This window comes from Neophocaena asiaeorientalis, unplaced genomic scaffold (genome assembly GCF_003031525.2).
Source record: "Neophocaena asiaeorientalis asiaeorientalis breed wild unplaced genomic scaffold, Neophocaena_asiaeorientalis_V1.1 scaffold253, whole genome shotgun sequence".
Lineage (NCBI taxonomy): Eukaryota > Metazoa > Chordata > Mammalia > Artiodactyla > Phocoenidae > Neophocaena > Neophocaena asiaeorientalis.
The window spans coordinates 1,530,324-1,602,412 of record NW_020174553.1 but is presented as its reverse complement, the minus strand read 5'-3'; the positions used below and the strand labels follow the sequence as shown (position 1 = coordinate 1,602,412).

Below are 72,089 nucleotides of genomic sequence, written 5' to 3'. Positions count from 1 at the left end.
TAGAAAATATGGAGAGTCAAATCAGAAGTACTGCTATTGAAACTGTGATTTAAAAAACTGCCAGCAAACAAAAGTCCAGGACCAGATGGCGTCACAGAATTCTACCAAACATTTAGAGAAGAGTTAACACCTATCCTTTTCAAAAAATTCCAAAAAATTACAGAGGAAGGAACACTCTCAAGCTCATTCTATGAGGCTACCATAACCCTGATACCAAAACCAGACAAATATATCTCAAAAAAAGAAAAGTACAGGACAATATCACTGATGAACATAGATGCAAAAATCCTCAACAAAATACTAGCAAACTGAATCCAACAACACATTAAAAGGATCATACACCATGATCAAGTGGGATTTATCCCAGGGATGCAAGAATTCTTCAACATACATAAATCAATCAATATGATACACCATATTAACAAACTGAAGAATAAAAACTACATGATCATCTCAATTAGATAAAGAAAAAGCTTTTGACAAAATTCAACATCCATTTATGATAAAAGTTCTCCAGAAAGTGGGCATAGAGGGAACACACCTCAACATAATAAAGGCCTTATATGACAAACCCACAGCAAACATCATTCTCAATGGTGAAAAACGGAAAGCATTTCCTCTAAGATCAGGAACAACAAGGATATCCACCCTCTCGTCTTTTATTCAACATAGTAGAGAAGAAAAACAAATAAAAGGAATCCAAATTGGAAAAGAAGAAGTAAAACCGTCACTGTTTGCAGATGACATGATACTATACATAGAAAACCCTAAAGATGCTACCAGAAAACGACTAGAGCTCATCAATGAATTCAGTAAAGTTGCAGGATACAAAATTAGTATACAAAAATATCTTGCATTCCTATACACTAACAATGAAAGATCAGAAATAGAAATTAAGGAAACAATCCTATTTACCACCACAATAAAAAGAATAAAATATCTAGGAATAAATCTAGCTAAGGATGCAAAAGACCTATACTCAGAAAGCTATAAGATGGTGGTGAAAGAAATAAAAGATGACACAACAGTTGGAGAGATATACCGTGTTCTTGGATTTGAAGAATATTGTGAAAATGACTATACTACCTAAAGTAATCTACAGATACAATGCAATCCCTATCAAATTACCAATAGCATTTTTCACAGAACTAGAACAAAAAAAATTAACAATTTGTATGGAAATACAAAAGACCCTGAATACCCAAGGCAATCTTAAGAAAAATGGAGCTGGAGGAATCAGGCTCCCTGATTTCAGACTATATTACAAAGCTACAGTAGTCAAAACAGTATGGTACTGGCACAAAAACAGAAGTATAAATCAATGGAACAGGATAGAAAGCCCAGAGATAAACCCATGCACCTATGATTACCTAGTCTATGACAAAGGAGGCAAGAATATACAATGGGTAAAAGACAGTCTCTTCAATAAGTGGTGCTGGGAAAACTGAACAGCTACATGTAAAAGAATGAATTAGAACATTCTCTAACACCATACACAAAAATAAGCTCAAAATGGGTTAAAGACCTAAATGTAAGACTGGATACTATAAAACTCTTAGAGGAAAACATAAGCAGAACACTCTCTGACAAAAATCACAGTGAGATCTTTTTTGATCCACCTCCTAGAGTAATGAAAATAAAACAAAAATAAACAAACGGGATCTAATTAAACTTAGTAGCTTTTGCATAGCAAAGGAAACCATCAACAAAATGAAAAGAAAACCCACAGAATGGGAGAAAATATTTGCGAATGAAGCGACCAACAAGGGATTAATCTCCAAAATATTCAAACAGCTCATGCAGCTCAATATCAAAAGAAAAAATAACCCAATCAAAAAATGGGCAGAAGTTCTAAATAAACATTTCTCCAAAGAAGACATACAGATGGCCAAGAGGCACATGAAAACATGCTCAACATCACTAATAATTAGAGAAATACAAATCAAAACTACAATGCAGTATCACCTCAACCAGTTAGAATGGCCATCATCAAAAAGTCTACAAACAATAAATGCCAGAGAGGGTGTAGAGAAAAGGCAACTCTCCTGGACAGTGGTGGGAATGTAAACTGGTACAGCCATTATGGAGAACAGTATGGAGATTCCTTTTAAAACTAAAAACAGAGCTGCCATATGATCCAGCAATCCCATTCTTGGGCATGTATCTGGAGAAAACCATAATTTCAAAAAGATACATGCACCCCAATGTTCATTGCAGCACTATTTACAATAGCCAGGACTTGAAAGCAACCTAAATGTCCATCAACAGAGGAATGGATAAAGAAAATGTGATACATATACACAATGGAATATTACTCAGCCATAAAAAAGAATGAAATCATGTCATTTGCAGTGACATGATTGTCATACCGAGTGAAGTCTGACAGAAAAAGACAAATATCATATTATATTGCTTATATGTGGAATTTGTACAAATGAACCTATTTACAAAATAGAAATTGTGTCACAGACCTAGAAAACAAACTTATGGGTACAGGGCGAGGGGAAGGGGGAGGGAGGGATAAATTGGGAGATTGGGATTGACATATACACAGTACTATATATAGAATAGATAATTAAAAGAACCTACTGAATAGCACAGGGAACTCTATTCAATACTCTGTAATGACCTATATAGGAATAGAATCTAAAAAAAAGTGGATATGTGTGTATGTATAACTGACTCACTTTACTGTACAGCAGAAACTAACAACATTGTAAATCAACTATACTCCAATAAAAAAAATTCTCTGGTTCCTGTCTTACTAGTATATTGTTATCCAGGAAATATTTTCCCTGTTGCTTCTTCCCATACCTAGAATCACACTGTTACAATTATTTTATGAGTCATAAATATGATCTATTTCCTCAAGATGTTTAGCCATCATTAATTTTGTTGGAGGCCTATTTACCCATTGTGTAATATAAGAGATAACCTTATAAAATAAGATATAAGTAATACCACCAGTAACATTAAATAAAATCATAGTGAGGCTGGGAGACACAAAGCATAAACAATTTGAAAACAAAGAAAAAATTAAAACAATGATTAATATAACTAGTTGTAATCCAGTTGCAATAAGCCATGAAGCCCACAGGAGAACCAGCTGGAGAATCCAAATTCTGGAAGGATCAGGTAGAGAGAAAAAGATAAACGTTCCATCTTTGTTTACAAAGGTATACTTTATCAACTTGTTGTAGGTCATAGCATAAGAAGAAAGGTTTTTCTGAAAATCAGAGATTAAAAACTAGTGTATTTCTCAAGAGTCACAAAGTCACAAATCATATTTATCAGTTCATTTAGTCCCATGTAATTAATTCCTATTTATCTGAATGAAGTCATCAGGTTTTCCCTTAGAGTTTTGTCATTTGTTATTTAGTTCAGTGGTATTATCTAAAGGCTATCAGAAACTTATATTTGTTTAAAAGCGCTTTTATGAGTCTTCTTGAAGATCTTCATTTTTTAAAGCATCAGTGTAAAATAATGATTGTCTATAAAGGTCAAAACTTAAAATGGCATAGTTAAGGATTTGACTACAATAAAATTGGCAAGAAACTTGGATATTTCTGTGACATACAACATTTTAAGATTACATTATTTCAAGGTATATGAGATTTTAGGAGTTCCATATAAATTTTGGAATATCTATATTAATGACATTTATCCATACACTATAAACTAAGATTCACCTCCAATCACTTGGCAATGTTTTTCAAGTAATTTAACATATCAAATAAGCCTATTTAATTTAACATTCCTCTCTGAGATATCTCAGGGTTCCTTCAAAGCATCCTAGAGTTAAGTTGGAGGCTAAAAGAACTTTAGTTAGAATTTGATATTTGGGAAGTTTTGTTTAAAAAGTTTTAAAACACAATAGGATCATAGGACACTGTGAAACAATACTTATTCATTTAACCAAAATAATACAAAGATTTCAAAAATCAAATACAGATCACTTAAGGGCATGAAAGCTCAATCTGTTATCAAATAGGAACACTCAAGAAACTTTGTTCTCCTAAACAAGAGAGAAATCAAATACCAGTCTTTTACTAGCTTACTTTTAACAAGATCCATTTACTAATTTAAATTCAATCTAAATTTAGCTAATCCTGACCATGCTTAAAACTTTCTCAGGGTCCCTTTCCACAACCTTCCATCATTTTCTGTAACCATTAGTTTGTCCCTTATTTTTCCATCCAAAAACAAACAGCTCTAAACTTACTTTCTTTTCCCTTAATAAAATGCAATTCCGTTCCTCATACCTTCTGTACTGAAGACACACATCCTACTTTCCTACTGTATACTGAAATGTTTCCTTATTATTTCTATTAGCTTTAATTACATGTTTAAATTAGAATCTTCAACTCTTACAAACCTTAATTTCTAGTGAAAACTAAGAAGCGAGCAATTATTAACTCTTTTACATTAGCATTCTGTAGATTGTGAACATAATACCAGGGACAATTTCTAAAAACATTTGCTTTCTTATAGAGAACACCTCAGTATAGCACCAAACATATTCATTAATAGTCTGAAATACCTTTAGTTTCTCTGTTTAGTAATTGATGTCCCAGTATTTTATATTTTGGGGAAATGATCTAGCTATTCAATAAACTTCCATCATTTAACTTAAATTAGTGTAACTCTAGAATTTTAAGTTACCAAGTATCTGGAGAGATCATTTTAAGTAGACATTTTAAAAACATAATTATTTTTAAAGAGTTCACCCAAAAGCTCTTCTTATTTGCATTTAATTTACTTATAAGAATTTTATATATTAAACTGGGGTAAATAGAGCAGACTTGTTTGGCCTTTAATGTTGGGGGCCAGTAGGGGATCCCTTTTGGCTCATTTAACCTTAGGTATTATAGTATCAAAACCTTAGTTTTTTAATCCCATAAATGTTCATTTTATTTATCTCATTTCAAATAACCATCTAAAGATTTCTTTATCCGTTTGGGATAAATCTTTTTAAAATTTCTACATTGTTGGGAAAAAAATATCTAGGCTTTCCTTACTTTTTTTTTTTTTTTTTTTTTGCTATACGCGGGCCTCTCACTGTTGTGGCCTCTCCCGTTGCGGAGCACAGGCTCCGGATGCGCAGGCTCAGCGGCCATGGCTCACGGGCCCAGCCGCTCTGTGGCATGTGGGATCTTCCCAGACCGGGGCACGAACCCGTGTCCCCTGCATCGGCAGGCAGGCTCTCAACCCCTGCGCCACCAGGGAAGCCCTTACTTTTTTTTTTTCCTGTTAACATTAGTTATTTTAATGTTTTTATTAGCATCTGTAATACCCATTGAGGGAAAGCAAAGACTGCAAGCAAAGCTTCCCAAACCAGTTTTTTTTAATTTGTGTTAAACTAAGGAAGTTCTTAGGTTAACCATTAGATTTCTTTTTTCCACCTTTAATTTGATTTTTTTTAGGTACCAATAAAGCTGCTGTTTATAATGAGAGCTCTTTAAAAATTTACAAATTTAGAAGTTTCTCCAATTTAAAGGATCCATCATTTGGCTATTAATGAGATATATATTCATAGTGATTCAAACCAATAGGATGCAAGAGGCTTCCCCATAAGAGAGTGGGGAGGAAACCACCTAAATAAGACCCAGAAAGTTTACTCCCAAAAATAATATGGCAGAGGTCAAGGTTTCAATACACACACACACACACACACACACACAAGATCAGGTAGAACATTTACATCTCAAAGACACAGGAGGAGAAAGGCAAGTTCCCCCTCCAAGGCTTTTGTTTAAGGTCAGAAATCTGAAAAGATATTTTTATCAAGCTGGCTTTCTAAATTTAACTGTATATGCAATAAAAGAGCCCCCTTATTTTCAGAGTGAGATTTCCTTTAATTTCCAATTAAATAAGTACTCGAAAGTTTGGGGGTTTTTTGTTTTTTGTTTTTGTTTTTTGCGGTACACGGGCCTCTCACTGCTGTGGCCTCTCCCGTTGCAGAGCTCAGGCTCTGGACGCGCAGGCTCAGCGGCCATGGCTCACGGGCACAGCCGCTCCGCGGCATGTGGGATCTTCCCGGACAGGGGCACGAACCCGTGTCCCCTGCATCGGCAGGCGGACTCTCAACCACTGCGCCACCAGGGAAGCCCAATACTCGAAGGTTTTGTACATACATAAATTTGGCTGGGGTATTAATTGGAGGCTGGCGATATGTCACTCCTTTTTCTTTTGTTTTGAAAGTTTTATTCCCCATTCGGAGGTTGGTTTGTTAAAATAAAATCGCTAGTGTAGTCAATTCAAGGAAAAAGAGAGGCCCGTCTTCTCTCTAATAACTCAGTCCAACCCTACTCAGTGTTTAACTGAGCAAAGTGTTCCCAGTCCTTCAACTGAGGATAAACCACTCAGTGTCTACACTGAGTGAAATCTTCCCAGTGCCTTTCACTGAGGATAACCCAGGTACCTCTTCTTGAAACTAAGTTTCAAGGATAACCTACTCCTCCAGAGAGGAGTTTAACACCACCAAATAAAACTTAGGATTACCAACCAATAATGGGAGATGCTAGAACCAGGACAAACTCACACAAATTTGTCTGGACTCTCCAAGGAGGTGGATGGGCACAAGAGGCCTCTGCTGGTACCAAGGCTCCAGATCCCCATAGAATTCAGGCAAAGGGGAGAAGTCCTCTCTGAGTCCCTTCATAATTAGTCACCAAAACCTTTGACCAAAAAAAAATGCACAACCTAAAAGTTGAGTTATGTTTTATTCAGTGGACAAAATTGAGGACTTAAGCCCTGGACACTGCATCTCAGATAACTCTGAGAGACTGCTCGGAAGAGACAAGAGGGGAGCCTGGATATATAGGAGTTTTTTGCAACAAAAGACCAGGTAGTCGGAACATCAAAAGATTACTGTTAGTAAAACAAAACCAGATATCTTATGCATCAGAAGATGCAAGAGTCTGGCCTCACTGAAATCATTCCTTTTACATGCATCTCAGCTATCTGGGGCCAGTATCATGTGTTTTCTCATCCTGAGTCACCTCAGGATACGCCATCTGGGGTAGCTGCAGCAGTTGACTGCTAGATGGCAGGCATTCTTTGTTTCCATCGTGAGTTCCCTCAGGGCTCACTGAGAGGGCCCCTGTAATGTGGTGTCTAAAAAAATTGCAGTTGTGTGTTTTGACTGCTCTAGTGGCTCCTGGAAGGATCAGGTCAGGGGCTTGCCTTTGTTTCAGCTACCTTTGAACTTTCGCAGGGCCGAAGTGGCCCCCTGGGTGGCGTTTGTCAAAAGGATTTAAAGAAAAATGTACTGACCACAGCTGCCTGAAGCAAGGCAGAACAGATGGGGTAAGCAGCAGGCAGACTGAACAAGCTTGGAAGGAAGATAATACATGGGAGAATAAAGGCTTTGAAAAACTTCTATGTATACTAGATGGTCTAGGAGGCAATATGCATGCCAGGGCCGCATGCATGCTCAGAGAGGACCTGAGAAGATGCTAAACTTTCACCTGTGTCTGACCTTTAGGCTCCTCACAACAGAAAGTAAAGGCTATGGCAGAATTGTAAACAGGCTGCCTAAATCATGAGTCCATGTCCCAACACAAAGCTAATCTGGGAGGTGCATCTTGCGGGGGAGAGTGAGGGCCCTAATTGTTTAAGAAAATCTGTCAGATCAATAGCTGACCCCTAAATTAATGGAACGGAGATTTCGGTGGCCACACATGACAAAGAATACAGTCTTTACAAAAATAGTTTAAAAAACTAACTAAACAAACAACTATGACATTCAACAAACAGAAACAAAAAACCCCGGGGGCTGGGGGGAAGAATCTGATTTCCAGTTACTAGAATAGAATATTCAAAATGTCCAATTTTCAACAAAAATTGAGGCATGAAAAGTAAGAAAATATGGCCCACTCACAGGAAAATAAAATTGCTGGGTTAGATACAAAACTGGTTAATGTTTAACAGAGCAATACCACAACTTTGTAGTTCTGTTTTCCATTGAACAGAAATGATATTTAACTCTACTGGACAAAATCTAAAAGTTAACCTGTAACTTCACTTAATGTGAAATCTTTAAGCAAAATCTTAAAAGTCATATGAAAAGGACTTCATATACTCAGCTGAAACTCCCACACCCAAAGGCTTGTGAAACAAATAATTTCATCAAGATTTCTGGTGTTCTCATAATATAAGGGCACCCCTATTAAACCATGGAGGCCATATTTATCCCAGAGAAATAATGAACATATATGCCCACTTTGCTCCTGGTTACAGCTGTATCCTAAAGACTCTGAGGCCCCAGTTTTGTTTTTTCAGATGAGTCACTAATTTTGCTAATCCCCACGGCAACCTATTTCCTCTTTAACCTTAACCAGTCCCCTCACTTATTAAGACCACTTGAAAAGATCATCTGGAATATATTTCTCTTATTATTAAGGAACCAATTGAATGCTAATAAGTTCTCATAGTGGTCAGAGTAGCCATATTGTTTTACAAAATAAGCGATATTAGTTATTTCACTGGACACCAAGCTACAATAAAGTTTGCTATATAAAAATAGTGTAAAACTTGGAGCAAATGGAACAAGTTTCTCCTCCCCCTTTTCAGATATGCCATTGAATAAACAATTTTAGCTTTTCTAAACACTCTGACCATTTCTTTTCTGACTCTTTGTTCACTTAAGTGTAAATTTTCTATCCTAGCTGTCTTTGCAAACTACATGTTCTCAAGTGCCAAGTTCATGCTGCTATTAATAATGATGGTTAACATGTGGTGATTAAACCCTTGGGTCAATATACATTATTTTTATATATATATATATTCATTCAGAATGCACAACTGTGAGGTAGGTACAATTATTATTCCTATGTTAAATTAGGAGAAACTAAACATCCAGAGATTAAGTAATTTGCACCCTCCTACCAAATGAATTGACTGGATTAATGAGTGGTTTCCATATATGATTTATAATATTGGTTCTAAAGGCAATTCTGCCTAAGGTTGGGTCTTATTATAAAAGGCCAGTATACAGACCACCACAAAGACCTTTTTGGACTACCCATAAACAGTTTCTGATACCTAGGATTTAACAAACTTCACCAGTCTGGCATAGATCACTTTACTCTTTTTTTTTTTTTTTGTAGTACGCGGGCCTCTCACTGTTGTGGCCTCTCCCGTTGTGGAGCACAGGTTCCGGACGCGAAGGCTCAGCGGCCATGGCTCACGGGCCCAGCCGCTCCACAGCATGTGGGATCTTCCCAGACCGGGGCACGAACCCGTGTCCCCTGCATCGGCAGGCGGACTCTCAACCACTGCGTCACCAGGGAAGCCTGATCACTTTACTCTTGTTACCAAATCCAAGCTTGTACTGCTCGCCAGTACAGCTTGACATCAGAGTCCACTAGAACATGAGGTAAGCCTACAGATGGTGCCCATGAAATCCCTAGAAAAGGAGACAGATATATACATATCTCCCCCCTCTCCAACCCCAAGGTCTAGGAAATGTTAAGTCCAGAAGTGTGTGGTGACAGCACTCCAAGGAAGGCCAACCCGGATCGCATTTAAAAAGGGACACTGGGGGCTTCCCTGGTGGCGCAGTGGTTGGGAGTCCGCTTGTCGATGCAGGGGACGCGGGATCGTGCCCCGGTCCGGGAAGATCCTACATGCCGCGGAGCGGTCGGGCCCATGAGCCATGGCTGCTGAGCCTGCGCGTCTGGAGCCTGTGCTCTGCAATGGGAGAGGCCATAACGATGAGAGGCCCGCCTACCACAAAAATAAATAAATAAATAAATAGACAGACAGACAGACACTGGGACACCTGATCTAAAACAATAGGCTCGGGCTTCCCTGGTGGCGCAGTGGTTGAGAGTCCGCCTGCCGATGCAGGGGACGCGGGTTTGCGCCCCGGTCCGGGAGGATCCCACATGCCGCGGAGCGGCTGGGCCCGTGAGCCGTGGCCGCTGAGCCTGCGCGTCTGGAGCCTGTGCTCCACAACGGGAGAGGCCACAACGGTGAGAGGCCCGTGTACTGCAAAAAATAAAAAAATAAAAAAAAAATAAAACAATAGGCTCTGAGGCAAGAGGCCCAAAAGGGAATTCAGCCAATTCTTAAAGTTTTTGAAAACAGGACTGATTAAACAATGCAGGTCCCTGTGCAACACAAAAAGCCAAACTCAGTGGAGTGTCACTTCGTCCAAGACTTGAGGGTTATTAATGAAGTCGTCCAAGACTTGCACCTGTCGTACCTAATCTGTATACTGTGCTCACATCTATTACAGGAGCGTACAGCAGGTTCTCAGTTCTGGACTTGAAAGATGCTTTTTTCTGCATTCCTACTGCAGAAGAATCGCAGCAGCTGTTTGCTTTTGAATGGCAGGACCCAGAAACACTGGTAGCCCAACAGTATTGTTGGACAGTCCTGCCTCAAGGATTTAAGAATTCCCCTACCGTGTTTGGGGAAGTGTTGGCTAGAGACCTTCGAAATTTCATATTGAATGAAGGATTCTGAACCCTACATATGATAAATGTCTACAAAATACCATCAGAACCCTGAACTATTGTGAATATAAGGTCTCCCAGAAAAGGATCCAGATACATAAGCAACAAGTCATATATCTGGGCTTTGTCCTTTGCCAGGGACAGTGGGATATTTTGCCTGACAAAAAAGGAGATTGCAGGCTTGGGAACACCCAAGACCCACAGACAACTGAGCGGGTTTCTGGGAATGGCAGGATTCTGTCAGATTTGGATCCTGAACTATGGGCTCATGGTAAAGCCCCTCTATAAGGCTTTAAAAGGGACATGATCTTGAGTCCCTTACTTGAGCTAAAGAACACCAAACACCTTTTGAAACAATAAAAACAAAATTAGCCTGGGCCCTGGTTTGGGGACTACCAGATTTAAAGAAACATTTCAAATTGTATGTTCATGAAAGAACAACTGGTGATTAATTCAAACTCTAGGACTAAAAATAACCCAAAGACTGCCATCAGACCTCCCCAGAGGGGGACTCAACACAAAGCAACCTGCCCCACCAACGACTGGCAAATAGACTTTACTCAAATGCCTGATACATGGACACTTTTTCAGGATGGGTAGAAGCATGTGCTACCAGACAGAAAGTCTCTGAAGAGGCTAAAGCTCTCCTTAAGGAAATTATCCCCTGATTTGCATTAAGGCATTGAAGCTACATTCATCCCGGAGACTGCATTCCACAGGAAAGACTGAGAAAATGAATCATACATTAAACAGGAGCATTGCTGGACTTCCCTGGTGGTGCAGTGGTTGAGAGCCCACCTGCCAATGCAGGGTACATGGGTTTGATCCCTGGTCTGGGAAGATCCGGCATGCCGTGGAGCAACTAAGCCTGTGCGCCACAACTACTGAGTCTGCGTGCCACAACTACTGAAGCCTGCGTGCCTAGAGTCCATGCTCCGCAATAAGAGATGTCACCGCAATGAGAAACCCACACACCCAAACGAAGAGTAGCCCCCTCTCGCCGCAACTAGAGAAAGCCCACACGCAGCAACAAAGACCCAACACAGCCAAAAATAAAGAAATTTATATAAAAATAAAAAGGAGCATTGCTAAAATATGTCAAGAGACTAATTTAACTTGGGATAAGGCCTTGCCAGTTGCCCTGCTATGGATCAGAGTGGCTCCCACTTTGAAATATTGTATGGTAGGCCATTCCAGGTGTCTGCCTGGGCAGGAGAATCTATGAAGTCTTTAAAAGACCTAGCAGTTGCCAATTATGTTAAAACTCTGGACACTATACCAATCTCTGTTCATGAGTTTGCCTCCAGCAGATCTGCCTATCCAACTGAAGTAGCCTTACATCCTTTCCGACCTGGAGACTGAGTCCTCCTGAAAACCGGGAGAGAAAAAGGGCCTGAACATCAGCTGACTGCAAGGTGGACAGGACCACATGTGGTATTACTTACCATGCTCTCATCTGTCAAGTTAGCTGGGTTGAAGCCATGGACTAAAGCAGCACCATCATCATCAGAAAATGACTCAACTCCCGAGAGGCCTGGGGAAAAATGGGCCTGTGAACCTATTAAGACTTAGGGTTGCTCTTTTTTAAACATATTGAGATGATAATTTCACTGTAGCTGGAGAAGGGTCGACCTATTTAATTTTGTCCAAATAAATAGCACAGGAATTTAGTATATGTATTGGGAACTGGAACCCAAACCCCGAGATTAGAAACCAGACAACAAAATGCTCAGGGATTTCATCAGGTTAAAGTAGTTGTAGATAAAAAAAGAAAAAGGATTGTACTATTGACTAAAGATTCTAAGGAATATTTGTTGCCCACTTTCAACAGGAAGTAGCCAGAGTAGGGTCTTCATCCCCCTTCCCACAAACGGATCACTGATAGTGGGGAATTGTAATAGGGAAGAACCTGTGTATTCTATTACTTGAGCATTCAGTTAGTTGAGCATTTAATTTACAAAGGAGATCTTGGCCCAAAAGAGGGATTGGACATTCTGGCATATATAAGAAACTATGGGGCTTCCCTGGTGGCGCAGTGGTTGAGAGTCTGCCTGCCGATGCAGGGGACGCGGGTTCGTGCCCCGGTCCGGGAAGATCCCACATGCCGCGGAGCGGCTGGGCCCGTGAGCCATGGCCGCTGAGCCTGCGCGTCCGGAGCCTGTGCTCCGCAACGGGAGAGGCCACAACAGTGAGAGGCCCACGTACCGCAAAAAAAAACAAAAACAAAAAACAAAAAAAAAACTGGACGGGGCTTACCTGGTGGCGCAGTGGTTGAGAGTCCACTTGCCGATGCAGGGGACAGGGGTTCGTGCCCCAGTCCGGGAAGATCCCACATGCCGCGGAGCAGCTGGGCCCGTGAGCCATGGCCGCTGAGCCTGCGCGTCCGGAGCCTGTGCTCCGCAACGGGAGAGGCCACAACAGTGAGAGGCCCCCGTACCGCAAAAAAAAACAAAAACAAAAAAAAAAAAAAAAAAAAAAAAAAAAGAAGAAACTGTTTCAGGGTGATGTCTATCAGAAAGTTAATCAGCTCATTCCCCACTGTTAATTTTACTGGGGGCTCCTGTGGGGAAATTGAAATTGGGCACCTCAAGCCCAAGGAAGCCCCTGGGTCTGTTCATTCATCAGAATGAGGCTCTTGTCTTTCTCTTTTTGTTTCTTCTTATGTTTTAGCCTAGGGAGATCTTTTTTCCAATTCCCTTCTTCCTTACAGTGTTCCCTCCCCAATGGGTTACTTGCCTTCCAGGAATCCAATGATGCTGCCAGAAAAGTGTCCTTTCATTTGACATCTTCTTTATTCTGTTGTTGTTCTCTGTTGAACACTTTAAAAGCAGCATCTACCAACTGATAAGGGCTCATTCCAAAAGCAGCATCTAATTGTTGCAACTTTTTCCTGATATCTGAGGCGCTTTGCCCTCCAAAAAGGTCAAATTTACCATTTTAGTATGTTCAGGGGCCTCTAGGATCTGCACTAGTATAATGTCGAGACATGATAGATCCTTTCCAAAAATTCAGAGGGGTATTCATTTTTTTTTTGCTGAATTCCTTGAATTTTTTTCAAACTCTTTTGCTTTGGTTCCCCCTTTCAAAGCCCTGCCAACTAACAAGTAGGGTTCTAATAAGGGCATTGTTCCCTCTCTGAGGTCCCAATTTGGTTCAGCTGTGCGTACTGCCAAGTGAGCTTCAGGTGTAGAGGATCCTGTCTATAAGGAGTGTTGCAACTCTTCCAATTAAAGAAGCCTGAGAAAACCAGCCAGCCGGTCATTTACATTAAGCCCCCTAGGAGATAACAGTGTAAGGGAAATTGGCCTGCTTTGGGAGTGGCTCCTGGCCCAAATTGGGTGCCCTGTTGGATCTTAGATGGTGGCAATACCAGATCAGGTCCCTGTGCCCCAGAAATTAACACAGGCTTTTCTAATCGTTCCCTAGAAGGAGAGTGGAGTCCTGAGCCCCAGTATCAGGAATTGGGGCTGGATAGGAAGGGGAGGTGGTGCAAGAGGTAGATATATTGGCACAGTGGCCAGAGCAGCTGAGACAGTCAGCTCGGCTGGAGGAGTTAAGGTCTGAAGCAATATATCCTCACTCTCATTCCCTTTTTTTTCTTATTTTCCCTGATGTAACGGCACAAAAGCTCGCACATAAAGGATTTCATCATTTTTCTCCACCTCTTCACAGAATAGCTATAGAGCCATTCAAAAGCCACTGGAAAACCATAAATAGCGACTGGTCATCTCTAACTATTCGAAGTGTGCCTTTTTGGCTTGCCATCAACAAACCGGGCTGAATTCTGGGATGGGGCTTTTATCGATCTTAGGAGCCTAGCGGAATCTTTCTTTTCTCCCTGGGAAAAGAAACAAACAAGGACAGGTTTTTTGGTTGGTTTGTTTGTTTTTTGTTTTTGTCCTGTTCCTTTCCTCCATTTGACATCAGTAGAAGTTTTAAACATCATAAAACTGACTTGGCTGTAACTGGAGAAATGGTCCAAAACAAAATGAAACAAAATACCCAAAGGACAAACAGGAAACCCTAAATAAATCCTCAAGTTTGGTCTTGGGGTTTTACATATACAAATGACACAGGAGACCACAGATGACGTAATTAACACAGCAAGGCTGATGGTACACGGTGCACAGGGTCCCAAGATAACCCTGCCTAAACCCCTTGTGGAGATCCTAACAAGTACTGTGGCCACACAATCTTACAATAAAATACCATCTTCCTCTCACTCATTAGTTCATAGCTGTAATCAGATCACTTATCCAAAATGGGCCTCAAAGGACTTTCTTCAGGGATAATTGAAACGTTCCCCATTTTTTAAAGACACAAATACAGGACAAACAAACAAACAAAAAGGCACACACAAATGCTAGCATCCAAAGAAACAAACAAACTGGTACACAAACTGGGTAAAAGTCCAGCAACTATTTCCTCTGTGTAACAGGATAACCTGCTGAAATTAGGGAAAAATTGGCTTATTCTGGAGAAAAAAACCCAAATGGAGAGGACACAAAGTTTCTGGTTGTACACACTGGAGTAACTTACCCTACTGTATGGAACTCGTCAGCTCCCAGATGAAAACTCTTTGCTCCCACTGCCAAGTGCTGGGGCAGCCGGTGGCACTTTGGGGAATTTTGAAGGGAAGATCCACAGGACAAGTGGTCCTGGCAGCTGCTTGGGCCTTACCCCAAAATTCCCTAACTGGGGCTGTCTGGCCCTGAGTAGCAAGGCTTCTAGCTGGCTTTGCCAACATTTGTTACCAAGTCCAAGCTGGTACTGCTTGCCACAGGACAGGCCAATAAATTGAGAGACGAGTTGACATTATTCCTTTTTGAGGCAAAGGAATATAGCAACTTTAATCAGACAGCTAGCAGACCCAGTCACGTCTCAAAGAACCATCTTGCCTGCGTTAGGATTCGGGCATCTTTTATACCAAAAGGGGAGGGAGTAAAGTCAAACATTTCCTGGTTCCCATCAGCCTCCAGATTTGATGTGTTTAGTTCTTCCTCCCTGCAGTCATTCACAGGTGGGCCTGGTCAGGATGTTTCCTGTGAGCTAAACAAAGGTATTTTAGCTTAATGCTCATTACCTGGGAGGCAGGGTTCCCAGAGATGGGCCATTACGTATAATTTAAGCTTATAGGCAACATCCCTTTAGTGATTAACTTGTAATAGAATACCAATGTTCTTCACTATTACACTTTTAATTGAATACCCAACAGATATTTCTAGACATATGTCCAGGTCTTCCAAGAAATAGATGACAAGTTGGGATTAAACATACAAGGATGTGAATAAGGAAGTGCTATGAAAGAAAATTGGGAAGGAGCCAGGAGAGGCAGGGAGATCCATCAGACTGCAGTGTAAGTCTGACCCCAGTGAAGCAGAAAGGGAAGTAAGGTGGGGTGAAAGCATCCCAACTGCCGTGCTGTCTAAGAAAGATTCAGCTGGACAAATGGGAAGTCCTTGTGTCAAAGTTGCCCAGGGAAGTGTGAATCCACGGCACAAATGCAGCGATGGAATTCAGAGTGCAGCTGCTGGGGCTCCGGTCTAGGTTCCCTGTAGATGGAGTTCTTCAAGCCCCATTCTCATGGCTACCATGACATGCTTAAGAGTTTGGGGCTTTATTTTAATCATGAGGTCAATGTAACACCTCTACTTACATGATTGCCATTGATTCTAATCGCTTGATGTATACATTGTTAGGAATGCTGACTGGCCGTCCCTGAATAATTTTCTCTGCCTATCTCAGTTGTTTTTAATGCATGATATGCGACCCAGTATACAAGGATCCATATGATCCTACGGAAGGAAATGTGGAGCATGATGACAATTCTGCCAATAATAGCTAAGCTATGAAAACGATAACCTAATTGTTAGAATTAATTGGTACCAATAAAATGTACTCAGCTTCTGAAGCCAAATGTCATAATCACCTGGTAAGAGAGTTTTCCGTTATCACAGATAGGTAATGGGTGATTCATTGAAAATCTTGAAAGTAGTTCTATATATGCCATATTTCACAGCAAGCTTTGAAATTGTTAGCGGTGTTGCCTTGAATTAATTTTTTACATGAAAGAGGTCATCAACCAGAAGACTGCAGACAGGCAATGTAGGCAAAGTGGCTCCACTGAACATGAGACAGAAATATCAGATTCCAACTTCATAAACAGAGCTTTTCAGCCTGAGAAACATTACTATTATTATTTTTTTTCACTCAGTGTGGATGCTTGCTGTGGTGTGCAAAAGCCAGACATTTTATTTTGGAAACATGAAGGCTTATAATAAATAACTTTAATGTGCTGGATATTGGCAATACCAAAACTCAGATAATGGCTTATCTATAAATTTAACGTTCATTTCAATCAAAACTTTAAAAGAAGCTACCCTCTGGGTCACCCTTTTCATAATTCTTGTTATTTGAGAGGAAAGTTAAGAGAGACACAATTTTCCTTGAATTTTGAGAAAAATAATTCTCTCTTATTTGTAAGAGAAATTACCTAGGAGTTAGATAACAAATATATTAATTAGTTGATCTCTAATTAAATCAAGTTTCTTTTCATTTAGGAGAATGGTTAAAATGTCTTATATTACAAATGAAATTTTATTTGGGGACATTTCATATGACTCAGGCTTTTTGGCATAGTATATATTGTTACAGTGACAAATATAGATTTTAACTTTTGTCACTAAGGAGCAGCTGGAAAATGTCAAAAGACATAAGGTTATATCATCTGCTCACTTCCTATTTACTTCTCCCTATCTTACTTACTATTTTACCTAATGTCAGTTATTTTTCCCCCAAAATCTAAGAAATGCTATTTTTTTACTCGTTTGACAGAAATCATTGAAATATTGCTAGAAAAAAGAAGGGGCCATTTCATTTAACTAAGTCTTAGTCATTCTCATCACTTTTTGATCTATGTTATCTTTAAACTCTATTTTATTTTTTATTTTAAATTCTTTTATTTTCCCCAGACTTATTAAAGTATAATTAACAAATAAAAATTGTATATATTTAAGGTGTACAACATGATAGCTTGATATACACACTGTGAAATGATTACCACAAATTTGCTCATACATCCATCACCTCACATAGTTATCTTTTTCTTTCTTTGTTTTTGGTGTGGTGAGAACAGTAAAGATCTACTCTCTTAGCAAATTTCAAGTATACAACACAATATTATTAAGTAGAATCACCATGCTGTACGTGAGATCCCCAGAACTTATTCATCTCATAAATGAAAGTGTGTACCCTTTGACCAACCTCTCCCCATTCCCACCTCCTCCCCAGCTCCTGGAAACCACCACTCGACTGTCTGAATTTGACTTTTTTAGATTCCACATATAATAAGTGAGATCATACAGTATTTATCTTTCTTCCTCTGTCTTATTTCACTTAGCATAATGTCCGCCAGTTTCATCCATGTTGTCACAAATGGCAGGATTTCCTTCTTTTTGGTGGCTGAATAATATCCCCTTGTATATAAGGTACCATATTTGCTTGATCCATTCGTTGATGGGCACTTACGCTGTTTCCGTATCTTGGCTATTGTGAATAATACTGCAATTAACATGGGGGGGGGTGCAGATATCTCTTTGAGATAATAATTTCATTTCCTTTGGATATATACCCAGAAGTGGGATTTCTGGATCACGTGGTAGTTCTGTTTTTAATTTTTTGAGGAAGCTCCATACTGCTAAACTCTATTTTAAAGATGCAATCCCCTCCATAGTAATAACATTTGTGCCATCAATCATGTTTCACAGTCCATTGTATACCAGTTGTATAATGTGCTTATATAGCATGCATATACATGTGCTTGTAGAGGCATTGTGGGTTATAAACATCCAAATATCTGTGAAATAGATTGCATATATTGTATGCAAGTGTATACATGGATATCACATTGTTGTTTAACAAATAAGGAGCCTGAGTGCTCTCTAATATCTTTTATTCCTACATTTTTGGTGGCTGCTTTCTTCCTACGTTCTTTGGCTGTTTCTTCATACGACTGTAATTTTGTAATACTTCCAAGATTTACTCATGTTTTACACAAGGTATAATTCATTCATTTCCACTTATGTATAATATTTATTGTGTGAACATCACAATTGAACCATTCTGTTTGCCATTAGACATGGTGGTTGTTTCCAGCCTTTTGTTGTTATTAACAACCCTGCTATGGACATCATTTCCTGTGTTTGCTTTTGTCCCTTGACAACCCATCCCCTTGCAAGGTTGCTGGTGATGTGCGTGCGTGTGTGTGTGTGTGTGTGTGTGTGTGTGTGTTCAGTAAATCCAATTCTGATGTTACTCTTTCACTTAAAAATCCTTCAACCTAGAGGCTTAGCAGAACCACCTGGAATAATATTCCAGATGACCTGGAATGATCTCGACATAACTCCAGTAACTGAAGCAATTCCTTTTAAGGATAAACATCAAAGAACGACGTTACTCAGGTTGCTACTCCTCTTTCTTTCTGGCAGCGGAACCTACCCTGTCCCTTTGTACTCTGGCACTACAGATGCTCTAAATCTGATCAGAGGTGAAAATGAATCTCTTATCACCAAAGTTTTCCAGGAAGAATCAAAAGGAAATCTTTCTTTGGGAGGCTGTCCCAGAAAAAGCTACGATGGTGAAAAGAGCCCAGGGGAGTCAGATGTTCCTCGTCTGGAACATGCACTGCCATTTATGAACTGTAAAGTCACTCGACTTTCTGGATCTCTTTGCACATCTAAAAACAAGGCAGTTACCATTTCTGAATGGCCCTGCCTTCTAGACTGGTGTAGAGGATCAAATAAAACCTCCATTCATTCCACAAACACCTACTGTGTCTCAGTCACTGTGCTAGGTCCAGAAGCATGGATGGCCCCCTTGTCCTAAAAGACCTCACAAGCCACACGGTGATTCTCAATCATGGCTGCATACGGGAATCACCGGGAGTGTAAGTTTAAAAAATATGGATGCCTGAGTCCCCTACATCCTGGCCATGCGAGATGAGACACATTTTTAAAGCTCTTAGCCTATGCTGCATGTGTATGATGGGAATAACAGAAGCTACTTTATAGGGTGGTTGTAAGTATTAAATAATTCGTAACACCTGCTTAGCCCCGTGCCTGGTACAAAGTAGCAGGCGATGAACTGCTGGGAGTGGGGTGGGGAAAACCGGTAACTACGTAGCTGGAGTAGTGATGTTTGCTACAATGGAGAGAAACATGCAGGTGCTCTGAGGGTCATCTCACTCTGCTGGCTGGGATGGCAGTCCTGGAGGATGTGATGTCAGAGGCGACTTTTTAACACAAAGGTGAGTAAATTAGCCAGGTAAGCCTGGTAGGCATTGGGGGTGGGGAACATCGCAGAGAAGGAGTCTGGAATTCTTCTGGAGCGCGCGAGGAGAAGGAGGGGTGAGATTGCGGAGAGCACAGGGGTCAGCTCTTGAGGGGCCTTGAAACCACGCAAGGGGGGTGGCCTTTAATGCTGCTGGCCACCAGGAGCCACCAAAAGGTTTTAAGCTGGGAAGAAGGCGATCAGAGTCGCGTTTACGTTGGGTCACTGCATCCTGGCGTGGCTTTGCGGTGATTTGAGACCGGAGGAGGGTGATCAGTAGGGACGGTGGCCTGGGATCAGGCAGCTGCAACAGAAACGGAGTAAAAGGCCTGAGAAGAAAGGGCGAAAAAGAGGTAAAAACCACGGCCCTTGCCGGCGTTAGGAGGGTGAAGGATGCGGAGGACACGAAGGCCATCCTGACCTTTTGCGCGAACAGTGGGCAAAGCAGGGAAATGGCACGGCCTAGGGCTGGGGGTCTCAGCACGAGACGGGGGCTCTGGGTGGACTACGTCAGATCCCGCCGAGGGCCGGTGAGTCTGAAACGCCGGAGGCCTGCAGGCCGAGGTCGCGCTGGCGCGGCGCCTGGGAGCGCGAACGACCGGGCGGAGCGCGGGGTCCCAGCGCAGCGCGCCCCCAGCAGCCCTGCCCACAGAGCGCCCGCTCGGGGAGCCGACCGCGGGGACGGAGCGCGTCGCCCCGGGGGCTGATCCCAGCCCGGGAGGGGGCTCTCCCGGCGCGCCGGCCGGGATCCCGGCTTCCCCGGGGAACAGGCCCGCGCCGCTCCGTGTGGATGGAGAGCCCGCGTCGCAGCGCGGGGACGCCGGGGACGAAGCGCGGGCGGGGCCTGGGCCTCCGCTCCGGGACTGCTGGACGGTAACTGGATTGAGGCGGAACCAGGGCGAGGGCGGCTCCTTCTCCTTCTCCTTGCGTCATTTTAGGTGTTTTGGGGTCGAGGAAGAAGGACCTGGGGGAGGGCAAGTGTTTGTCGAGGTTAGTTTTGGTTTGGTTTGTCCTTTGTCGTCTGCATCTTTCTCTCTCTTTTGTTTGATGTCATGTTTCCTCCTTTGCTATCACCCATTCTTCACTTTCTTTAGGTATCTTGGAGCTGTTACACAACCTGTCTACCCCTGTATATTTATGACTCTTCAAACAGTAACTATTGACTTTACCAGAAGTGGATTTTTTTTTTTTTCCTGTCCAATGTTGTCACCAAACTAACTACTTTACGTGAATCGTTTACTCAGGCGATTATGTTCTGACGCTGATTCATGAGCTAGATTCTGGGATTTGTATTTCTCTAGAATGTTCCATAATGCCCAGGAGTGTGGTAGGCACACAGTTGCCTTTCAATATATTCTTGATAATCTGTCACTTTTTAAAATTCATAATGTAATTCTTTTATTTTTATTTATCTCAAAAGATTCTGTGTTCTGACTCAACACACCATTTTACCTTAGAAGTTTTCAACACTTTTTAATGAAAATCTTTTATATCCCTTCGCATGCACCCATATGCAGCAGCTAGCGATTAAGATGATGAAGTTAAGTTGGTTTAACAAACCTATCTCAACGAATAAGTGAAGACCATTTTAATTGATCTGTCACTTTTGTATGCAGAGAGAAAGCAGTATCCTCTTCTCATTCCTCTTGTGACCTGATTAGAAAGCCCCCCACCCCCAAGCATGCCCTCATTCCCTCTCACAGATCCTGCCCTGCCTCCTAACTAGCAACTCCAGTTTCTTGCATTATGGTCTAGCAACCCCTCTCCCGAGAAACTCCTCAGGCCCATCCTTAGTAGCACTTGGATATATGTCAAGGTTTGGGCACCTGGCTTTTCAGCCTGCCTTTCAGACTCTGCATGTCCATCCTTTGTGACCCACCCAAGCCTTCACATTCTTTTCGTTCTCTTCTCTTGTGTTGTTACTGGAAACAGCATGCAGTAATGGAAAGATGCCATTTCAAACAACCATATTATGAAAAAGAGCAAACACATAGAAATAACATCAAACATCTGGTCAGTATTTAAATTTCCAAATGTCTCCCGCTCTAGTTTTGTTTAGTTTGTTTGAATCAGGATCCAAATAAGCTCCAAATAATTGGTTAATATATCTTAAGTAATTCCTAAGTTCCCCTCCATCTGGACTTCATCTCAGCCTCTGGACCACTTTCTGCCATTACTGAAGTAAATTATTAGCTTTTTAAGGACCTTTTCCTAGAGGGTGAAATGGACTCACCAGTGATGTCTGGACTTAGGGTTGTGGAATTCCTCGGCATTTTGTATGCCTTTAAGAGCCCAGCATTTTGGCTTGGAATCAGAAAGTGGAAGAGAGCATACAGAGACAAAACTCATTCAGCGGCATCCTTGATGTACTTGAAAAACATACACACGTGGGACTTCCCTGGTGGTCCAGTGGTTAAGAACCCGCCTTCCAATGGAGGGGACGCGGGTTCAACCTCTGGTCGGGGACCTACGATCCCGTATGCCAAGGGGCAACTAAGCCCGCGCGATTTATAGCCTGAGTGTCACAACTAAGACCCGATGCAGCCAAGTAAATAAAAACAAAAACAAAACACACACACACACACACAGTGGATTTGCTGCGAGAAGCTAGGTTAGAATCTTTACATTGCAGGGATGTGCAACCCCTCAGCCAGTGTGTTACTTGACTGCTTTCCCTTCTTAAGTCAGTAGTTTTCCTCTTCTTCAATATACACTTTTCCCTCTTCCCATTTCATAACTTTCTCTCTTGTCCCCAAACTGGCCTTCATGCTATCATTCTTTCTAATTTTCTACCAATGCTCTAATACCAAAGACTGGCTGACCACTCATCAGAGATGCTGTAGAAGAAGTATGGGTTTAGGTAGAAAGCGGACCCAGAGTTGACCTCTATGGTCCAGCTCTAGAGTGCAGGTAAATCAGGAAACAAACCTGATGCTGGGAAAGAAATTGAAAGGAAGAAAAACCAGTCAGACCTCTGCCGGTGAAGAGTCAGCAGATGGGGCTTAAAAAGTTAGTGCACATTGTTTCTGCCCCACAACGTGTCTAAATCCAGAAGTTCTTCTGGTAGATGTACACACTGCAGTGGTAATGTAGGCACCTGCATTACACTGATCAACAACAAGTGCTAGCTAACTCACACTGAGAATAGCCCAATTCAGCAAAATATCCAAATTAGGCTATCTCAATATTTTTTTTCCTGTATGTGTGTGTTCTACACATATACAAAATAAACATTCTCAGTGCCAACTTCTAACCTTTCATTGTTTTAACTGTGGATTAAATTGGTCTTAGGAATTTCAAGTTACCCTTAAGAAAGGATATTCTTTTCCTACTGAAGGAAGCTTTTCTTGCAGTCTAAGATTTCTCTTTAAGCTACTTTTACCAAGTTTATCAAGTGACCTTTTATCTGGGCTCACAAATGTAAGAAACCTGTTAAATGAACCCAAGTTTTGTGGAAAGTCGGGTGCTTGAATTAGGGGAAATAAATTATGCTATTTATCATTCATTTTAAGAAGAGTAGTTGTAGCTGGGAAGAAACCTAATGACCTGGTAATGCTTCTAGTTAGCTTTCGATCCAATACCCCAAAATAAATAGTAGTAAGTTATTGAGTTCAGAGGTGGTAATTAAAAAACATCTAGTGTTTCATATGTAAATCTTGCTAAAGGAGTTTGCACAGTGAAGGTGAATGAACGTATTTTTCTTTTTGCCTGATATACTACATAGAGAAGCATCCTGGCAGACTTCTCACGGTGGAGATTCCCGAAGGTGGTATACTGATGGTTCTGTAGGCTGAACGCCACTAGAAACTCTACTGACTCAGGTATGCCAAGGGTCCTGCTTAGAGTCTTCAAGGAATCAAAGGGTTGTACTGTACTGTAATTCTTGTATTTTCTTTCATCCTTAAAAAAAATAGCTACCGTCCTTCGGGGGAGAACTTTACACATCATTTAAGATAATATTTTGGGATTGTGGGAGCAGAAAATGGGTTACTCAATGTAGTGTCTTTTGGCAAATAAAAGATATTAAACAACGTGTGCACAAAAGTGTTGAAAAGTAAAGTCCAAGAATAGAAATCCCTTAACACAATGATATAGTCATCCTTCTGTAAATATTAAAAAAAAACAAAAATGAATAAAGATCAGTACGCATTCTCCTTTTGTAGTGGAAGCTCCGTAATTAAATCTTCCCTCCTTATCTTTTTCTTGGAGGGGGGGATTGGGAGGGTGGCTCAATCAATTATAACACTACCTCTACTTATTGAGATTAGCACGGTACTTTTCAATAACATTTGGTTGATAAGAATACTTGAAAATTGCAATTAGCTTTAAGAACAAACAGGAACTCTTCTTAAAATCGTTTTAGAAAACTAGCTTGAGCACGGATGGGCAAATGGGGGCTCAAAACAATTTTGGAGAAAAATAAAGTCAGGTGGTTACCTTGGATGACAAAGTGTAACTTCTGAAAAGTATTGACTTTTTAGCTTTATCTCAAGGAAAATGAAGCAAGACTATGAGGGTAATGGGAACACGATCTTAGTCTGTTCTTTGCCCACTTTCACATATCATTTCCCTATATAGTTGGGAAAGAAACCAGATTATTTAGTAAAAAAAGAATATTTAGCATTCCATATACTCGAGGGTAGTTTATTGCAGCAAACATGTCTTACTCTCAGCTTTTTATTGGTGTATACTCTCCTTACCTTTTGGGGGAAAGAAATTACTGAGTTACTCTCCCTATTTCAGACGGATCCTGTATGTCACATCAGTGAGGGCTGAGGTGGGGGATTGCAGTCAGTCTTTTGGCCTCGCCAAATCTGGATTTTACCCTGAGTTTTCTTTTGCTTTCTTTTTTTTTTTTTTTGTAGTTTTGTGAACTCTTGGGACATCAGAGAACTGTAGTAAAATATTATTATAAAATCACATATCAACGCTGAATATTGGTATCTAAGACTTTAGAATTCCTTTTTACTATTAGCTCAATTTTGACCCTACAGGGTGAAAAGCTCCACAGTATTCCAGAGGTGACTGATTGCCCCATAAGGTATATTACACTTTTTAAAAATAGTGTGCTCATAAAAGCTTTTTTCTAAACAATAAATTTTGTCTGATGTATATTCCTTTTAAACATGTACAAAATGAGAAAAAGACCCTTTGTGGAAAAGAGAAATTGGCTCTAATGGATAATAAAACTGTAATAAAAATGCAGAAAAAGACTATGTAGCTAGATTATACTTTTGTGATTAAAAAATTACATTCTTAAGATAAAATAACCTATAGTTCTGACACCTGACTTCTCACACAACAGAAAACTTACTGGGCATGATATGGACTGTGTGTGTGTGTGTGTGTGTGTTTTATGTATTTTAATACTCTTGTTTCATGGAAGAGGTCTTTTCTCTAACTTTTACACAGATAAACTCAACATGGTTGGATAAAAGACAAGTTCCTCTCTCAGACATGATAGCTAGACCTAGGTAACAAGAAACGTCATTTGCTATATATTAATATGCGTTATGCCATTTGTTGTTTTAAAAGCATTTTATTTCTTTCTTTTTAAGGCTTTCTGACTGTTGGAATGGTTTTAGATGGTCATCCCAGAGAATGAAGGCATGGATGACTCACATGAAGCGCTGGTTGTTAAAGACAAGGTGGGAGCATTTATAAATCTGCTTTCAAATTTTGCCTAATCTGACTCCTGATTTGCACATACTCTTTCCAAAATATATTTTGAACTACGATGCCGTGTATAAAATAAAGGAAGTTTGGAATGGTCTTTTCTGACCATCTAGAAGATTCGCCAGGCTTCTAGTAATCTATGTAAAACTTATTAATTCCATGTTATTCCTGAATAAATATTTTAAAGACCGGGGAGCTAAGAGTAGGGATAATTACTTCCTATTTAAAAAAAGGAGACAGATTCATTTTTTAAATAAATTTATTTTATTTTTGGCTGTGTTGGGTCTTTGTTGCCGTGCGCGGGCTTTCTCTAGTTGCAGCGAGCGGGGGCTACTCTTCGTTGCGGTGTGTGGGCTTCTCATTGGGTGGCTTCTGTTGTTGCAGAGCACGGGCTCTAGGCGCACAGGCTTCAGTAGTTGTGGGACTTGGGCTCAGTAGTTGTGGCTCATGGGCGCTAGAGTGCAGGCTCAGTAGTTATGGGCGCACGGGCTCAGTTGCTTTGAGGCATGTGGGATCTTTCCGGGCCAGGGCTCGAACCTGTGTCCCCTGCATTGGCAGGCGGATTCTTAACCACTGCACCACCAGGGAAGCCCCTCATTTTTTAAAAAACTATAGTAGTAGTAGGGAAGTGGCAAAGGAGTAGTCCCTTTTATTTTGATAATTTATATATCTATGTATCTACATCTATATATACAAATGTTTATAAGATTTTTCAGATAACAGTGTAAAACCATGAATTTATAAGCATCAAGGCCACTTGAGAATAAGAAGTGTTCTAAAAATAGTAATTGGCATAGGGATATAACTGACCACAGACATCTAGCAAACAGAATGGTTTAAGGGATTCTACAGGTGTAAGAAGATTATCCAAAGTTCATTTCAAACCTTGAAAATGAAAGTCATTTATTTTTGACATTTTCATGCTGTTTCAATACTGATTTTTTTTAATGAAAAAGAATGAGAAAAACTGTAAGAAATAATTGTAACTTGACATTTATTCGAACATTTGTCCTGGATTATTTTAGGCTTGGCTGGAAAGGGGATATATTTTGGACAGGGTATGAAAAAAGAATTATGATGCAGGTAGCAAAATATACCCTAATATAACTGTTATTAAGACTTGATAAAAGTTTTTTTAACACATAATCCACTTTTCCCCAAATAAGTCATGAAAACCTCACCATCCATGATAATTCATCTTCTCAGTGGCAAAAATGAAAAGATGTCAGGCTTTATTTGTGATATGCAGACTCAGTTAAGGGCACTTATGTGCAAGATTTTGGGCTGTTTATCTTGACTATGTATGACTGGAGAGAGAGCATTCATGAGAAATAGCGGTTTGTATGTGAGACAGGGAAGGAAGGGGAGAAGAGTATTCAGAATTCTTTTTTTTTTTTTATAGATAAAAACCTAAACAAAACTTTGATTTCTTATATGTTTTATTAATTTCAAGCATTTTAATTTTAGCTTTTGTCCCTTCTTCTTAAATGATGTTGCTTGCAAGTGTAGCATTACAACTACACATTCCTGATGATGATTTTAAAAAATTCTTTGTATTCAGACTTTACATGTTTCTTTCTAGTCGTAATAAGCTCTGGCAGGTAGCAGGCTGCAAACTGCAAACTGCAAACTAAGCATTGAAGGAACTGCCTCCACATATACTTCTGGGAGTGATGTGACAGCCTCTATCATGCCTGCTATCTTCCAAGAAGTTCATTATTCTCTCAACCCCCATATTCCTTTCTGAACACATAGAGAAGCAGTAGTTGGGTGGCTCTATAGACACTGCTGGGGTTTCTGCTCTTCTTGCCGTCAGGGCTGCGGTGGTGGAGTGAGGGTTAGAATCTCTCCAAGTCTCAGAGCTGTAGGTGTTCTCATACTTATTCAGTCGTGTGCTTATTGCAGGGTTATGTTTCCAGAGTTGTCACCAAATAATATGAAAAACCATTAGTTAATATCGGACAATGAAATGTCTAATCATTTAGATAAACATGTCTAAAGTGTTGGATTTAATGTTAGTGAGATCATCAATTCTCTATTTATTCAAACGAACAGTTGAATATTTTATTTATTTACTAAAATAAGTTTTATTTATTTATTTGGGTGCACTGGGTCTTAGTTGCAGCATGAGGGATCTTCGTTGCCGCGTGTGGGATCCTCACTGCAGCATGCGAGATCTTTTAGTTGCAGCATGCATGATCTCTTTAGTTGCACATGCAGGATCTTTAGTTGCAGCATGTGTGATCTTTTAGTTGTGGCATGCGGGATCTTTTAGTTGCGGCATGCAGGATCTTTAGTTGCAGCATGCGGAATCTTTAGTTGCAGCATGAGAACTCTTAGTTGTGGCATATGGGATCTAGTTCCCTGGCCAGGGATAGAACCCGGGTCCCCTGCATTGGGAGTGTGGAGTGTTAGCCACTGGACCACCAAGGAAGTCCCTGAATACTTTAAAAATGAATGTAACGTTTAAGAGCAGTAACATTTGGGGATGCTATGAATTCTCAACATTCCTACAGAATGAAACAAATATAGTCATTCCTCAAATATATGCCGATCTCTGTGGTTTGCAAAATTTTCAAAGGTTTCAGCTGCATATTCATAATGGATTCTTTGCAGAACACATCAGTCTATATCACTGCATCTTTATCATTTTAGGAATAAGTACAATGAAGAAGAAATCTGTGCTTTCCTTGCAGGTATTGAGCTAGTGGAACATTTGCTATATTAAAATAATTTTGTATTGTATTTGATTGACATTCAACTTTAAGTTAATTATACCTCACCTCCTACTCCAATATAGAATGTAATACTTTAGACCTTTCATCACTAGTTTAGCATAAACTAAGAAAAATTTTCTTTTGATGCTATTTACTTACTTGGGCTAGACTTGATTTATCTGAATCATTACACTCACTCTTTTTTTTAACATCTTTATTGGGGTATAATTGCTCTACAGTCGTGTGTTCGTTTCTGCTGTATACCAAAGTGAATCAGCTATACATATACACATGTTCCCATATCTCTTCCCTCCTGCGTCTCCCTCCCTCCCACCCTTCCTGTCCCACTACAATGAACATGGCTGACTTGGTAAAAAGAAAAAGCATAAAAACTGTTTTTGTATGAGATAAAAATTCATTATTGCTATCAAGTACAAATATAACCTTCTAAAATAGGTTTTGAAAGTAAAACTAATGGAAACATTCAATTTAAGCATCTGTTTATTAGAAGTTGTAAGTTAACTGAATTTATTAGATGCAGTTTTATAGCGGTTGCAGTCAGAATTTCAAAGGAAGCAACTTTCCCTGAGAGTGTGTCATGGCCTGTTGGTGAGCAATGTGTGGCACAAGTATATCACTCTCAGTGGTGACAGGAGGGTGGGGCAAAGGTCCTCACTCAGAGCTGATCCAGTAGAAAATATGCAAACGCAGCATGAACTCCATGTGGTAACTGGCCACTGAGAAGACCCTCCGCGGAAGAAACTCGAATGGGATGGTCACCAACAAGGCATCTTTGCCTTAAGTTTTGCTAATGTTGCTTGTCTGGGAGAGAGGTGGTTATGTAAATAAAAACAGTGAACTAGAGCCAAACAACAACAGAAAACAAAAAAAACAGCCCACAGCACACTCTCAGGGAAAGCTGCTTTTGAAATTCTGACTGCAACCACTATAAAACCGCATCTAGTAAATTCAGTTAAAACTTTTAATAAATAGATGTTTAAATTGAATTTGTTTCCATTACCATTAATTTTCAAAGCCTGTTATAGAAAATCATATTTGTACTTGACTCTGGAATCAGTGCCCTGCATTTCCCTTCCCCATGTCCATGTGTACCAACATTGAGGTACTCTGCTATAAATGCTATCCTTCTGATTTGGGAATAAAGCAGAATCACTGACAACCAGCTTTTCCTCCTCTTAGCCTTTTATTAGCCAGGTACTAGGAAAAGAAATGTTTAAGACATAGCCCTACCATTGAGGAGTTCATAGTCTTGTATAGAAACTGATGAAGAATTAGGATGTAATGAATGTGATTAGTGTAGATTTTTCTGTTTGAAGTATTGGAACTATTTACCTGTTTTTGGGTCTTTTGTGCAAAATCATTTGTAGAAGGGAAGGAGCAGAGAGGATGACAGAATCTCTATATTTAAAAAAATGGACACACACGCCCCCCCCACCCCCTACTGCCACCAGATGGCAATGTGATATTTGGAGGATTTTTTTTTTAAATTCAGGGATCACTGCCTTGTTTCAGGATCATTTAGATTAGTACTTTCTCCTGCCACCTAGGCTTTTAATCTCTTAGTGTGGAAACTGATTTTAGTTTTTGGTTCACTTATTTGCCTTACTAATTGTATCAAGCATATGAAACCCTGATAAATCAAACTCTGTATAGCAAATAATACGATTTTGATGAGCTGTTTTGTTTTTTCACTGTTACGACAGTACCAACTTACATTTGAAGTCCAAAGCCAGCATTTGCTCATTCTGAGGTGGGACTGGTGAGCATCCATAAGTGGCATGGCTATTTGGGAGTACTTTTGGTTGGGACACTAAGGCCAGGGCTCCAGAGAATATCCCCCTGCTATAAAAGGATGTTATTCTTTTTAATAAAATAGTACAAATAATTCCTCTTGAAAAGTATCTATTACCTCACCCTGAGAAGTGTTTGACTTGGATAAGCCACTGTTAATTCTAGTCTTTTAACATAACTGAACATGTTAAAGTGATTTAGGCCACAGGAGATTTTATGGCTATTAGAAACTATTTGGCTGCAAATATAATATGAATAAAATAATAAATGTTTTTTATTTTGATTAAACCGATTTATATAGTTTTTTTCTGGAATGAATCATAATACATTTGTCTTCCACATAATTTTGTAATGTAGATAGTATGTTAACTCCCACTTTTGACCTCAAAATTCATGTTTTTATTGTTTGTAGGCCAGTGAGAAGAATTCCTCATTATCAAATTCTCATCAACAAGTCTGACAGAATTTGCGTCTCCTAAACCTACATTTCCAAGGAGGTCATAACAATATTTATGGAATATGAGGCACAGAATCTTAAGTTAAAAAATATTTTTCCAGGTCTCATTTGCATTGAACTCAAATTAACTGTCAAATAAGAATACTGATATAAGGAAGGTAAATACTACAAAAAATGTAATCTTTAGCATGTAGCTGAATGGAATCCTAAATTTTATCAGTAATATTCAGAAACCTTATTTTAATAGTATTTCCTTCTAAAAAGGAGCTTGGAACATAGTGGGTTTGTTTCAAATATCCTAATTAGAAAGAAATTTTCTTTCAGAAAACAGCAATTGCGATTTTTTGCTTTCTTGAAAGATTTTCTTTAAAAAGGGGTTCAGAAGAAAGAAATTGTCAGGATTAAGGATTAAATTCGGGATAGGTTTATTCTAGCAGGCTTTGTGGCACAGGTCCCCTAAGTAATTCATTGTGATACTCCAGTATCTGCCATGTGTCAGAAATTAACTTGCCATTAACTGACAGCTAAATTTGATACCCTTAGTCTTAAAGTACACAGGATGTCATACATAAACCAGTCCAATCTTTGAAGGATTACTTCTCTTAGATGCTCTACAGAATTGTAGGACTGTCCATTTTATAGGATTTTTTTTTTTGAGGCAACATCTTTAAAAATGCCTGTAAATTCTAAAAAGTGCTAACTTAAAATTTGTTTTTAGGTATTTATTGCTAAGTTGAAAACCTTCTTTACCAAATATGATGGAACCAAAGATACAACGAAGCCATGGCTAAGAAAAATCAGCCCCCGTGATTAAATTTTATTGAGTATGAACAATTTTTTTCTTGATGTACAGACTCAATAGTACTTTTCTACCCAACTGGATAAATAAAAGCTAAAATATAATTTATTTAACTCTTTTTGGAAATAAAACTTCAACATACCTTAAACTGGTTTCCTGATAAGTTTATTTTTAATATGACTATTTAAAAATTCATCTTAATGATAGATTTGGAAAAGCCAACTTTTACTTGGGTTGACAATAATCAGAGAATGCAGCTGGTATAGTGGCTACCATTTACCAAGTAACTGCTATGTGCTAGGCATTATTCTTGTGGTCTTACAGTTCACTGCAGGGTAGGTATTATTAGCCTCATTTCATTGGTGAGGAAAGAGAAGCTTAAAGAAATTAAAGTGCCTTGCCAAGTTTCTATAACCAGTACATTGCTCAGCAGATATTTGAGAGCCTACTCTGTGTTGGCCCTGTCACTATGCTAAGACTGAGAATGCAGCTGTGAATGAGAAAGACAAAATCTCCATTCCAAAGGAGCTTACATTCTAGTAGTAAAATCAGGATTTTAAAATAGTGGTGTTGGATTCTAAAATTTTTCTTCTTAGCTTCCACACTCCTTCCCACCAAGGATACTACAGAAGAGATAGATTAAGCGGTTGTAGTGCCACTTAAGAAAGTGGGTGGGGATGAAAACTACATACTGGAATACGTTATAGGAAAGAAACATTGGTATATGAGTGTCAAGCTCTATCAAAGGAAAAACCCTAGGGCTTAGCTGTATGGCAGGGAATGGAAAGCCTGTGCTGCATAACAGACTTGGCTTAGGTAGACACACCTGCAGATGGTGTATAATGCAATAGCAATGATATGTACTTGCTCAGATAGCCTTAAGGATCAGTATTTTCTCAGTGTATGGGCCTGCACTGTCCAACACGGTAGCCATTACCTACTTATGGCTTTCGAGTCCTTGAAATGTGGCTAGTGCAACTAAGGAACTGAATTTTAAATTAAAAAAACATTTTTAACTTAAAAACTGACACGTGGGGCTTCCCTGGTGGCGCAGTGGTTGGGAGTCCGCCTGCTGATGCAGGGGACGTGGGTTCGTGCCCTGGTCCGGGAAGATCCAGCGTGCCGCGGAGCGGCTGGGCCCGTGAGCCATGGCGGCTGGGCCTGCGCGTCCGGAGCCTCTGCTCCGCAGCGGGAGAGGCCACAGTAGTGAGAGGCCCACGTACCGCAAAAAAAAAAAAAAAAAAAACTGACACGTGATCCAGTTACTAGATCTTTCAAGAATGTCTGGAACAACTGGGTGTGTGAATCTATTTTTTCCACCTATATTTTAAGAAACTTAAATACAGATCAAGTATTTCTGATGAAAATTTAGCATCTGAATTGAGATGTGCTGTAATATAAAATACACACTGGATTTTGAAAACTTAGTATAAAAAAGAATATACAATATCCATTAATTATTTTAAGAATAATTACATGCTGAAATGATAATATTTTGGATATACTGGGTTAAATAAAATATTAAAATTAGCTTCAACTGTTTTTCACTTTTTAAAAAATGTATCTACTAGGAAATTTTAAATTACATATATGGATTGCATTATATATATTTGTACTGGAGAGTGCTGGTATAATCAAAGGAGCCCTAGTGAAGAGAGTCTGGTCCATATATTATCTTTTATTTCTGTCATCAAAATATTGTCTTAGTATATCTCATTACCCTTTTATCAAAAGTTATGTATTGCTCATCATTCTTTCTATGAATGTTAAGAATCATGTTAATAACTGTGTCAATATTTTGTCCTGTAGTAGGAATATAAAATTATTTACACATACACTTATATGAACTGTCACTATGCAAGTGTGCACATATAACACATTTATTCCCAAAGAGTGCTTCCCATAGTAAGTTTTCAAAAACAGAAAGTAAACATAAGTATTCTGTGGAACTATATTCAAGGATTGACAGGCTTGGGGGAGAAACACTTTATATACTACATAATATACATATGTTCAGGACAAAAGCAAACATTATAAAAAGTATAAAAATAGACAAAAAGATACAAACACAATATATTTTGGTCAGAATTTCAGATATGTTTTTTTTTCTTCTCTCTCCCCTTTACTTCAAAAGTTATAAATACTTTGGAAGCAGCATGTATTGTTGCACTTTTGATTTTTTGTTGTACAGTTAACGAACCTGAGAGTCTGGATGACTGGTGATCATCTATTTGGCCTTCCCATTCTTTCATTTCTTCTTCTTTGATTAATAAAGGTTTTCCTAGAGTTTGGCCAACAAGATTACAGACTTCTTGAGCTTTGCGCCATGCATTTTCTACAGCAACGACACAGGCTTGCCGTCTTAGGAATTAAATGCAGAGATTATTAATACGACAGTCAACAAACCGCAGCACTGAATAGTTTTGTTTAATTGGTTGATAATTAATTTAAAGATGTGCTTAACTTACCGAAGATTCTCAATAGAACCTGGAGTATGATAGAACTGGGGTTGGCTGATGACAACAGAGCTATCTAGCTTTTCAACAAGAAAGTTACAAATATTTTGCATTTTTCCGAATTCAGTAAATGTAATGCAGACCTATAAATGAAATGACAATTGAAATTATTTTCATGTCTGATGCTTTATTTCAAATCTTTCTCTAAATGTGAGTTAAAAAAAGTAAAGCCAGGTTACAATGAGGTCATTTTATAGTATGTAACAGATATGAAAGACCTACTTGGTACTTATAACTAAATTTTGTTAAATTTATTTTTGCTTATTAATTTTGTAATTTATCTAATATTGACTTGAACATTTAAAACTTCATTTTAAATCAGTCAGAGACTTTTTATGAAAGAGAACTGGAGGGTTTCCCCTTCAACTTTATTATTCAGATAAATTCTAACCCTGATAAATGTTTCATGACTCTTTAGTCATCTATGCCATTAGTTAGCTTCCTGATTAGCGGTAATTACTTCATACTTCACTGCTGTCATTTGAGGTATGTTTCTTCTTCCAAAAGTTATTTTCAGATCTATATGCAGAAGTTCATCTATTTCACTATGTCCTCTGCCTTTAAATATGTGGAAGCAGCAAAGAGAAAGAGAGGGATGAGGTAACCTCCTGAGTCACCTTACACACTGAAGAACAGCTGCCTTTAATCATAAATGTTATCCAGGGAAGACTGATGTTCTATCTGGTTTCAATACTAAGTGAATAATGTCTTTTATAATCAGTTTGTCAATTTCTTTTTTTTTTTTTTTTAAAGCTGACTGGGATTTTGAGTGGGATTGCAATGACTCTAAATATAGATTAAGGAAGACCTGATACCTTAATGATACTGAGTCTTCCAAATCAGGAACAAGGTATGTTTCTTCATTTATTTAGGTCTTCTTTAATTTCTCTTAGCAATATTTTGTAGTTTTCAGCATACACGGTTAAAAGATCAGATTTATCCCTAGGTATTTTATATTTTTGATGTTTATTACCATTAGATTTTCTACATTGATGGTCATGCTGACCATGAATAAAGACAGTTTACTTCTTACTTTCCAGTATGGATGCCTTTTATTTCTTTTTCATGCCTCAGTGCACTGGCTAGAACTTCAAGTACAATGTGGGATAGAAGTTGTGAGAGTAGATACGTTTGTCTTGTTCCTGATCTTAGGCACAAAGCAATCCGTGTTTCATCAATAAATATGATGGTAACTGTAGATTTTTCATAGGTTCCCTTCATCATTTTGAGGAAGTTTCCTACTATTTCTAGTTTGCTGAGAATTTTTATTAGGAATGGATGTTGGACTTTGTTAAATGTTTTTCTTCATCTACTGAGATCATCATATGTTTCTTTCTTGTTAATATGATAAACTAGATTGACCAGTTTTTGAATGTTGAACCAACCTTTTATTCCAGGGATGAACCATACTTGGTCATTATATATTATCCTTTTTATATATCACTGGATTTGATTTGCTAAAGTTTTGTTTATAATTTCTGCACATAAGTTTATGATGGACACTGGTCTGTAGTTTTCTTTGCTTGTAATGTCTCCCTGCCCTTCCCCCCTCCCCCACCGGTTTTGTTATCTTCTGGTTCCAAATAATGAGTTGGAAAGTATTCCAGCTTCTTCATTTTCTGGAAAAGTTTGTACAGAATTGGCATAAATTCTCCCTTAAATGTATGCACTTTTTAATTTCTCTTTTAACTTCTCCTTTGACCCATGGGTTATTGAGAAGTATGTTATTTAAATTTCAAATATTTCAGTTCTATCATTTTTGCCTTAAGTATTTTGAAGCTTTAATATTAAATGTATAAGTGTTTAAGACTGTTATATTCTTGACTGACCCATTTATCATTATAAAATCATCTTTATCTGGGTAATACTCTTTGCTTTGAAATCTACTCTGTCTGATATTATCATAGCCACTACAACTTTCTTTTGGTTATTGTTAGCATGGTATATCTTTATGCACCCCTTCGATTTTTTTTTTTGCGGTACGCGGGCCTCTCACTGTTGTGGCCTCTCCCGTTGCGGAGCACAGGCTCTGGATGCGCAGGCCCAGCGGCCATGGCTCACGGGCCCAGCCGCTCCGCGGCATGTGGGATCTTCCCGGACCAGGGCACGACCCCGTGTCCCCTGCATTGGCAGGCAGACTCTCAACCACTGCGCCACCAGGGAAGCCCTGGTTTTTTTTAAAGGCAGATTTATTAAGGCATAACTTATAGAGAGCAAAATACACTCCTTTCAGTATACGTTCTATGAATTTTGACAGATGCATTTACTCATGTAGCTACCATTATGATCAGTCCCATCAACTTCCTCAAATTCCCCTGTGCTCCCCACATCCCAGCCCCTGAAAGCCACTGATCTGTTTTTTTTAAATAGTTGCACTTAATTTTTTTAATTTAATTTTTTGGACAATTTAAAAGGTTACTTTCCATTTACAGTTACTACAAAATATTGGCTCTATTCCTTGTGTTGTAACTCTATGTCCTTGAGCCTATCTTATACCCAATAGTCTGTACCTTCCACTCTCCCACTCCTATATTGCCTCTGCCCCCCAACACTGCTAACCATTAGTTTGTTCTCTATATCTGTGAGTCTGCTTCTTTTTTGTTTTATTCACTAGCTTTTAATATTTTTTAGACTTCACATGTAAGTGATATACAGTATTTGTCTTTCTTTGTCTGACTTATTTCACTTAGCATAATGCCCTCCAAGTCCATCCATGTTGCTGCAAATGGCAAAATTTCATTCTTTTTTATGGCTCAGTAGTATTCCATTGTACACACACACACACACACACACACACACACACACACACACACATATACACCATAGCTTCTTTATTCACTCATCTGTTGATGGACACTTAGGTTGCTTCCGTATCTTGGCAGTTACAAATAATGCTGGATGAACACTGGGATGCATGTATCTTTTTGAATTAGTGTTTTTGTTTTTTCCGGATATATACCCAGGAGTGGAACTGCTAGGTCATATGGTAGTTTTATCATTTGCAAATATTTTCTCCCATTCAGTAGGTTGTCTTTTCATTTTGTCAATGGTTACCTTTGCTGTGCAAAAGCTTTTAAGTTTAATTTGGTCTCATTTGTTTATTTTTACCTTTATTTCCTTTACTTTAGGAGACGGATCAAAAAATATTGCTGTGATTTATGTCAAAGAGTTTTCTGCCTATGTTTTCCTCTAGGAGTTTTATGCTATCCAGTCCTACATTTAGGTCTTTAATCAATTTTGAGTTTATTTTTATACATGGTGTTAGAGAATGTTCTAATTTCATTCTTTTATAGGTAGCTGCCAGTTTTCCCAGCACCACTTATTGAAGAGACTGTCTTTTTTCCACTGTATATTTTTGCCTCCTTTGTTGTAGGTTAATTGACTATAAGTGCAGGATTTATTTCTGGGCTGTCTATCCTGTTTCATGGATGTGTCTGTTTTTGTGCCAGAGCCATACTATTTTGATTACTGTAGCTTTGTAGTATAGTCTGAAGTCAGCATGATTCCTCCAGCTCTGTTCCTCATTCTCAAGATTGTTTTGGCTATTAGGGATCTTCTGTGTTTCCATACAAATTTTAAAATTATTTGTTCTAGTTCTGTGAAAAACGCCACTGGTATCTTGATAGGGATTGCATTGAATCTGTAGATTGCCTTGGGTAGTACAGTCATTTTCACAATATTGATTCTTCCAATTCAAGAACATGGTATATCTTTCCATCTGTTTGTGTTGTCTTCAATTTGTTTCATCACTGTCGTATGGTTTTCAGAGTATAGGTGTTTTTCCTCCTTAGGTAGATTTATTCCTAGGTATTTTATTCTTTTTGATGAGATGGTAAATAGGACTGTTTCCTTAATTCCCCTTTCTGATATGTCATTGTTAGTGTATAGAAATGCAACAGATTTCTGTGTATTAATTTTGTATCCTGTAACTTTACTAAATTAATTGATGAACTCTAGTAGTTTTCTGATGGCATCTTTAGGATTTTCTATGTATAGTATCATGTCATCTGCAAACAGTGACAGTTTTACTTCCTCCTTTCCAACATGGATTCCTTTTATTTCTTTATCTTCTCTGATTGCTGTGGCTAGGGCTTCCAAAACTATGTTGAATAAAAGTGACAAGAGTGGACGTCCTTGTCTTACTCCTGATCTTAGAGGAAATGTTTTCAGCTTCTCACTGTTGAGAATGATGTTAGTGGTGGGTTTGTCATATATGGCCTTTATCATGTTGAGGTATGTTTCCTCTATGCCTGCTTTCTGGAGGGTTTTTAATATAAATGGATGTTGAATTTTATCAATAGCTTTTCCTGCACCTATTGAGATGATTATGTGGGTTTTATTCTCCAATTTGTTAATGTGGTGTGTCACATGGATTGATTTGCAGATATTGAAAAATCCTTGCATCCCTGGGATAAATTCCACTTGATCATGGTATATGATCTTTTTGATGTACTGTTGGATTCGGTTTGCTAATATTTTGTTGGGGATTTTTGAATTTATGTTAATTAGTGATATTGGCCTGTAATTTTCTTTTTTTGTGTGTGATATCTTTGTCTGGTTTTGGTATCAGAGTGATGCTAGCCTCACAGAATGAGTTCCGAAGTGTTCACTCCTCTGCAATTTTTTGGAATAGTTTCAGAGGACAGGTGTTAACTCTTCTCTAAATGTTTGGTAGAATTCACCTGTGAAGCCACCTGGTCCTGGACTTTTGTTTGTTGTGAGTTTTAAAATTACTGATTCAAGCCCGTTACTGTAATTGGTCTGTTTATATTTTCTATTTCTTCCTGGTTCAGTCTTAGGAGATTGTGCCTTTCTAAGAATTTGTCCATTTCTTCTAGGTTGTCCATTTTATTGGCATATAGTTGTTCACAGTAGTCTCTTATGATTCTTTGTATTTCTGTGGTATCAGTTGTAACTTCTTTTGCATTTCTGATTTTGATTTGGGCCCTCTCCTTTCTTTTCTTGATGAGTGTGGCTAAAGGTTTATCAATTTTGTTTATTTTTTCAAAGAACCAGCTTTTAGTTTCATTGATCTTTTCTATTGTTTTCTTCATTTCTATTTCATTTATTCCTGCTCTGATCTTTATGATTTCTTTCCTTCTACTAACTTTGGGTTTTGTTAGTTCTTTTACTTTAGATGTAAGGTTAGGTTGTTTACTTGAGAGTTTTCTTGTTTACTGAGGTAAGCTTGTATTGCTGTAAACTTCCCTCTTAGAACTGCTTTTGCTGTGTCCCATAAGTTTTGGATTGTCATGTTTTCATTTTCATTTGTCTCTAGGTATATTTTGACTTCCTCTTTGATTTCTTCGGTGATCCACTGCTTGTTTAGTAGCATACTGTTTAGCCTCCACGTTTGTGTTTTTTTGCAGTTTTTCTAAATAGTTGATTTCTAGTCATATAGCACTGTGGTCAGAAAAGATGCCTGATACAATTTCAATTTTCTTAAATTTACTGAGACTTGTTTTGTGGCCTAGCATGTGATTTATCCTGGAGAATGTGCACATGGAACCATGTGCACTTGAAAAGAATGTGTATTTTGTTGCTTTCTACTGGAATGCTCGGTATATATCAATTACGTCCATTTAGACTAATGTGTTGGAGAAGATATAACAATTGTAAATACATATGCACTCAACATAGGAGTACCTATATATATAAGGCAAATACTAACAGACATAAAAGGAGAAATCAATGGTAACACAATAATTGTAGGGGACTTTAAAATCCCACTAACATCAATGGACAGATAATCTAGGCTGAAAATGAATAAGGAAACACAGGCCTTAAATAACACATTGATCTGTTTTTCTAAAACTTTATTTTTTTAGAGAAGTTTCAGGCACACAGCAAAATTGACAGGAAGGAACAGAGGTTTTCCATATATACCCTTCTACCCCCCACACACATAGTCCCCCCTCACCATAATCAACATTCCCCACCAGACTGGTACATTTGTTACAATATGTGTACCTACTGGGTTGACCAAAAAGTTCTTTCAGGTTTTTCCATAACACCTTTGGCCAACCCAATACACTGACACAGCATAATGACCAGAAGTCCATAGTTTACATAAGAGTTCATTCTTGGTGTTTTATATTCACTGGGTTTGTACAAATGTATGCTGCCATGCATCTATCATTATAGTTTCATACAGAATACTCTCACTGCCCTAAAATTCCTCTGTGCACCCCCTATTCATCCCACCCTCCCCCTAACTGCTGGCAACCATTGATCCTTTTACTGTCTCCATAGTTTTTCTTCTCCCAGAATGTCATATAGTTGGAGTCATACAGTTTGTAGCCTTTTCTGATTGTCTTAGTAATAGGCATTTAAGGTTCATACCTATTTTCATGGCTTGAGAGCTTATTTCTTTTTAGTGATGAATAATATTCCATTTTCTGGATGTACCAGTTTATGTATCCATTCGCCTAATGAAGGACATCTTTGTTGCTTCCAAATTTTGCGATTATGAATAAAGCTGCTATAAATATCCACGTGCACGTTTCTATGTGAGCATACATTTTCACCTCCTTTGGGTACATACTAAGGAGCATGACTGCTGCATCATGTGGTAGGAATATGTTTAGTTTTATAGGAAACTTTGTCTCCCATCAGGCGGACTCTCAACCACTGCGCCACTAGGGAAGCCCGACTGCACCATTTTGCATTCCCACCAGGAATGAGTGAGAGCTCCTCTTGTTCCACAACCTCGTCAGCATTTGGTGTTGTCAGCATTCCAGATTTTGGCCATTCTAATAACTGTGCAGCGACACTTCATTTTTGTTTTAATTTGCATCTGCCTAATAACATATGATGTGTATCAGCTTTTCATATGCTTATTTACCATCTATATATCTTTTTTAGTGAGGCATCTGTTAAGGTCTTTGGTTTATTTTTAATTTTTTTTTTTCTTACTGTTGAGGTTAAGAGTTCTTTGTGTATTTTGGATAGCAGTCCTTTAAAATAAGTGTGTTTTGCAAATATTTTCTCTGGGTCTGTGACTTTTCTTATTATTCTCCTGACATTGTCTTTCACAGAGCAGAAGTTTTTAACTGTAATGAAGTCCAGCTTACCAATTATTTCTTTCATGGATCAATGCCTTTGGTGTTGTATCTACAAAGTCAGTGTGATACTCAAGGCCATCTAGGTTTTCTCATACGTTTATAGTTTTGTGTTTTACCTTTAGGTCTATGATACATTCTGAGTTAATTTTTTGAAGGGTGCAAGGTCTGTATCTAAATACTTTTTTTTTGTATGTGGATGTCTTGTTGTTCCAGCACCAATTGTTGAAAAGTTGATTGTGCCCCACTGTACTGCCTTTGCTTCTTTCTCAAAAATCAGTTGATTATACAGGAGTCTATTTCTTGGCTCTCTATTCTGTTCCATTGATCTGTTTGTCTGTTCTTCAAACACTACTACACTATCTTGATTTTTGAAGCCTTTTAGTAAGCCTTGAAGTCAGGGAATGTCATTTCTCCAACTTTGTTCTTCTCCTTCAATACTGTATTGGCTATTCTGGTTCTTTTGCATCTCCATATAAACTTGAATCATTTTTTTTTTTTCAATATCCCCAAAATAACTTACTGGGAGTTTGGTTGAGACTGCATCAAATCTATAGATCTAGTTCAGAAGAACTGACATCCTGACCATATTGAGTCTTTCTATCCATGAACATGGAATATCTCTCCATTTATTTGGCTCTTCTTTGATCTAATTCATCAGAGTGTCAAAGTTTTCCTCATATAAATCTTGTACATATATGTTGTTAGATATACACCCAAGTATTTCATGTTTTGGGGTGCTATGGAAAATTGTTTTTAATTTCAAATTCTACTTGTTTGTTGCTGGTATGTAGGAAATATTTTGTTGAATATTTTTGCCTCTATATTCATGAGAGATTGGTCTGTAGTTTTCTTATCTTGTAATGCATTTCCATAGGATTTGTGGTGATGTCTCCTTTTTCAGTTCTGATATTAGTAATGTGTTCCTTCTCTTTTTTTTCCCCCTTTAGTTTGGCCAGAAGCTTATCAATCTTATTGATATTTTCAGAGAACTAGCTTTTGGTTTCACTAATTTTCTCTATTGATTTCCTGTTTTCAATTTCACTGATTTCTGCTCTAATTCTTATTATTTTTCTTCTGCTTACTTTGGACTTAATTTGCTCTTCTTTTTCTAGTTTCCTAAGGTGGAAACATTATTTATTTTAGATTTTTCTTCTTTTTACTATATGCATTCAATGCTAAAATTTCTCTCTAAGCTGCTTTCACTGTATCTCACACATTTTGATAAACTGTATTTTCATTTTCATTTAGTTCTAAATATTTTAAAATTTCTCTTGAGATTTCTTCATTGACCCACGTTATTTAGAAGTGTGTTGTTTAATCTCCACGTATTTGGGGATTTTCCAATTATGTTTCTGTTATTGATTTCTAGGTAAATGCCACTGTGGTCAGAGAGCAGACATTATATGATCTATCCTTTTAAATTTGTTAAGGTATAAGTTTTGGCCTAAAATGTATTTTTTGGCGGTGGTGGGGGGAAGTAAAGGTTTACTGCAGGGCCAAGCAATGAGAATGGGTGGATTGTGCTCAAAAGACCCAAACTCCAAATGTGTTCTATCTTGGTGAATGCTCCATGAGAGCTTGAGAAGAAGAATACTGTTTCTGGAGGAAGTAATTTATAGATGTCCATTCTATCCAGTGAATTCATGGTACTGTTAAGTTCAACTAGGTCCTTACTGATTTATGCCTGCTGAATCTGTCCCTTCTTGATAAAGGGAGTTGGAGACTCCAACTATGATAGTGGACTCATCTATTTCTCCTAGCAGTTCTATTAGTTTTTGCCTCATGTAGTTGGGGAATGTACGTTAAGGAGTTTTTTTTTTTTTTGGCTGTGCCACCACGCAGCATGTGGGATCTTAGTTCCCCAACCAGGGATCGAACCCATGCTCCCTGCACTGGAAGTGCAGAGTCTTAACCACAGGACTGCCAGAGAAGTCCCCAGGGATTGTTATGGCTCTGGGAAAATTGCCCCTGTGTCATTACCTAATGCCCTTCTGTATCCCTGATAACTCCTTGTTATGAAGTCTGTTGCGTCTGAAATTACAATAGTGATTCTTGCTTTCTTTTGATTAGTGTTAGCATGATTAATTTTTCTCCATGGATTTACTTCTAATCTATATATGTCTTTATATTTAAAATGGCTTTCTCATAGATAACATATAGTTGGGTAGTGTTTTTTGATGCACTTTGACAATCTCTGTCTTTTAATTGCTGCGTTTAGACCACTGATGTTAAAAGCATTACTGATATAGTTGGATTAATATCCACCCTATTCTTTACTGTTTATTTGTTGCCCTTGTTCCTTTTTCTAAGTTCTGTCTTCTGCCTTTTGTGATTTAAAAACATTTTTCATTTATTTATTTATTTTGGCTGTGTTGGGTCTTCGTTGCTGTGTGTGGGCTTTCTCTAGTTGCTGCAAGCAGGGACTACTCTTTGTTGCAGTGCACGGGCTTCTCGTTGCGGTGGCTTCTCTTGTTGCAGAGCACAGGCTCTAGGTGCACGGGTTTCAGTAATTTTGGCACACGGGCTCAGTAGACGTGGCTCGTGGGCTCTAGAGCGCAGGCTCAGTAGCTGTGGCACACAGGCTTAGTTGCTCTGCGGCATGTGGGATCTTCCTGGATCAGGGCTCGAACCCATTTCCCCTGCATTGGCAAGTGGATTCTTAACCACTGTGCCACCAGGGAAGCCCTTGCGATTTTAACTGAGCATTTCATGGTTCCCTTTTTTCTCCTTTCTTAACATATCAGTTATATATTTTTAAGCTTTTTTAGTGGTTTCTCTAAAGTATGCAATACATATTTACAGCTAATCCAAGTCCACTTTTAAATAACACTATACCACTTTATGGGTTGTGTGAGCACCTTATAATAACAAAATAATCCTAATTCCTCCATCCCATCTCTTGTATCATTACAGTCATTCATTTCACTTATATATCAGCATACACAAGTATATATATAAGAAACATGCATAAGCATACAAAATTGAATATATTGTTGCTATTACTTTAAACAAACTGGTATTCACTAGATTGATTAAGAATAAGAAAAATATCTATAACACAGGGAACTCTGCTCCATATTATGTAACAACCTAAATGGGAAAAGAATTTGAAAAAGAAGAGATACATGTATATGTATAACTGAATCACTTTGCTGTACACCTGAAACTAATGCAACATTGTTAATCAACTATAATATAAAATAAGTTAAGAAAAAGAATAAGAAAAATAAAAGTATTTTACCTTCACTTACTCCTTTTTTGATGTTCTTCTTTTCTTTACATAGATCCAGGTTTCTGATCTATATTATTTTCCTTCTTTCCAAAGAACTTCTTCTAACAGTTGTTGCAAGGCAGCCCTAATGGTAACAAATTCCCTCAATTTTTGGATTTCCCTGCTGGCCTAGTGGTTAGGAGTCCGGGCTTTCACTGCAGTGGCCTTGGTTCAATCCCTGGTTGGGAAAGATCCTGCAAATTGCATGGTGTGGCCAGAAAACAAAAACCAAAAACACCCCCACCCCCCGAAAAAACAGTCTTAGTCAAATTCCCTCAATTTTTGTCTGAGAAAGTCTTTATTTCTCCTTCAATTTTGAAGGATACTGTGTAGAGAACTCTAGGTTGGGTTTTTTTTTTCTCTCAACACTTTAAGTGTTTAAACTCCACTCTCTCTTTTCTTGTATGGTTTCAGAGGAAAAGTCAGATATAATTCTTGTTTTTCTTCCTCTATAGGTAAAGTGTTTTTACCTCTGGCTTCTTTCACGTTTTCTTCTTTATCTCTGATTTTTTGTAGTTTGAAAATAATATGCTCACCAGTAGGGGTCTTTCTGGGCATTTACTGGGGAAATTCTCTGTCATTATTGCTTCAAATATTTCTTCTGTTCCTTTCTCTCTTCTCTTTCTGGTACTCTCATTATGTGTATGTTATACCTTCTGTAGTTGTCCCATAGTCCTTGGATATTCTGGGGGTTTTTTTCCCCCCAGTTTTTGTTCTCTTTGCTTTTCAGTTTTTGAGCTTTCTATTGAGATACCTTCAAGCCTAGAGATTCTTTCCTCTACTGCATCCAGTCTACTAAAAAGCCCATCAGAAGCATTCTTCGTTTCTGTTACAGTGTTTTTGATCTCTAGTATTACTTTCTGGGTCTTAGGATTTCAATCTCTCTGCTTATGTTGCCCATCTGTTCTTGCATGGTGTCTACTTATCCATTAGAGCTCTTAGCACATTAATCATATTTGTTTTAAATTCTCAGTCTGATAGTTCCAACATCCCTACCGTCTCTAGTTCTCATGCTTGCACTGTCTCATCAAACTGCATTTTTTGCCTTTTGGTGTGCCTTGTAATTTTTTCCTTGATAACTGGACATGATATATTGAGTAAAAAGAACTGCTGTAAATAAGTCTTTAGTAATGTGGTGGTAAGATATAGGGAGAGGGAAAGTGTTCTACTGTTTTATGATTCTCAGTTTTTTAGTGAGCCAGTGCCTCCAGACTGAACTTCACAAGTATTTCTGAGTTGTTGTTGTTTTCTCCTCCTCTTTAGGTAGAAGAAGATGGCTAGAGTGGATTGGATTTCGGTATTTCCCTTCCCTCTGGTTAGTTAGGCTCTGATAATATACCAGCAGGTTAGGGTCTGCTTAACTAGTTTCTCCTGAGGACAGACTTTCTTAAGAACAGAGTACTCTGGCATATTTCAAAATGGTTCCTTTTCCTCTCCCTCTGCCAGACACACTAGGGAAGTTTTTTCCCATCTTCACAGTGAGAACCTAGTCGAGCACGTGGAGGTAAATCTCACAAAACTGTGGGTCCCCCTCTATGACTGGATCCTCTAGAGTTTTAATTCTCAGAGTTGTCCACACTGAGCCTCCAGGAATTTGTCAATTATAGTTCAGAGTTTCCTACCCGGGCACCGTTTCTGGAGGTGGTTTCTGTTGTCTCTGCTCTAGTAAGCTGTGACTCACTGTGTTTGCCTGTCTGTCTCTCCAGTTTGGGGGGTAGCAGTGTGCCCTGTATGCTCACCTCTCTTATGGACCCTAGAAGAGTTGTTGATTTTTCAGTTTTCTTTCAGCTTTTTACTTGTTAGGATGCAGTGGTGACTTCTAAGCTCCTAACACGTAGACAAAGAAACTGAAAGTCTGCCATTACTTTTAACCAGTTGGTGCCCTCATATTTAAAGTACATTTGTCCTATGTAGCCGCTTCCCACTAGCCATCCATTTTACATTTGGTAGTGCATATATGTTAATGCTACTCTCTCACTTCATTGCTGCATAGCACAGGGAGATCAGCTCGGTGCTTTGTGACCACCTAGAGGGGTGGGATAGGGAGGGTGGGAGGGAGGGAGATGCAAGAGGGAAGAGATATGGGGATACATGTATATGTATAGCTGATTCACTGTGTTACACAGCAGAAACTAACACACCACTGTAAAGCAATTATACTCCAATAAAGATATAAAAAAATAAATTCTATTAATAAAAGAAAAAAAAAATAAAGTATGTTTGTTGCAAGCAGCTTACAGGTGAGGTGTGTTTTTTTATACAATCTGAAATATAAGACTTCTAATGGAGGTATTTAGAGTATTTATATTTAATGTGATTATTGATATGGTTATATTTAAACCTCTGATCTTGCTATACTATTTGTCTCATATTTTCTTTTTTCCCCCTCCCCATGTTCTGCCTTTTTTTGGGGGGCTTGAGTATATTTTTATTATTCTATTTGATATCCTTCATTGGCTTCTTTGCTATAACTCTTGTTGTTGTTGTTAATTTAGTGTCTGCTTTAGAGTTTATAGTATATACATGTTTATCACAATCTACCTTCAGGAGATATACCATTTCATATATAAGAAACCTACAATATTCTACTTCTATTTCTCCCTTCTTGACCTTCATGCTATTGCTGTTGTACGTTTTACTTTGACATATGTTAGAATTCCTAAAGTTCGTCATTGTCATTTTTGTTCAAACAATTATCTTTTATATAGATGTAGAGATATAGAGATGATATAAGAAAAATATCATATCTACCTGTGTAGTTACCATTTTCAGTGCCCTACATTCCTTTGTGTAGATTCCTATTCCTTTTTGGTACCATTTCATTCCACCTACCCCATTTCATTTAGCATTTCTTGTATTGCAAGTCTACAGGTAATGAATTCTTTCAGCTTTCTGAAAAAGTCTATAGTTGGCCTTCAATTTTGAGCAGAGTTTTTGCTGAACACAGGGTGATAATAACAAACTATAAGATAGGAGAAATATGATTTAAAAGCCCCAAGTGAGAAAGACACTGTTTTAGTTGTAATCATTGTTTATGACTGTAAGCTCAACAGAAGGGAACAATGGGATGCAAGTGCCAAGGTGTTCAGGCGTATATGTGTTATTAGAAATGAACATTCCAGAATAGGGAAGATAATCATCTTTCTCTAATATGGAATCACAATTAGGACACGATAGTTGTAGATGCTTTAGGAGGAAATTGGTTAACAAAAGAGAGAGCTTGTCATCTAAGAAATGACCAAAGAAACTGGGGATCCTTACACTTGGAGGAGAAAAAAGTAGCATTAATATGATACTGAACCTCAAGTATATACTTCTAGGAAGAAATATTTGTTTTGTCCTTGGAGAGGTACGTAATTAAAATGGATAAGTACTAGTAAGTCAATTCTTGGTTTAATGTTAGAAAATTGTATATTGATTAGATGTCTGAAAATGGAATTGGCCTTTTATATTCATACCTATCTATGTATAAAATATTTCACAACAAAGATGAAGAGTTAAAAGAAAATTAGATGAGATAACGTATGGAAAACACCTGACACATGGAAACATGCAAGGAAAAGGAGGGGGGAAACTGGTTATACTATTTTTTCTATTTAATAGACTTTTATTGAATGCCTACTATATCCCAGGTTTTTAAAATCCCTCCAACACTGAAATTGTAACAGGAAAACAACATGAGAAGTGGAAAGAGTAGAGATATAAGAATTGCAAAGCCAAGGTTTTACTCCAACCCCAAATATACAAACACCCACCCACCCTTAAAGAACTCACTTAGATAATTTCTAACTTTCAATATCTTATATTCAAAATAAGCTGAAGCAGCAGGGTAGGCGGGAGGTTAGAAAAAGAATCTCTGAAGTGCCTTTCAGGATGAAAATTTCAGATATTATGTGAAAAGTAATGTTCTACCATCTAATCTTAGTCTGTATATTTAACTATCTGCGAGAATATTGGTATACATCAGATATTAGGTTTTGGTGTTCACTATAGCCATAGCCATAAAGCCACACATTGTTCTTTATGCACAGGTTGGCATACTTTATACCTCATGACCCTACCATCCTGGTCTCTGCTGATGCTGACTTAAGGGCAATCATGTATTAGACTACACTATATAAGAGTTCTGGCTACTGGGGAGCCCTATACAAAATATAATCAGATTCTCTCTTAAGAAATTCAAATACAAGACATTAATAAGGTAAGTACAGCAAACGGACGAGGAGTAGAGTTTAGCCAAGTCCTCACTTAGCCATGTCTTACAACAAAATAAGCAGCTCTAAAGCACACTCTGTACGTGGCGGGTCAGTCCCTAGAATAAATCAGTCTGAAAAACTGGCCAGTTTTCCATGAAGCCTGGCTGAATGTTTGCTGGGACTGTTCCTTTTCCTCCTCGTGTACTTACTAGTGTACCCTCACAACAAACCCCATTAACTAAGATAACCAGAGTCCATCTATGTTCACTACAACCTGAAGTCCAAACAGGTAATAACTACTGGAGGATGCTAGAACAACTCCCAGTCTTTGACTTCCATAATATGGAATCTTACCAGACCACTCTTCATCCTGTTTTGAAAGGTATGTTTTGGTCCCCACTACTACAGAATAACATTTGCCAAATGGATCCCTAAAATATCATAAGATGGTTAAATTTTAAGTGAAGAAATTATAAATTTATTAAAGTAAGTATAGGGACAACAGCGTGTTATGGAAATTACTGTCTCAAGAGGTAAGAAGCCAGGATCCTAATTTCCATTCTAATTCTTATAATATGATCTTTGAAAAATCTGAGCCTAAGCTATCTAAGCCTAAGGTCACACCCTTAAAATTAGAAAAAATAATTTATTATCTGCCTGAAGGTTGGACTAGTTGATTTCTTGAGGTATTTTACACCTCTAATGGCAAAGATTCTCTGATTAGATAAACAATATTCCATTCTAATCTCATTCCTGTTTGTTTCCTGGGGCAAAGGAGGCAGCCTGACTGCCCCAAAGTACCCCAAGATGTTTGGAGCCAGGAAGAGAGAGCAGTCTTGTAACCTAGCCACAAGTACATATAACATACTCTGGTGTCATAAAATACTGATCATACAATCTTTAAAGATAAGTAAAAAGCTCGACAGTTTTAAGAACTAAATGTTTTCATTAATTGAGTGTACAAAAATATTTTGTTCTTTTTAATTTGTGCAAAGGTTGAGTAGTTTTTATTTTTAAATAAACCTGAACACAAAACAATAAAATTACATTGTGAAACAAAAGAATGTTGAAAAGTCTTTCAATCCTTTATTCTATGACTATTAATTTGCTATTTATTGGAGGAGAAGAAATTTTTCTTTTGTAGTGCTTCCTGCTCACTAGATGATAACATTACTAAAAATTTATTCATGTGGCAATTAAATGCTACCTCCCTCTGCTATTTTTATTCCACTTCAAAACAATTTCTCTTAAATCTCATTAAATTTATTTTAAAAGCTCACCCAGATATGTAACACCAAAAATGATTGAGAAAAATGATCTTTTATCAATACCATGAGAAGCATTTCTCATATACACTGAGTTTCAAGAATAAAATTAAATGCAAACTGTCTCCACAAGTTGTGCTGTTTCCAATTATTTAAGATAAATACATACCTCTGCTTCCATGTGATAAGCATTTTCTACCCTTTGAAAATCCTTTGTCACAGTTACATTTTCTGACTGAAACAGAAAGTACAAGAGTATGATTACTAAATGTTTGGTTACTAAATGCAATTACTCTAAAACATAAAGCATAAACCTGAACTTATTAAAATCAGAATGACAAAATATGCAGAAAGAACTGGTTTGCCTGGTGTTTTAAAACTTTCCTAAAAGTAACATAAAATAAATTCAGAAACTTATACATATTTGCTGAAATTTCATCATAATTGTCACTACACTTGTAGTAATTTTTACATTAGCTAGTACAAAAAGTATGAACTTAGGGTGGTGTATACATATATATATGAAGAATTATTTGTACATAAAGCATTCTGAATGTTGTAGGAATGTTAGAGTTTTAAAAATGTTTAATTTACAAATAATACAAATTTACTGAACATATCGTACACAACTTTAGGCAAGTTACTCAACATTTTTGAGATTGTCTCCACATTTATAAAATTAGGTTACACTACATGTGAGGTAGGAGGTAGACTGGCCCCAGGCTGAGCAGCTGGAGTGTGTCAGACTGAGCAATTGGAGCTTGTCTCCCTACCACACTCTGGCCCCTGACGACATTTCAAGGAAAAAGATAACAGCAGGAGCAGAGAGGAACTAAACTCTGCAGCAGTAAAAAGATAAGATGACCACGTCTTCATTCTTCAGGTCAAGGAGACCTCCTCAACTTCACATGTACAGAAAAGTTCCTAGGGGATCAAAAAGGGAGGGAGCGCTAACCCATAATATGTTCTGCCAGTCTCCTAGAGACCCTCACACTGGAATCCATCTTGGCCAAAAGATGCGCATGCACATTAGACAGGACCCTGAGTCAGATCAGATATGGGGAACAAGCAAGATGATTGGCCAGAGGAAAACAAAGACCTGGAAGATGGCCCCTACATAAGCAATTTAAACCACGCCTTTAGCGCTCTTTATTAGCGAAGATGCCCACACTCTTCTCTGAGTGTGCAGCTCTGCTTTGCTTCTGTCCTAAATAAACTGCTTTTCTTTGTGCTCTACCACACGTACTGTGCTTCTAATAAACTCTGTGTCTGCTTTACAACCTTGGTCTCTGTAAAATTCGTTTTTCAAAGAGGTCAAGAGCGAGGGCTCTGCTTCTAGCCACTAGCCCCTGGTGGTCTAGTGGTTAGGATTCCTCGTTTTCACCCAGGCAGCCCAGGTTTGATTCCCAGGCAAGGAACTAAGATCTTGCTTCAAGCTGCCATTCACTGCTGTTACCCCAAGATCACATGGGACTGTTTTGAGGATTTAATGAAAAGTTGTAAATAAAATGCTTGACACAGAAGGCACTCAGCAAACACACATGCTATACCATTATGATATAAATATTTCCTGAAATACTGGACCCAAGCCAGTCTGTTCTTAGAAAAGTAATATTAATGCTTTTTGATTCTCTGGGTAAGTATAGGTTATATAATTCTGGTTAAAAAGTTAAATTTCTTATTTACATTTCAAAAGGGTTTTAAAATTTAGTGAAATGAATTCTTGACCTACTCCCATCCTTGGGGATAGACAGAACTTATATTTTATAAATTTTTGCATCTTTTTTTCCCCACAATTGCATTGCTTTATTTGCTGACCCCTAATAAATTGAACAGGTTATGATATTTGCCACAATCATACAATGTTGGAACTTCAGGGATGGAGCTATGGCCAACTCTTGGGCCCCACTGGTCTTTAAATGCAGTTTGTTTCTTAGATCATGGGTCCTTTGTGGCATTGGTAAGGTCACTGCCAAGAGTGACACATAGGAATTATTCAGTGCATGTTGGCCAACCAATTTCCCCTTAGGTGGATTATTTTTTTGGCTTAATCATGTCAAATACATAAAATACATATCAAAAGTTACACAGAAAATACATTAAAAATAGATACACCCCTCAATATTATTGCCAATGGTTGTCATGAAGCTTTCCCTTATGTTTTCTTTTAGTAGTTTTATAGTTTCAGGTCTTACATTTAAGTCTCTAATCCATTTTGAGTTGATTTTTGTATATGGTATGAGATAAGGGTCCAGTTTCATTCTTCTACATGCGACTATTCACCATTGTGAACATTCGATAAAGAATCCACTGTTGAAGAGCCTATCCTTTTTTTTTTTTTTAACATCTTTATTGGGGTATAATTGCTTTACAATGGTGTGCTAGTTTCTGCTTCATAACAAAGTTAATCAGTCATACATATACATACGTTCCCATATCTCTTCCCTCCTGCGTCTCCCTCCCTCCCACCCCTCCAGGCGGCCACAAAGCACGGAGCCAATATCCCTGTGCCATGCGGCTGCTTCCCACTAGCTATCTACCTTACGTTTGTTAGTGTATATATGTCCATGACTCTCTCTCACCCTGTCACAGCTCACCCTTCCCCCAAACTTTTGTATCTTTAAAAATATATGCTAAATAAAGAATATTATGCCCAATAATGATTTAATTATAAGTTATTTGGTAAGGGATTTAGCTGCACCTGAATTTTAAGGTATACACTAATTTCAAGCCATATATGACCTAGAAAATTCTAAAAAGCTTTAACCTGAAAATCTGAACTTAAGTTCTAATTACAGCTCTGATGTCTGTTACCATGAAAATATTCATTTTTTATGATGAACGTAATATTTACTCATTGTAGAAAAATTACAATATGGATATAGATAAAATAAACCAGTACTGTATACATTGTTTGAAGTTGAAAACATGAAACTTGAAACATAAAGCATTTCTGTCATTTAATATTCTCTTATGACATGTAAACATATCTTCTATTTTCTTGGATGTCTTTTTTTCATTTTTTTCCCCCACTTCACTTAATAAATACATATAAAACTTCTGATTAAAAAATTATTAGAGAAATAATTTTAGGAAAGGTAGCTGAAAAGAAAGTAGCTTTTACTGTTGCACTTAACAACGTTATTGCTTTTATACAAATAATATATGCTAATTAATGAATATCTAATACTAGAGAAAAGAACAAAGTAATAAGTCTCTAAACCCAGTAGTATTAAAATTTCAGGGCTTCCCTGGTGGCGCAGTGGTTGAGAGTCTGCCTGCTGATGCAGGGGACACGGGCCCGTGGGCCATGGCCGCTGAGCCTGCGCGTCCGGAGCCTGTGCTCCGCAACGGGAGAGGCCACAACAGTGAGAGGCCCGCGTACCGAAAAAAAAAAAAAAATTTCAGTAAACATTTTAAGTCATCTATCAATGCATATAAACATATCTATGTATAGTCTATCTATGTATAGACTTTCCCATAAATGAAATTATACTCTACATGCTGTTCTGTAACCTTTATTTTAGAAAAAATTAAAATCTACAGAAAAGTTGCTAAGATAGTATACAGTTCCATATAGCTCAGTTTCAGATTTCTCTGATGTTACCATCTTTTATTACCATGGTGCATCTGTCAGACTAAAAAACCATCATTGGTATATAACCATTAACTAAACTCCAAACTTTACTTGCATTTCACCAATTTTTCTATTAATGTTCTTTTACTATTTCAGAATCCAATCCGTGATACCACATTGCATTAATTCATCATGTCTCCTTAGTCTCCTGTAATCTAAGAGAATTTCTCAGTCTTCTCTTGTTTTCATAAACTTGAAGGTTTTGATCAGGTATTTTGCAGGATGTCCCTCAATTTGGGTTTGTTTGGTAGCTCTTCCTCATGGTCAGACCACGGTTATAGGCTTTAGGAAAGAATATCACAGAGGTGAAGCGCCCTTCTCATTGCAACATATCAGGGGGGTACGGGATATCCATGTGACATTACTCACGATGTTAACCTTGATCACTTGGTTAAGGTAATGTCTGACAGGGTCCTTTACTGTAAAGTTACTATTTTTCCCTTTCCATGTTTTATTCATAGAAGGCAAGTCACTAAGTCCAGCCCATATTCACTCAATAAATACTACATTATTTATTTTGTTGCTCAAATTGTTCTAGCTTTGGCTATTGAGACTTCTTTCAGGTTGGACCTTATATCCCTTTGACATCCATCCATCCTTCTATTTTTTGAGCACTTCCTTACTTTCCGGTGCAAGATGCTATAGGCTCATGTTGTGGTTTCCCTGCCCAGCCCTAGAATCAGCCACTTCACTAAGAAGCTTACCATCTTTTCTTTGAGATTGCTATTTAGAACCAAGACCTGGGTGTTGAGACTGCTCATCACTACTCAAGTGTCATTCTGTGTAGGCCCTCTCAGTGGACAGAGTTTGATAATACATTTATGTGTACAAACTCACATATACACATATATCTACAATTGTTTCTGTATCTATCCATCTGCACATATTCCAAGCTAAACATGAGTTCACCTTGATGTTTCCAACTCTCATTAAGAACCACAGAGTTCATTCTAAACTTCCTTTCTTATCTGTAACTTCCCTCTAAAATAGTGAGAAACCTGGCTCCCATCACCCACCAACCACTTACTATTTTTCAAGCCTACTATACATATAAAGCAGTTTCAGAACTGTTAACCAGCATCCCCTTGGAAAACAAATTTACTAACTGGAGGATAGTATTTACGTATCTTTCATATTTATCCTTAGTTTCTAGTAAAACACAATTTTCCAGACTGACTTAGGATACTCCTCTCACCTCCCACCCCCATGTTCAGTGCAGTTATTTCACTCATTTGTAATAGAGTTAGGTTCATCTGTCACAGTCTGGATTTTGTCCTGGAACTGATCTTTTTTCGATGTCTTTTTTTTTTTCAATTTGCATACATTCATGTTCACTCTTTGTGATTTACAGTTTTATGGGTTTTGACAAATGTATTCCCCACCCCAGAACCACAAAGAATAGTTCTTTCCCTTGAAAAGTTCCTCTGTGCATCTCCTTTATAGTCAACAACTTTGCCATCCAACGACCCCTGTCCACTGATTTATGTCCCTATAGTTTTCCCTTTTCCATAATGTCACATGAATGGATCATAAAATATAAACCTTTTGGATCTGGCTCCTTTCACTTATAATATCTAAGATTTGCCCATGTTCTTCTGTCAATCAATAGCCTGTACCTCTTTATTGCTGAAAAATTTTCCAATGCACGGATGTAACAGTTATCCATTCCCCTGTTGAAGACATCTTGGTCGCTTCCAAGTTCTAAAGTTTTAGTTTTAGCAACTGATGAATAAAGCCGCTATAAACTGCTTGCACAAATTTATATGTGAACATAAGTCTTTGATTCTCTTGTGGGTTAATGGTTCCCATGGTAGTCTAACTTTATAAGGAACTGTAAGACTCTTTTGAAGTGGCTGTACCATTTTGCAATCTCACCAGAAATGAATGAAAATTTCTGTTGTTCTACATCTTTGCCCTCATTTGCTATCATCAATGATATTGGATTTCAGTCATTCTAATAGGTGCATAGTGCCATCTCATTGTGGTTTTAATTTGCAGTTCTTTAATGAGGATCTTTTCATGTGTTTACTTGCCATCTGTATATATTCTTTGGTGAAGTATATGTTCAGATATTTTGTGCTTTTTAATTGAGCTACTTGTTTTTTTATTATTGAATTGAGTTCTTTATATATTCTTGATGCAAGTCCTTTATCAGATATGTAATTTGCAAATTATTTTCTCCCAGGCTGTAGAATGTCTTTTTTAAGACTTTATTTTTTTGGCGCAGTTTTAGGTTCACAGAAAAATTAAGTGGAAAGTACAGAGATTTCGCATACGCCCCCTGCCCCCCACATGCACAGCCTCCCCCATTATCAGCATCCCCACTAGAGTGGCGCGTTGGTCACAACTGATGAACCTACACTGACACATCATGATCACCCAAAGTCCATAGTTTACATTAGGGTTCACTCTTGGTGTTGTATATTCTGTGGGTTTGGACAAATGTATCATAATATGTATCCACCACTATTGTAGCAAACAGTATTTTCATCACCCTAAAAATTCTCTGTGCTCTGACTCTTTATTCCTCCCTCTCTCCCAAACCCTGATCTTTTTAATGTCTCTATAGTTTGCCTTTTGTAGACATGTCATATAGTTGAAACATTACCATATGTAGCCTTTTCAGATTGGCTTCTTTCACTCAGTAACATCCATTTACATTTCTCCCATGTCTTTTGATGGCTTGATACCTCATTGCACTTTGGCACTGAAAAATACTCCATTGTCAGTTTATTTATCCAGTCAGCTTCTGAAGGACATCTTTGTTGCTCCCAAGTTTTGGCAACTGGATTGTCTTTTCATTTCCTTAACAATTTCTTTCACAAAGCAAAAGTTTTTAATTTTGATAAAGTTCAATTTACATTTTTGTTTGTTTTTTCATGGATTGTGCTTTTGGTAATGTAACTAAAAAGTCATTTTCAAACCCAAGGTCACATAGATTTTCTCCTTTACTTTCTTCTTCTTTATGTTTTACATTTAGGCCTATGATCCATTTTGAACACATTTTTGTGTAAGATGTGAAGTACTTGTTGAGGTTCACTTTTTGCATCTGGACATTCAACTGTTATGACACCATTTGTTGAAAAGACTCTCCTAACTCTACTGAATTGCATTTATACCCCTAGTGTTTTCCTCTCTGAGGAGGAAAAAATTCTTAGAAGCAATTTCGTTTAGTTTATCCCAGTGACTCTTAGAGCAAATGTGTGTAGTTTAAAAGCAATACATGTAAGATAGTTACCTTGCTTATAAATGTAGTAACATATTTAATAAACATTGAAATTCCAAATATTATAGGGAATGAGGAAATAAAAATTGCCTCTTGGCAATCAGACTGAGAAGTTCTAAGCAGAATATAAACAGTTTTCAACACGACACAGACAGAACCAAAGTTTCTAACAGAAACTAACTGAACTGCAACAGCAAAAGTGATTAACATTCTTTCTCTGCTTGACTGCTGCCTTTACAGAAGCCAACTCTATCCTAACTTTAATCCTCTGGGTTTCCTGTGAAAAAAATGAATAAAATAGCCAATCACCAAACTGCCCCTTCTTCACTGATCCTTCCTTAGAACCACTCACAGCACAAGTCCAAAACCTATAAGAGGTCTCTCCTTACTCCCCCTTTCTGAAACACTCTTAAGGTCCTTTGAGATGCATTCTTGTTTGCTACATCATGCTAAATAAACCTAAATTTGTTTCGCTACAGATATATTCCTGATGTGTTTAGCTGGTGGGATCCCACACAAAGCATGAGATTTTTTTGTTTATCTACAGAGCAGTGGAACTCAACCGGAGGGTGCTTTTGCTCCCCACAGGACACTTGCTATGTCTGGAGATATGCTTGATTGTCACAATGGGTTGGGAGAGTACATGGCTGTGATGCAGTGATTAGACAAAGTGAACAAGTATCCTTGTTTACCAGGAACTGAGGAGATTCCTGAGACATGGGGCTTTCAGTTGTAAAACTGGGACAGTCCCAGGTAAACTGGGATAAGTTGGTCACCTTATAGGTAGTGGCCAGGAATGCAGCTAAAATATTCTACAGTGCACAGGACAGCCCCTCCCAACAAAGAATTACCTAGTCCAAGATGTTAATAATCGTGCCGACATTGGGAAATCCTGCCATACTGGTGATAAACTAAAAAATATTAAAATATACAAACCTAGTCCATTAAGTTTTCCCAAGTAAGCTACTGATATTTTATATTTAAATACAAAAGACAGAGTTTTAAAATACAAAATGGTCAATATAAGAATAACTATTTAAATCTATGAAAGAAGGAAGGTAACATTCTAAATAGCCATAAAAAACCGCATGTTATTGTAGGAATAAACTTAAAAAGGGTAAACAAAAGAAAACCATAAAAGTTTACAGAAAAAAAGCTCAAATGGACTAGGAAAACTACTGTAAACTCAGCAATTCTCCTGAAATTAATATATAAACAATACAAAATATGAACAGATATTTTATTTATAGAATAAAATGTAGAATTTTCCATTGTCTGGATTTCCTGATAACATCCCCATGGTGTCGTTTAACATGTCCCTTGCAGGAAACCTTTTCAGTAGAAGAGTAATGAGGGGAGAACTTGCCCTACAAATGTTTTACAAAGATGTAATAATTTAATGTGGTACTAACACAACAAGGTGACCAAAAGAACTACAAAAATCTGAAATAAAGAATGTCTGAATACCACAAATATAATACCAGTAACATTTCAAAACAATAGGCACAACAAACAATATGGAATCCTCACGTCTACATTCTGCCCCTACTCTCTCTGAGCAGCAACTATGTGGTTCAAGGTAAGCCCTGACAGGTCTAAACCATTCAGGATTACACATCTAACTTGCCACAGAATTACGTTAAAAAATGGGCAGAAATCAAATCTAATCCAATTAGTGTATAGCATTTCTCTGGCCACAAAGACAAGTTGAGGTTGTCCACTTAGAGGAACTACAGGAATTTTTTTTTTTTTTTTTTTTTTTAATTTTTTTATTTTTTGCGGTACGCAGGCGCCTCTCTGCTGTGGCCTCTCCCGTTGCGGAGCACAGGCTCTGGACGCACAGGCACAGCGGCCATGGCTCACGGGCGCAGCCGCTCCGCGGCATGTGGGATCTTCCCGGACCGGGGCACGAACCTGTGTCCCCTGCATCGGCAGACAGACTCTCAACCACTGTGCCACCAGGGAAGCCCCAGGAATTTTTATTTTTACGTGGTTGCAGGAAATAAGAACCATTGTCTTTCTCTTTATGGTACCGTATGTCATGAAAGGCTTGGGAGTGGGGCAGTCATTTTGGTATCATACAGAAAGCTGCAGGTAAAGCCAAGAGAACTACATCAAAATAGAGCCTTGACCATTGCATAAGTGAAAACCATAATACAACTTGACCATAAGGTCAAAAAAGCAATAATTTTTATTTTTAAGGGCAGTTGAGTTACATTCTTGCACATGCAGTAAGGGAAAGATAGACTTCAATAAATGATTTCGACATAGAAATACAGACTTCAATAAATGATTTCGACATAGAAATACAGACTTCAATAAATGATTTCGACATAGAAATACAGACTTCAGTAAATGATTTCGGTAAGTACAGCAACTTACCCGTTTAGGAGAAAACAAAACCCTTTTCCTTATAACAAAATAAATTCCAAATGTAGTAAATATTTAATGTACTACAAAGGGTCCCTAAAATTTCCAGGAAATATTAGTTAATGGTTTTATGGCCTCAGGCTTGGGAAGGACCCAATAAGCATTACACCAAAGTCAGAAAACATATTGAAAACATTAATGAATTTGACTAAATAAATCTTTAAAATTTTGAACGTTTAATACTGTAAACAAAGTTACATGGCAAATATGAAATTGGGAAAATGTTTGCACTATATGAGAGCTATTGATAATCTTAATTTTTAAAGTTCTCATAAATTAGTAAAGAAAAGATAAGAGAAAATCGGCAAAATATTATGAACTGGCAATTACATGAAAAAATTTTAACCTCAAATGTAAAAAAACCAAAGCATAAGAAATAACGACACTTTTTGGACTACTGAACTGGCAAAATTAAGAAGAAAATAATGCCTACTGTGCCAAGGATATATTTCTAGTGAAGAATGTATTTCTTCCTTGAGTGTAACTTTTCATAAGCCTTAAAAATATGCATAAGCCAGGAACTAATGTCAAAAGAACATAATTAATAACGTACAAATACCTAACAAGGATATTCATTTTGTCACCATTTTTAATAATGAAAAACTGAAGCCAACTCATATGATATGTTCAGTCTCTTCCTACCACTCCCTATCTTTATTTGGGTGCACCCAGAAAGACTCTGAGACAAGGATTTGAGTACAAGCAGTTAATTTTTAAGATGATTCCAAGAAACACCACAGCGGAGTAGGAAGTGAAACAGAGAAGGAAAGAAAGCCGTTGAAGGGTGTGTTGTCAAGCAGTCACTACTGTGGGCAACTGAAACTTACTCCTGCAGAGAAACTCTGGGAGCTGGGGTAGAACACATGCCTTAGAGCTATCCTCCCCAAGGGTGAAGGAATCTGGAGTCTCTTTCCACTCACTACCCTCAGCTGTTAGTTGAAGGCTGCTGGAGCAGGGGGAGGGGCTGCTAATTTTCTGGTAGTGTTTTCGGGCCCACCTGTAGGTAGAGTGGCTTCCTGCAGCCAGGGAAAGCTGTCAGAGAATGCACAAGTGTTGGCAGATATAAGGCGGGCCTGCATGTGCACCAATGTGAAGAGCCAAGGGAAACAAATGTGGGGTATCGACAGCATCTGCTGCACCCTCTACCTGAAACTCAACCACCTGCTGCCAAGACAATAAAGCAGCAACATGCTATAGCGGTTGAAGAGCGTGGGCTCTGAGGTCAAAGCTCTTGACAGGAGTCTAAACTCTACCACTTCCTACCTGTGTGATCTTGGTCAAGCTACCTGCTAATAATCACTCTGGTCCCGAGAGTTCTCATCTGTAAAACAGCCACTGAGATACCAGTCTCATACAGCAGGAGTGAATATCAAATGAGGTAACATTTGTAGAAAGTCTAGCAACAGTAAGCAGTTTTTTATTATCAATAACATCCAGCCCCTCAGTATGGCACACAAGGCCTTCCTCCGTGCTCTGCCTACAGCTTTCTTCCTCAGTCTGATCTCGTAATTCCCCTGCATTTTCTCCAGGCACTCCTGTGTTCTAGCCATGCTGAACTGCGTATAGTGCTTTGAACACATACACTTGCTGCATTCTAGGGTGGAACTGAAATGCTTTCCCTTCAGCCATTGTTTAAGACTTGATACAAGTGTCACTTCCACTATGAAATCTTTCTGGAATTCCTCAAGTAAAATGAACATTATTCCCTTTCTTACTCTGCTGTACTGTATCATGTACATACTTTCATCACAACACTACATATTAGTCTAGTCCTGTAATGGGACTCCTTCAGCACAGTGCCTAAGTTTTACTCATTCTCTATTTCTGGTGTCTAGCAACATGCCTGAGGCATCCATTACACATTTATCAAAAAATACAATTATGAATAGGCAAACATTGGAGCTTACAGCCTATGGGGGGAACATACAAACCAGAAAACAAAATAATTACATGTCGTGTTAAATGCTATTTAAAAATGAAGGGAATGTTTCTTCATTCATAGGGAATGTTTAATAAATGTTTTATGGTTGAATGGTAAATACTGCTTAGAACTTTAAAACAGTTTTCCATGAAAACAACACTAAAAATGAGGGTTATACCTTCACATGTGAAACTATATATCACCATAAAACTATATGATCTACACGATTGTTGAACTAATAGTTTATTCATTTAGTGCTTCATTCATTTTTTTCTTTTATTCATTTAAAAACCATTTTCTAAGTACACATTATGTGATGTGTATGAAACATAATCCATCAATACAGAGCAAACAAGAGACAAAATGGTCTGTGCTCTGGAGAGCTTCAGAATTTGGAGGGACAAGGAGAGCAACAATTATAATATAGAGTGATACGTTTTATTAAAGGTGGGGAATGGAGTGTGGTATGGCAGGGACTAGTGCTACGTTAGGAAAAAAGTGCTGAGGAGGTGAACTTGGGCTGGATTTTAAAGGAAAAAAATGGGAGTCAGTTAACGAGGGGAGAGAGATGACAGGAAATGACAGAAAGTTAGGCTCCATCTATTAAGCAAAAGAATTTGGAATATGAGGGGCCCTTTAAGCAGGGGAGTGATGTTTATAAACCCAGATTTTAAAGTTTAAAATGAATAAAGACTTTGTGAAGACACATTATAATTCATCCTGGAAAGTAATATAAATTAATTTTTGCATATCTACTGAACAAATTATTTACATGACTGCTTTCCTCCATCAGCAGAGATAACTGGGAGATTAATGACCTTTGTATGTCTTGTCTTGAGCACTAAGTCTAAATGTAATTATAAATTGGATGTAGTGATTTACTTGGTTTTACATATTAGAAGTTACAGCCATGTGAGTCAGTGTACATTTTAAGTAAATAACTTAAGATTTAGTTACATTATTCAAACAGGCCTGTAGCACTGGCAGCAGCTTTTGTGAGAAAATAGTTTTCTATATATTAATTCACTTTATTCACATAATTTATAATTAGCATTAGAATTCTTCTAAACTGTAAAATCATTTAGAGACATCTTTTCAAAATGTCTTTTTAAATAACTCTGTGTTTATAGATGCAGTACAAGTGTATTTTCTCCTTAAAATAAAGACTTGCTTTCTCAGGGTGTGTCACTTCTAACAAAAGCACTTTTATGAACTCAATGTTCGGAGGGCATAAACCACAGCTCTGGCCTTTAGAGTCCTACTCCCTAAAATGAGTGAACTGAGACAATGACCCATGCTGTGCTTTCTCATTCTCTTTCATTCTAATTATCCAGAGCCTAGGCTAGTTGGAAGAAACATAGATTTTGGTTTCAGGAACACAGAAGTTCAAATACAGCCCTGGCTGAAGTTCAGAGCATTACTTAACTTCCTTAAATCTGCAAAGTGGGGATATTAAAACCTGCCTAACAGGGCTGTTGTGCTGATTAAATAAGGCTGGTTCATTTTTTTCTTCTTTTCTTAGAAGTAGGCTTAAAACAAGATTTATTTAGCTATGTGTCTCATGGACATCTCTGGTAAGTAGAAGTATTTCATATATGTGGCATCTACAATATACTGGCTTAATTTGCTTTTTAAGCTACAAAAGAAAAAATTTGGAGAGATTTTTTGAGTCTTTATGAAAAGAAAATGGGTGCAATTCTACATCCCCTCGCGGGCCCCACATTATTGTTTGCATAAAAATACTGAAGTATCACTTCATGCAAAGCTTTACCACGGGGAAGACCTTCAAGATGACGGAAGAGTAAGACGTGAAGATCACCTTCCTCCCCACAAATACATCAGAAATACACCTACATGTGGAACAACTCCTAAAGAACACCTACTGAATGATGGCAGAAGACCTCAGACTTCCCAAAAGGGTCTTGGTGCTCCGGTGGGGAGTCAGCCTATGTCTCTGAGGTGGAGAGCCGAGTTCAGGACACTGGTGCACCAGAGACCTCCCGGCTCCATGTAATATCAAAGGACAAAAACCCTCCTAGAGATCTCCATCTCAATGCTAGGACCCAGCTCCACTCAACAACCAGCAAGCTACAGTGCTGGACACCCTATGCCAAACAACTAGCAAGACAGGAACACGACCCCACCCATTAACAGAGAAGCTGCCTAAAATCATAATAAGGTCACAGACACCCCAAAACACACCACTGGATGAAGTCCTGCCAACCAGAAAGACAAGATCCAGCCTCATCTACCAGAACACAGGCACCAGTGCCCTCCACGAGGAAGCCTACACAACGTACTGAACCAACCTTAGCCACTGGGAGCAGACACCAAAAACAATGGGAACTACGAACTTGAAGCCTGAGAAAAGGAGACTCCAAACACAGTAAGTTAAGTAAAATAAGAAGACAGAGAAACACACAGCAGATGAAGGAGCAAGATAAAAACCCACCACACCTAATAAATGAAGAGGAAATAGGCAGTCTACATGAAAAAGAATTCAGAGTAATGATAGTAAAGATGATCCAAAATCTTGTAAACAAAATGGAGAATACAAGACGCATTTAACAAGGACCTAGAAGAACTAAAGAGCAAACAAACAATGATGAAAAACACAACGAAAGAAATTAAAAATTCTCTAGAAGGAATCAATAGCAGAATAATTGAGGCAGAAGAACGGATAAGTGACCTGGAAGATAAAAGAGTGGAAATAACTACTGCAGAGCAGAATAAAGAGAAAACAATGAAAAGAACTGAGGACAGTCTTAGAGACCTATGGGACAACATTAAACGCACCAATATTGGAATTACAGGGGTCCCAGAAAAAGAACAGAAAAAGAAAGGGACTATCTCATCAAGAAAAAAAGGGAGAAGACTCAAATCAACAGATTTAGAAATGAAAAAGAAGTAACAACTGACACTGCAGAAATACAAAGGATCATGAGAGATTACTACAAGCAACTACATAACAATAAAATGGATAACTTGGAAGAAATGGACAAATTCTTAGAAAAGCACAACCTTCCAAGACTGAACCAGGAAGAAATACAAAATATAAACAGACCAATCACAAGCACTGAAATTGAAACTGTGATTAAAAATCTTCCAACAAACAAAAGCCCAGGACCAGATGGCTTCACAGGCAAATTCTTTCAAACATTTAGAGAAGAGCTAACACCTATCCTCAAACTCTTCCAAAATATAGCAGAGGGAGGAACACTCTCAAACTCACCCTATGAGGCCACCATCATGCTGACACCAAAACCAGACAAAGATGTTACGAAGAAAGAAAACTACAGGCCAATATCACTAATGAACCCATATGCAAACATCCTCAACAAAATACTAGCAAACAGGATCCAACACCACACTAAAAGGATCATACACCATGATCACATTGGGTTTATCCTAGGAATGCAAGGATTCTTCAATATACACAAATCAATCATTCTCATAAACCATATTAACAAACTGAAGGAGAAAAACCATATGATCATCTCAATAGATGCAGAAAAAGCTTTCAACAAAATTCAACACCGATTTATTATAAGAACCCTCCAGAAAGTAAGCATAGAGGGAACTTACCTCAATATAATAAAGGCCATATATGACAAACCCACAGCCAACATCGTTCTCAATGGTGAAAAACAGAAACCATTTCCTCTAAGATCAGGAACAAGACAAGGTTGCCCACTCTCACCACTATTATTCAACATAGTTTTGGAAGTTTTAGCCACAGCAATCAGAGAAGAAAAAGAAATAAAAGGAATCCAAATCGGAAAAGAAAAAGTAAACTTGTCACTGTTTGCAGATGACATAGAGAATCCTAAAGATGCTACCAGGAAACTACTAGAGCTAATAAAAAAAAAAAAAAAGCTTTACCAGGTTGGGAGGAAGCCCTGTTTTTCACTTGCTAATTCCGTGGTGCAGAATAAAACAAATGATTTGGTGTCTAGCACACTACTTAGGCAAGCATTTACATTTAATATTTCATGTTAACACTTCGTCATTTCAACGTTAAAAACAAAATTATTACAGCAAATATCGCCAAATAAAACCCCATTCAATTTGAATTCTTTTATTTTACAAGTCTCTGCAGCTGATAATTACTTTCATCAAGAAGGATGGGCCACACCTCCTAGAGAAATGGAAATAAAAACAAATAAAAAGATGGGCCAAAGATTCACTCTGCCAGGTCCTCGTGCCTTCTAATGCCACCGATGACACAAAAGTGTCCCAGACGCTCCCCACCCCCCAACCCCCGCCGCCGGGTTTTCTTGGGCAGGCCAGAAGCTCCTCGCCCGCGGAGCTCTCACCTGCACGCCCTGCTGCTGGAGGGTCTGCGTGATGTAGTCCAGGCGGCGGCAAACGCTCTTCTTCGCCTCGGCTGCCGCCTCCTTGGTGCTGCTCATCTGCACGACCACCTGCGCCCGGTCGGGGGTCGCAGACACCTCCGCAGTGCCGCTTACATGCACCTCGCGGGTGGCAGTCTGGGTCTGCGCTGAGGAGAGAGGGCGGCGGAGGCCGGGCTGCGTCTCTCCGCCCGAGAGCAGATAGTTCTCCCGGCCCCGGTCAGCCCAGGGAACCAGTTCCACGAATACCCGGGACTGAGGGGCCTGTTGCACCGACATAGTGAGGGCAGCTGGGTTTCCATAGCAACTCAGAGCCTACGGCGGCCGCAGCGGTCCAAGCGCGTCAGGGATTGCTCCTGCGCGGCGCAAAGAATGCCGGGATGAGGTTGGAGGTCCAGGAGCTCGTGGCGCGAGGTACTTAAATCCTTGCGGAGCGTCTTAAAGCGTCTCCTTTACAAGTTGTTGGCTGAGCGGGTCGCTCTGGTTTTTAACTTGTTTACCTTACGCGTTTTATAAACCGTAGCGAGGTTTCTCTGCGGCCTTCCTCTCAGTGAGCTCCCATTTCCATGCGCTCAGTCGGCCTCGGCCGGCCACGTACCTTGCCTGCCTCGGAAGTTTCCTGATAGGCCCCGCGGCGCTTTTATCTTTCTCTGTTGCCAGGGTGCGATTGTCACAGCTTTGTCTTTCCTTTTGTCTGACTTTACCATTTTACTTGGGCACAGCTTTTTGGACCGCGCAGCACCTTGGATCGCCAGAGATTTGTGTTGGAATGAACAGCTCTTTACTAGTTTGATCTTGGAAGTTTATGATTCCTCGAATCTCAGTTTCATCGTCTATAAAGCCGTGTTGATAATACATTCACATTTGCAGTGTGGTTATAAAGTGTTTGCCATATGGAAAGCAGAAAATAATGGATAGTAGTAATAGCTAAAGCTTTGGCATGCTTTTCAAGTCGCTTGAATTTTCTCTAAAATTCCTGGAATGGTTCTGGCCTTGAATAAGGAGATGCGAAACTCAAGCGGTAGCAAAGCACATACAACATGGACAGTACAGGGCCTGTACTACTTAGTTCTTGTCAATACCCTTTGCTTGGCACAACAACAGAATCCTTAACCCAGTTACCTGCATTAAGTAGGTTTTCTTCTTACCAATAAGTAATGATGTACAAAAATAGACCTCCTATACCATGAGGAAAAAAAGTTTTTTTTTGGATAACTAATTTAAAAAAAAAGGACAACTGTTCTCTTGAAAGGAGCCTGAACAAGCCAACTGACAATCTTCAGGTGGTTTCCTCTCTATCATTTTTCTTTTATTTCTAATTAGTATAATTCAATTAAATCAGATGGTACCCCCCCCACCTTCATTTGGCTCATTACTGGGTGAGGTAGTTTTGTATATATTTATTTTGATGTTTATTATTAGCTAAAAACAATTATATGTTAGTATTTTAATTTAAAAACTTTCCCACCATAATTTTTTAAGTAATTTGGGTCACCCAAAATAATGTTTCTTGAATTTCGTAGAAAATTCTTTTTCTTTAATGATAAATGTGGAAAAATATAATCTCCAAAATGAACTATTGAATGAATGAATGTCATAAGTAAGAAGCAGTAGGAGTTTTAAGTGCATATAAATATTTAGGGTATGATAAAAGTAGGTTTTAAATAAATGGGAAAATGAGTAAGTGGTACAGGGATAATTGGTTGGCTATGTGAAAAAAGAATTGATCTGGATCTTACATCATGCACTAAAAATAAAATTCAGATGACAAAAAAATAGTAAGAGAACATGGGTGAATATATATATAATTCTGGGAATGAGAAGAACTTCCTAGGAATGATTTCAAATGCAGCAACTGTAAGAAAAGGTCTGAAAAATTTGACTACACTGAAACAACTTCAGTATGTGAAACAAAACAAAAAGATGAGGGGGCAAATAAATTGGGGAAAATATTTGTGTAAAAAGCGAATAGTCAATGTTTAGTGAGCTCTTACCAGAATAAAATGAAAGAAAACTGCATAATGAACACAGAGGCAAACCGCTGGTTAGTCAGGGCTGCCATAATAAAATACCATGGAGTGGATGGCTTAACAGAAATTTGCTTTCTCTGGAGGCTAGAAATCCAAGATGAAGGTGTTGACAGGTTTAGTGTCTCCTGAGGCCTCTCTCCTTGGTTTGCAGACAGCCTTCTTACTGTGTCCTCACATGCCTTTCCTATGTGTGCAAGCATCCCTGCTGTTTCTTTGTCTTATAAGAATACCAGTTCTGTTGGATTAGAGCTCTACCCTAATGACTTTATTGAACCTTAATCTCCTCTTGAAAGACCCTGTCTCTAAATATAATCATATTGGGGGGTAGCACCTCAACGTATGAATTTGGGTGGTGGTGGGGACACAATTCAGTCTAAAACACAAGCTAGTAATGCAGAAACACCAGTAGTCTATAACGAGAAAAAAAATTTAGTAGTTAAAAAAATGCAGATTTTACAATAAATATCCTTTTTTTTGGACTGTCATTTTGGAAAATGACAAAGGAGGTAGGAATGGAGATGGAATAGATAAAAGATTAATTTTGAAAGAAGAATGGAATAGTTCATGGTGAAAGAACTATATAGTAAATAAAAGAGAAGGATAAACCAAAGCTGACTAAGGTTTCTAGTCAGGAGAACTGGGAAAATGAGAATGATAAGAGTATGTCCATTGTTCAGCTAACAATGACCTAGTTCTCCTTTAGAGTCAATGCTGAGCCTCTAGCAATCATTTTTAATAACATGACTCTTGACTTTGTACTTTACACAATTTGATTAGATGCAGAATAGGCACTTGATTCCAGCTAGGCCAGTTAGAGGTTTTTTGTTTTTATTATTCATGGGAATCTATATTTACACCAAATTTAAAAAATTCAATCTCTCAGATGGTGGGAGATTAAGAATCCAAATGCAGTTCCAATTTAACACACACACACACACACACACACACACACACATATAACTTTGAGAGATAATAGATTTGCCATTTTTCACATACCATTTCTAGTAGAGAAGCAGAAAATGTCAGTGTGTCAATGTATAGAGAAAAGGAAAGAAAAGAGAGAGGAAGTCACTCAGAGAGGAACAGAGATGAGATTAAGAATCCAAATGCAGTTCCAATTTATGTTTATAGAATTTTCCTTAGTCCTGTCTTCACTCCTGGAGTTCTATAAAATATTCCTGTATCCTTATCGTAAAATCTCACCTGCCTTTTTTTTTAATGCATAAGTAGGTTGATTGAGTTTTATATTATCTTAAAACTAAGCAGTTTGACTGATAACAGTGGATAATAGAGGAGGATTCAAAGAAGACTTATATAGCTTTCAGCCATAAGGAATTTATAGAGCACCACACAAAGTGGATCATTAGGTGCACAGTTCAAAGCTTCACTCTTGGAGAAAATTTTGCTTTTCACTGTCATTCAGTTGAATGATTGTCATGCAGCTATTTTGCATTTCCAACTAGAACCTGTTTATCTAGGCAGCCTACCCATAAACCTATCCATAAAACCACAGGCTTTTCCCTCTTCCTTTAGCATTTTATACAAGAAGCCCTATATAACCATTGGTATGAGCTGAGAATGGTGTTATAGTGCAACCTTGGTGAGTGGCATGGGAGTCTGAGTAACCTCTTCATTGAGCTTGCTTATGTCCTCTGGTCCTGGTCATCCTTCCTTTTGTTAATGTGATGTATCACATTGATTGGTTTGCAGATATTGAACCATCCTTGCATCCCTGAAATAAATCCCACCTGACAATGGTGTATGATCCTTTTTGTATATTGTTGAATTCAGCTTGCTAATATTTGTTGAGGATTTTTGCATCTATATTCATCAGAGACATTGGCCTGTAATTTTCTATTTTGTAGTGTCTTTGTTTTTGGTGTCAGGGTAATGGTAATTAATTAATAATAATTAATGATAATGTGACCTTGTAGAATGAAAATGGGAGTGTTGCCTCCTTTTCAATTTTTTGGACTAGTTTGAGAAAGATAGGTATTAGCTCTCCTTTTTATATTTGGTAGAATTCCCCTCTGAAGCTGTCTGGTCATGGAATTTGCTGAGAGTTGTGTTATTTATTTATTTATGTATTTATTTTATTACAAGTTCAGTTTCACTCCTAGTGATTGGTCTGTTCAGATTGTCTATTTCTTCCTGATTCAGTCTTGAGTGGTTGTATGTTTTTAGAAATTTATCCATTTCTTCTAGGTTGTCCAATTTTTTGGCGTATAACTGTTCATAGTATTCTCATGACTTTTTGGATCTCTGATATCAGTTATTTCTCCTCTTTCACTTCTCATTTTGTTTATTTGGATTCTCTCTCTTTTTTTCTCGATGAGCCTGGCTAAAACTTTATCAATTTTGTTTATCTTTTCAAAAACCATCTCTTGGTTTCATAGATATTTTCAATTTTTTTTGGTCTCTATTTTATTTCCTCTGTGAACTTTATTATTTCCTTCATTCTGCTGACTTTGGGCTTTGTTTGTTCTTCTTTTTCTAATTCCTTTAGATAGTAAGTTAGGTTGTTTATTTGAGATTTTTCTTGCTTACTGAGGTAGGCCTATATCACTGTAAACCTCCCTCTTAGAACTGCTTTTGCTGTATCTGATAGATTTTGGAAAATTGTGTTTCTATTTTCATTTATCTTCAGGTATTTTCTGATTTTCTTTTTCATTTATTCATTGACCAAATAGTTTTTTAGTAGCATGTTGTTTAGTCTCTACATGTTTGTGTTTTTCCCATTTTTCTTTCTATAATTGAGTTCTAGTTTCGTATCACTGTGGTCAGAAAAGATGTTTGATATAATTGCTATCCTCTTAAATTTGTTGAGAATTGTCTTGTGGCCTAGCATGTGATCTATCCTGGAGAACATTCCATGTGCATTTGAAAAGAATGTGTATTCTGCTGTTTTTGGATGGAATATCCTGTAGATAGCTATTAAGTCCAGTTGGTCTAATACATTTCTATTGGAGTATAACATTTCTTTAAATGTTTTTTTTTTTTAAACATTTTTTTAAACATTTTTTTTTTTAAACATTTTTAAACATTTTTTTTTTAAACATTTTTTTTTTTAAACATTTCTATTGGAGTATAATTGCTTTACAATGCTGTGTTTGTTTCTGCTTTATAACAAAGTGAATCAGCTATACATGTACATATATCCCCATATCTCCTCCCTCTTGTGTCTCCCTCCCATCCTCCCTATCCCATCCCTCCAGGTGGTTACAAAGCACCCAGCTGATCTCCCTGTGCTATGTAGCTGCTTCCCACTAGCTATCTATTTTATAACATGTCATTTAAGACCGATGTTTCCTTATTGATTTTATGTCTGGATGATCTGTCTGTTGACATAAGTGGGGTGTTAAAGTCCTCCACTATTATTGTGTTACTGTCAATTTCTCTCTTTATGTCTGCTAATATTTGCCTTATATATTTAGATGCTCCTATATTACGTGCATATATGTTAACAAATGTTATATTCTCTTCTTGTATTGATCCCTTTATCATTATATATTTCCCTTCTTCATCTTTTGTTATAGACTTTGTTTTAATGTCTTTTTTGTCTGTTATGAGTATTGCTCCTGCTTCTTTCTTGTCATTTCCATGAAATATCGTTTTCAATTTTATCACTTTTAGTCTGTGTGTGACTTTAGTTCTGAAGTGAGTCTCTTATAAGCAGTGTGTAAATGGGTCTTTTAAAAAAATTTATCCAATCAGCCACCCTATGTCTTTTGATTGGAGCATTTAGTCCATTGACATTTAAAGTGATTATTGATAGGTATATGTACTTATTGCCCTTTTGCTACTTATTTTCTAGTTGTTTCTGTAGTTCTTTACTGTTCTTTTCTTTAGGTTCTTGTGGTTTGATGATTTTCTTTAGTGCTATACTTGTGTCCCTTTCTGTCTTGTTTTTGTGTATCTATTGTAGGTTTTTGAGTTGTTGTGATTATCATGGGGTTCATATACATTGACTTATAAATATGTCTACTTGTTTTAAACTAGTAGTCATTTTAGTTTAAACACATTCTGAAAGATCTACCATTTTTACTCCCTTCCCTCACATTTTTTGTTCTTGATATATTTTAACCTTCATGTTTATCCCTGTATTATTTGTTGTAGTTATAGTTGATTTTTACATTTTTTGTCTTTTAATACTAGCTTATTTATCTGATTCATCCTCAGCCTTTACTATATATTTGCCTTTGCTAGTGGGATTTTTCCTTTCCTATAGATATTTCTTGTTATAGCCTTTTCTTTTCCACTTAGAGTAGATCCTTTAACACTTCTTTTATGGTAGGTTCAATATTGATGAACTCTTAGTTTTTCCTTGTCTGAGAAGTTCTTTATCTCTACTTCAATTCTAAGTGATTATCTTGCTGGGTAGATTTTCCTAAGTTGGAGGTTTTCCCTGTTTAGCACTTTAAATATACCATGCCACTCTCTTCTGGCCTGCAAATTTTCTGCAGAAAAATAGCCTTATTGGGCTTCTCTTGTATATGACTCTGTTTTTCTCTTGCTGCCTTTCAAATTATCTCTTTATCTTTTGTCATTTTAATTATGATATGTCTTTGATGATGTCTGTTTGGGTTCATCTTGTTTGGGACCCTATGTGTTTCCTGTACCTCACTATCTGTTCTTCAGGTTCAGGAAGTTTTCAGCCATAATTTTATCAAATGCATTTTTGGCCCTTTATCGCTTCTCCTTTTGGGACCCCCTATAATGTGAATATTGGTACTGTGTTGTTGTCCCAGAGGTCCCTTAGACTATTTTTAAAAATTTGTTTTTCTTTTTGCTGTTCTTATGGGTGATTTCCATTATTCTATCTTCCAGATCACTTATGAGTTCTTCTGTATCACCTAGTCTGCTGTTAATTCCTTTTCGTGTGTTTTTCATTTCCATTATTGTATTCAGTTCTGAATGGTTCTTTTTTATA

The 72,089-nt window shown here is 38.0% G+C and overlaps 1 protein-coding gene across 1 annotated transcript; it reads right to left on the bottom strand.

Moving 5' to 3' along the window:
- Window positions 1–33,113: 33,113 nt before the first annotated feature.
- IRAK1BP1 (interleukin 1 receptor associated kinase 1 binding protein 1) lies at window positions 33,114–65,489 on the bottom strand. Its single transcript, XM_024757452.1, has 4 exons — window positions 65,094–65,489; window positions 49,733–49,798; window positions 33,720–33,850; window positions 33,114–33,612 (listed from the first exon to the last, which is right to left on the bottom strand). Exons 1-4 carry the CDS (start codon window positions 65,406–65,408, stop codon window positions 33,342–33,344), a joined length of 783 nt encoding a protein of 260 aa, XP_024613220.1. The 5' UTR covers window positions 65,409–65,489; the 3' UTR covers window positions 33,114–33,341.
- Between the last annotated feature and the right edge of the window lie 6,600 nt (window positions 65,490–72,089).

Coding starts and splice junctions, on each gene's coding strand:
- IRAK1BP1 (XM_024757452.1), bottom strand. CDS start 65,408: ATGTCGGTGCAACAGGCCCCTCAGTCCCGGGTATTCGTGGAACTGGTT. Junction 33,851..49,732: donor CTTATCACATGGAAGCAGAG/GTATGTATTTAT, acceptor TTTCATTTATAG/GTCTGCATTACATTTACTGA. Junction 33,613..33,719: donor GGTTCTATTGAGAATCTTCG/GTAAGTTAAGCA, acceptor TTAATTCCTAAG/ACGGCAAGCCTGTGTCGTTG.